This window comes from Tenrec ecaudatus, chromosome 12 (assembly GCF_050624435.1).
Source record: "Tenrec ecaudatus isolate mTenEca1 chromosome 12, mTenEca1.hap1, whole genome shotgun sequence".
NCBI classification, from domain to species: domain Eukaryota; kingdom Metazoa; phylum Chordata; class Mammalia; order Afrosoricida; family Tenrecidae; genus Tenrec; species Tenrec ecaudatus.
In genome coordinates, this window is record NC_134541.1 from 101,856,559 (window position 1) to 101,928,144 (window position 71,586).

At 49.7% G+C, this 71,586-nt stretch overlaps 1 protein-coding gene across 1 annotated transcript; it reads left to right on the forward strand.

Annotated features, from left to right (window-relative positions):
- The first annotated feature begins 3,394 nt into the window (after positions 1-3,394).
- On the forward strand, positions 3,395-37,129 carry EMP2 (epithelial membrane protein 2). The gene is made up of 5 exons (XM_075564299.1): positions 3,395-3,550; positions 28,289-28,414; positions 30,358-30,448; positions 32,960-33,106; positions 33,906-37,129. Exons 2-5 carry the CDS (start codon positions 28,337-28,339, stop codon positions 34,097-34,099), a joined length of 510 nt encoding a protein of 169 aa, XP_075420414.1. The 5' UTR covers positions 3,395-3,550; positions 28,289-28,336; the 3' UTR covers positions 34,100-37,129.
- Positions 37,130-71,586: the final 34,457 nt, after the last annotated feature.

Genomic DNA, 71,586 nt, shown 5'->3' on the forward strand with positions numbered 1-71,586 from the left:
CTTATAGGACTTCCCTTTAAAATAAATATCTTTACATAAACACAGTTGATTTAAAGAAAATTCTTACGTAAACACTGGTTCAGATGTGGCCAGAATGATGGGTCCTGTGTGGTGCTGGTGGTTGTCAGGGGCTCTTGGGTCCGTTCTGATCATGGCCACCCCAGGGGCACAGAGCAGAGCTGCCCCGTTGGGTTCCCAGCCTGTCACTGTTACAGGGGCAGACAGCTCATGGCCTTTCTTCTGAGGAATTGCTCATGGCTTTCCGACTGTCAGTCTTCATCAACAGCTGAGCTCTCAACCATCACACCCACCCCTAAGGCACCAACACCGGCACTTCTATTGACTTGGTTTCAAATCATAGTGATCCCACAAAGGGTTTCGGAGACTGTAAATCTTTACAGGAGCAGAAAACCTCATCTTTCTCCCTTTGAGAGGCTGGTGGATTTGAACTGCTGAGCACGTGGGTTGTAGCCAAATGCATACCCAACTACCACATGGGACCCCTTTTGTGCCTGCTTAGCATGAGGCAAATACTAGTTAAATCGAGCTGGAGAAAGACAGGGCTTTCTTCTCCCGTCATGAGTTAGTCTCAGAAACTCTCAGGAGCAGTTCTGTTCTGTCCGTGAAGGTCGCTGTGAGGTAGCATTGACTCGATGGCAGTGGGTAAAGTGGAAAGAGGAGCGTGGGGGTCAAACCCATGCTCCACCATTTGAATATGACTTTGAGGCAAGTTATGGAAGCTTTTCTGAGTTTTTGTTTCTCCTTGGGTCATAAATATGACAGTCATGCTTGGAAAACAACTGGTACAAAGGGCAGAATCCACCATCTCCGGGCCCTACGTGACCTTTCCATTCAAGGACAGCCTTTGGATGCTTTCTGTCCTTTTAATGACCATGGGGCAGTCAGGTTCCACTATCCGGCAGGTGGACCCTGTGGGGGTGAAGGGGCCGCACAGCAGGAACCAGACCTTCCCTCGCCCTTTATGGGAAGAATAGGATGGATTCAAATCAACCTCAGTTTCTTGCCCCACCCCCTTCACCTCCCTGACCCCCTCTCCAACCTCTACAACATCTCATATACTGTCTTGATTAACCATCAAGAGTACAGTGAGGTTTTTGAGGCCTGAAACGAAGGCATCGGGTCAGGAAAGCCTCAGGACTGGGAGCCCATGCAGGAGTGGGCCAGGTGGGGTGGAGGGCTCTTTGGAGAGGGTTTCGAATCCTCCATGGGTCTCTCTCCCTTATACCCAGATGAGCGTGCCACACGGGCAGACCTCCCATAGACTTGAAGAGACGTTTATCAGAAAACACAAACATGGCGTTCCTACCAAACCACACCGCAGGTAATATGCAGTGAATAGTGATGGTCTATTGCCCTCTATGGTGTGTGTGTGTGTGTGTGTGTGTGTGTGCGCTCACAAATAACATTGGTACTGTTGGATGCTACTGAGTTGACCTTGACTTACAGCAACCGCATGTGACAGAGCAGAACTGCCCCCATGAAAGGCTCTAGGGACTGCCTTGCTCAGCTGCTAACCACGGGTAGGTGGTTGGTACCACAAGCCACTGCAGGGAATATGGGGCAGACTGCTTTGTGCCGACGTTGACAGCTGCGGCGATGGGGCAGTTCTACTCTCTCCGATAGTTGCTATGCATGGAAAGTGACTCCACATCAAGAGGTAATCTTGACGGAGACCAGCTGCCAGGCCGTTCTTCTGCAGAAGCACTGGGTGGGCTCAAACCACCAAACTTTCAGTTAGCAGCCAAACTGTCCACTGTGGTGCCCCCTGAAGAAAAGCTCAACCTGCCACAGTAAACGGAAAATCCACCACGAAATTGTGCGCCCCTGTTTTAGATCGTGTTCCATTTTTAATACACTATGGACTGAAGACCAGTGGATGCCCTTGAACGATGGTGCTGGGGAAGGTTATCGAAAACACCTGGGACTGTCCACAGAACCAACAGATCTGCGCTGGGAAGGACAGCCAGAATGCTTCTTAGAGGAAAGGATTGCGACACTTTGTCTGAGGTATTTCAAAGTGTTGTCAGGAGAGACCAGTCCCGGAAAAAGCCTTCATGTTTGGTAACATGGAGGGGACAGCCCTGGACCAGACGGGACGACACAGTGGCTGCAGCCATGGGCTTAAACACAGGGACAATGTTGGGGGTGGTGCAGGACTCAGCAGTGTTGTGTGTTAGGCGCCGGAACCTAACAACCATGGACACACGGAGGGAGGCTTGGTGGGATAAGGGGTTATGAGTTGGGCTGCTAACCGAAAGGTCAGCAGTTCAAAGCTTCCAGCTGCTCTGCAGGTGAAAGATGAGGCTTCCTACTTCCTAAAGATTTTCAGTCTCAGAACCCCCCAGGGGCAGTTCTGTTCTGTTCTGCAGGGGTGTGGTGAGTCAAAATCCTGGATGGAAGAGAATTTGGTTTTTTTTTAAGGGCACACACACACACACACACACACACACACACACACACACACACAGCTCAGCACTCTCTGGGACCCAGGAGAGCCCTGAGGGCATGTCAGCCTTCCCACATTCCAGATTCAAGGCAGTCCTTCTGCCGTCATTTCCAAGGACAGTAAGTTCCAGGACTGTGCGTTCAAAGGTTAGGCTTGTGTACAGGTGAGTGGGGTCATGGGTGGGGAGATGCAAAGTGTCTGAGGCCAAGGGAGACTTAGACCGACTGCTCACTCTCCTCCAAGTCCCATGCGCTGTGTCCCAAATCAAACCTGGAGTGGATTCCCAGGAGCACGGCAGAGCAGAACGGCCCCACAGGGCTCCTGCGGCTGTAAATCATTCTTTAGCGAGCCAGACCGCCTCATCTTCCTTCTGCGAAGCAGCTCCTGGGTTCACACTGACAACCTCTTGGTTAGTCGACTAACGCTTAAGCCCAATTCAGCGGATTTAGCGCCCAACTTATTGGGCTTCTTGGAGCTTGATGTCAGACAATTAAAATGGCCATAGTCTCAAAACTCACGGCCATCGAGTGGACTCCAGCTCCCACGGCCATCGAGTGGACTCCAGCTCCCACGGCCAATGTCTCTCAGGGGCCAGCGCTCCTATTGTGAATCTTATTTCCAGAAAGGTAAGCGGAAAGGAGGCACGGAGAGGTGACGGGCTAGTTAACAAACATGTCAGGGAGGGGGCTCGGACACAGGGAAGGCAGACTCCTGAACCGCGCTTTGAACTCGTACCCAAAGGAGAGAGAAAAGTGGGGAGAGGAGTGGGCAGCGGAAAGGGAGCGCGCGGCCGAGAGCTTTCTCGAGCCCACTCGCCTGGCCTGGGCTGGGCGGCTGGGGCGGGGTCCGGGCTCAGCGGCGGGCAACACCCCCTCAATCCCCCACCCCGCCGCCTTTCCTGGCCCTAGCCCTGCGCCCAGGCTCCTGACATCACGACCCGGGGGCGGGCTCTCTCGGGAGGAGGGGTGCGCAGGGCGGAGGCTGGGCGCCGGCGACAGGAGGAGGGCGCAGCCCCGGCCCAGAGCTTCACAACTGCCCGGCGGCCTCGCCTCGCGCCCAGCCCGCCGTCGCCGCCTGCGCCTGGTGAGTGGGGAGCGCGTCCCGCGAGCGCGGCGCCGTCGGGGGAGGGGGGGGCTCCGAGCCGGGTGCGCGGGGTGGTGGGGGACGGTGCCAACCTGCTTCCAGGGACCCGACCGAGAGGTTCCCGGGAGGCCTGGGGGGCGGGAAGGGAGCCGAGGCGCCATCCGGTCCAAAGGCACCCCCGTCCGCCTCGCGATCGCACAGAGGACCCCAAACTTCCCGCGGGACTTGGGCGCGCTCGGGACTCCGAATTCCACTTTCCCGCCTCCGGACCGTGTTCACCTCTTGCGCCTAAGCGGTCCGGCAAAGTTTGGGGAGAAGTCAGGGCGGCGCCACCCGTCCCCTCCAGCGTCACTCCCAGGGCTCTCTGGGGCCTGGGCAGCCCCCACGTTGCCAGCGGGACCCCGGAGCGCGCGCCAAAGAGTGGTGGCGCCCGGGCGTTGCGTGGGCCTCGTCTTCCCCTCCGGGTTCCCGGCGCCGTCGCGCCCTCCCGCGGCGAGCACCCTGGTCTCTCGTCCGGAGCGGTAGGAAGGCTGGGGGTGCAGCCGGATGACACCGCCCCCCTCTCGGTTCTGGCACTGGTTGGGAGCGGTCGCGAGAAAGCGGAGCCGAGAAGTAGGGGTATGGAGCAAACATCCGCTCCAGATCCAAGGTCCTCAACACACTCCAGAGAGGTCCTTAAGGCAGCATTTTGAGGATCTCAAAAAATAGGGACAAGCTGGTAGCATCATGACCAAAGATAGACCCCAGAGAGCAAACCTTTCCCAGCAGGCCTCAGGACTCAGCCCCTGCTTTGCATCAAGACTGTCCCGCAGTTTCTGTTTGGGGTGAGGAAAGCCCGTTCACCTCTGCGCTCTCCTGTGTGCTCAGCTCCGTGGATGGGGGCTGAGGGGGCGCGCTCATATAGGGGGGCTTCACTGCAGACACAGGCCTGACCGTACACGCAAGGAAAGGAAAACCTTCAGCTGGGTCAGAGGAAAATCCCACTTGCGGCTCTATCTCCCTGGAATTATCCCTCCCTGAAATTATCCCGGGACCCTGTTGTGGAATTTGGCCTCCGGATGAGCAAGTGGAGGAGGGTGGGAAAGTGGAGGAGGCTAGCGTCTTGGTTATCCTTGGAGAAGGGAGGGGCGAAGGATGGGGACAGGAGCACCCAGCAGCCAGCCAGGTGCTGCCAATGGAGAAGCCAGGCCACTGGGCCTGCCTTCAATCCTAGAACCTTGACTGCCTTCCCCGGTTTTCCGCCTGAAGATGGCCATTCCGATGGTCCCCCTGACGGGCTGTTTGGACCTGGAGGCGGACTCACTTCTGGGCAAACCTGGCTCAGGGGCCTTGCAGGGGGCCTTGGCAGTGGCTGGGCCCTCAGCCCTGGGAGTGGTGTGGGGGTGGCAGGAAGGTGTGGAACCGGTTTTCATACTGAGATTTTGGATCCAGCCACCTCCACCCCTGAGGGGAATTGAGGAGGGTGTGAGGAGTCAGTATGATCTGGGGATCTCCTCTGCCCCTCCAGTGGAGAAAATGGGATTCGCAGGGGATCCAGAACGAGTGCTGGTTCCGGAAGCCATGGAAGTGGCCTTGGAAGGCGGAGCGAGAAGGACCAGCTTAGGGTTGGCGCTTGGGGCTGACACTGTCCCACTCAGGAGTAGGCTTCACCCTCTTTGGGCTGGCACCACCCCAGATTTGGGCACAGCTAGTTAGGGGCTAGCGCTGGGGGCCCCTCATTGTGAATCTAGGGCACATTTCATATACAAACAGTGGCCCATTTCAACACCCGCTTTCTTCGTGGAGGTGTGTGTTTCTCATTCGCTGCCCCTCCTGCCGTCCTCGGCCCATAGGAGCCAGCCTGCAGGAGCAGAGCCTGTGCTAGGGATGTGCTCACACTCCTGCTTCCTGCTGCAGGCCACGCCACCGCCCTTTCATCCAGGGCAATAGGCGGACACTCCAAAGCGGCTGCCCTGTGGCCTTCCTGGTCAGTGAGGGCACAGGGGAGGCTGCTTTGTCATAGCACACTTCATCAGATATGACCAGGAAGGGAAATATGTGGGGACAAAAGTGTATCTGTGCATTTCCAGGCCTTTGGTGGGAAGAGGATTTGGAGGCAGGAGTCCGGGGCCCCTCTGTGAGGGCGAGGTGGAGGGCAGATGATGTGTGTGTGTGTGTGTGTGTGTGTGTGTGTGTGTGTGTATGGGTATGTGTGTGATAATATTTAACTTCTGCCCATCTTTGTTTGAGTGGGCCCTGAAGGGGGCTGAGGCCACGGTGTTGGGGTGGCAGGGGGGTAGGATGGCCTCTCAGAACTTTGCCCTAACGTGGGGTGGAGTCCCAGGCCCTGGGGCTGGCAAGCTGGGGCCTCTCCGGGAAGGGAGGGAGGGAGGGTCTTAAGGGATCCCTGCTGGGTCTGGGCAGCTGGCAGTGGCAGCAGTTGGAAGGGGAGAAGAGCCCAGGTCGCCATTTGGCAGTGGCCCAGGTCAGGAATGGGAATGGCAATGGGGTGGGGGAAGCAGGAAGAAACGGGTCCGCTCACCCCTGCAGTGGTGGGGTTCCTGGGGAGTGCCATTTCGCTGGAATGAGGTGGCAGTGTCAAGTGCATCTGGCTCTTGTTAGGGGCAGCTGAGGGGGAGTCTAAAAATATCTGCTCAGATCTGCCACCCAGCAAGAGGGCCTGCTGTAACTCGATCCCTGAGGGCGGCGGGCAGGCAGGCAGGCAGGCAGGCAGGCGGGATGGTGGGCAGGCCTGGACGCCTACACTGGCTTCCTCCATCTCAAAGTCCCTCTCACTCTTGCAGACAGACCAGCAGCAGCCACCTAGCTGGCAGTGACCGCAGTAGCCTGGGGCTGAGGTTGGAGGACAGTGTGAGCAGAGGGCCAGAGGAAGCCCCAGTTGGACAGCTCAGGAAACCCAGAGAGGGGGAGTGACTTCCCGTCAGTGGCCATTTGAGGCTAGAATTGGGGTGTGGAGCCTCGTGGCGATCCCACTTGCAGAGAAGATCTGCCCCATTGATAGCCCTAGCTAGGCCTTTCTCCGGAGGGTCGCCTGGGTGGGTTAGCAGTTGAGTGCTTAACCACTGTGCCACCAGGGGTCTTGCCAGCCACACAAACCAAACCCACTGATGTCAAGCCCATGCGGGCACCTTGGGCTGCTAACTGCAAGGTCTGCAGTTTGAAAACATCCCAGGAAACCACCTTGGGAAGAAAGATGGGACTTTCTACCTCATAAAGAGTTATAGTCTCAGAAGCTCAGGGCACTTCTACCCGGTCCTAGAGGGTGGCTGTGGGTCAGCTCTCCAGGAGACGTCACACTGAGCCAGGAGCTGCTCTCTGCATGGAAAACAAGGCTGTGGTCCCCATGGGAGCAGAGTGTCAGGCCTTTCTCCCATCACTGGCTGGCTGGCTTTGAACTGCTGACCTTTCAGTGAGCTTTAACTGTGGCCTCCTCCAACAGGTGCAGAGCATAGCGTCGCTCAGAGCTGGCATGGATTCTGCGACAGCGGGCGGGGTTTGTGTAGGTATTTAGTATGTGTGGTGTGATTGACTCAGTGTTCCTTGAGGGGTGATTGGTAGATTCAGGAGGCAGCAGACAGACCACAGTGGGGCTGTGGTGGGGGGCTGGGCACAGACTGAGGGGGTCTTTGTAAGCCAGGCCCCAGGCCATGATATTACTTCTGGGGGTCACTGTCAGTTCCTGCCTTTGGCAACTGTGGGGTAAGTTGCGCTGATTTATTCTTCACTCAGTCATTGCAGCGTCTATTTACTGAGCACCTACTTCCTGTGTGCCAGACAGTGAGTCTCTAAGGCAGCGGCTCTCAACCTTCCTCACGCCGCGACCCTTTCATATAGTTCCTCATGTTGTGGTGACCCCCAAACATAACATTATTTCCATTGCTACTTCCTCACTGTAATTTTGCTACTGTTATGAATCAAGCAATTCCTGTGAAAGAGTCATTCGACCCCCCAAAGGGGTCGCAACTCTCAGGTTGAGAACCACAGCTGTAAGGGATGGAAAGTGTGTCCCCCGCAGCGGAAGTATATCTCAGGAGACTCAGGGAAACCCAGGTCTTTGAAGAGCCCTGGGCTCTTGGGGATACTGGGAAAAACTAAGACACACCCCCCCCGCTTCTCCTTCCTTTTAATGGATATATTTAACTTATCAAATTACGTGGACTTTTAAAGGGAAAGAGGTGGCAAGGAGTCCCCATTGGTCCTGTTTAACCTAATGTCGCTGGGGAACAAAGCAGGCCAGTTGGAAAGTGTCTGCTGGCTGGGAACTCGGGAGAGGCTGTGATCACTGGCCCATGAGTGTGTTCTAATCCGTGACCTCAGGAATGCCACTGTCATCCGGTAGTGGCTCATTCTGGAAGCCTGGAGCCATCTCTCTGTCATCTTCTTCAGGTCTGTCTGCGCTATTTTAGGAATCCATTCACGTCTCTCCAATTCTGTGGCCAGCAGCTTGGCCCAGACCCCCGTCCCCTTCCACCCACCCCGATCTTTCTCACACGCCTTGTGCTCGTTGTCTCCATGACTGTGTTGACCCTCAAATCCATCCTCTGTATGCATCTGGAAGGATCTTCCAGACTGGCAGAGCCAGCCAGGTCATTCTCCCTGCACCCAACTGAACTCTCCTGTAGTTTCAGTTGCTCCCAAAGGAAAGCAAAAGATCTTGACCTTTCTCAACCGGACACAGAGGCTCTTGGCCATGTTCATCCAGTCCCCACGCTTCAGTATTTACACTGGGATTTCTGGAGGGGAGGGCGAGGCTATAGGGAGTGTTTAAAGTGCTTCAGCAGATTCGAATCTTCAGCAGAGTTGTGGTTAGAACTACTGATCTAGCCCCGTCCTGCCTCTATTTCATTCCATCACTCACCTCACCTCCTGGCTTTTTTGCTTCGGCGTCATTTGCTTTCCTTAGTTCTGCCGGCTCGCCACTCCTACTCCTCCATCCTTTGAGTAGGACTTTCCTTCTATCCAGGGGTGGGCTAGAGGGAGTTCATCAACTTGTGAAGCTGATTCTGCCCCTATCTCCCCAGCTCCATCACTCTCCACCACCCCACCGAGAGCCTGGGAGCAGTATTTACACCACAGGTACTGGCAGATGGGAGAGCTGGTTTTTCCGTTTCCTTCTTCTTTTTGCCCGGCGAATGCTTCTCACCCTTCAAGACAACACCCCCTTTCTTCCGGGAAGCTTCCAAACGTCCACTGTCAGCTCCAGCTTTCCCTGTACCGCCCTTCTCAGCACTGGACTCACTCCACCGCAGCTGGCGGCCTTGGTCGCAGCCTGGGAAAAGGGCCGGCCCAGAGCTCTGTGTGTTGATGGGTCTCCCGGCACCTGATCCATAGCCGAGGATGCAGAAAGGACTCACTGTATTTCCACTACATGAGTAACGGAGTGAGGGGCTCATCCTGAAGGTCCCAGCTTCCTGCTTTTCAGCAAATCCCATGGGAAGGGTGGAAGATGGGAAGCCCATTTCTCTCGGGAGCGGGCCAGCTGGGGGCTGCGGGCCAGGGGGAGGAGGACTTGAGGATGAGAGAGAGAGAGAGAGAGAGAGAGAGAGAGAGAGAGAGAGAGAGAGAGAGAGAGAGAGAGAGAGAGAGAGAGAGAGGGGCTGGGGCAGCTGCTCCTTCTTCTAACAGTTGGCTTTGCCTGGAGCCACGTCAGACATAAGTGGTATGATCAGCACCAGTTTATATTGGCGTGACCTGGGCTTGAATTCTTTTAGACCAGATTCCTAAAGAGGCTTCATCATCGGCGTGCCCTCTGTCACCCGGGGTGTGCCCCCACCACACCGTGTCTGCAGGTGCTTTCTGTAGTGGGCAGACCTGGTTAGAAAAATAGCAGAACTCAAAAGGTGCTGCCATCAAGTGGATTCCGACTCCCAGCGACCCTGCAGGACAGGGAAGACCGGCTCCTGTGGGTTTCTGAGCCCGCCATCCTTTTACGGGAGCACAAAGCCTTGTCTGGTGGTTCTGACCTGCTGACTCTGCAGTCAGCAGCCATGGAGTCACCACCAGGCCACCATCGCTCCTTGTTAAAAAGTGTACTCTTTATGTATTTGCGTGTTTGAAATGCACTTGTATGTCATTTAAGACTCCAAGTCTACTTCAATTTTACTTGTTCTCCTTTTTGTGGCTACTTAGCTAAGGTGACCAGATGGCCCGCTTTTGGCGGGACAGTCCTGATTTTTACCAATTTTTCCCGTGTCCCACGGTATTTAAAAAACTCCAGATTTTTGGAAAGCATGCACAACTTAGAGTATACAGTTTTCGGCTGCCATGTGGTTATCTCGCCAGGATATGAGTTTTATCAATGGTGTCCCGCTGGTGTACCGCTTTACCAATGTTAAAATCTGGTCACCTTATACGTAGCCCAATATTCATAGTGACCTGTGCTTTTCCCAGACTGGAGCTCTTCACGGGGGGAGGAGAGCCGTCTCTCTCCAGTGGAGGGGGCGCCTGATGGTTTCCAACGGCGGGTGCCTCGCAGAGCACAGCCCCACGCCCAACTCACAACCACAACTCACAACTCACACCAGGTTGCGGGGCGTCAGGACGGGCTGGATGCCAGGGAGATGTGTCTTGGTTTAGACTGCTATTTGGATCCTAGGGGTCGGGAGTCTGGAGGGGGCTTTTGTTTGTGTACTTGTTTTGTTTTGAAGACTGTGAGCCTTCTCTCTTGTTTTTTGTTTTTAAAGAAGCATATTCCATGTAGTTATACAGCCTATCGCAACAAAGAACTTCAGTAATAAGATCCTGTTCCCTCCCCCCCATGAATGTCACGCCCTTTCTTTTCCCCCTCTCATCCTCCCCCGCCTCCCTCCTTCTGTATTTCCTGTCTCTCCCCTGGCCCTGTTTCCACCCCTGTCTCTGGCATCTCGTGTTCTTCCTTCAAAGTCTTATCTTTGGGGGTAATGCCCATATTTCTTCTCCTTTGTTTTGCCTTGTAACAATGGTGTCATTAAAAATTTATCTCTATGTGCGCGTCTAACTTTGCTAAGCATAATATTCTCTAGTGTTTTTCATGTCTTTTGGTGTTTAAGAGCATTGTCATTGGTTTGCTATTGATGCATAATCATAATATTCTATTGCATGAATATGCCAAGGTTTGTTTATCTATTCCTTGATAATCAGAGTTTGGGTTGTTTCTATGTATTTATTTCTTAAATGTATATCCCTAGAAAGTTATGCTGACTTTCCACTTACAGTAAAATACACATCGGAAGGGAATGGATGTGAGTTTGTTTTGAAAGAAGATATGGGAATGAGTAGTGAGTGGTTCCCATGGTCCACAGATAGGGTAGAAATTCTAATAGCGCTGGACAGGACGCTATGGGTGCCCCACCTTCGCCACCCCCCATCCCCCCCCCCACCCCAGCTGCTGTGAGCACTTCCTGTCACTCTGAGGAATTTTCAAAACCCACCGCTCAGCTCAGAGATACTGGGAGGTCATTGTCAACACACCCCTACTTGGAGGCTCACTTACCCAAAACCATTGTGTCTATTCCAACTCTTAGTTACCCTGTAGGACAGGGTAGAACTGCCCCTGTGGGTTTCGGAGACTGTCACTCTCTCCGGGAATAGCAAGTCCCATCTCTCTCCCTCAGAGTGACTGGCGGTTTCAACTGCTGACCTTGTGGTTAGCAGCCCAATGTGCATCCACCATTAGCCCTCAGCTAATGACTGTGTGCAGCCCCAGGACAAGGCAGACCTGCCACTCATGCTCCACAGGCTCCCTGGGATCCGGCTGAGGCCAAACCACTCAGATGCATCTCTTGATCTGCTTCTTCCCCTCCCTGTCTGGCTTCTCTCACGTCCTTTCACCTGAGGTTTTCACAAATACTCACCTGGATAAGACAGATAAAGGGTGACCTCATAAAAACAAATACCTTTGTTCATCAAAAGGCTCTACCAACCAAGTGCAAAGGCAATCCACAGATGGGGAGAAAACTGGGAGGAGCCATGTAACAGGTTAGAGCTTCAAGTCCAAAGACTATAGAACACACCTACACCTTAAAAAATGACAAGCAACCCAATCAAAAAAGAGGCAAACGATTTCCACAGGTTTTTCACCAAAGAGGCTAATCAAATGGCCAAATACGTGATGTTGAATTCACTCATCATTAACCCCCAAACCAAACCCGACTGCCACCAAGTTGGTTCCACCTTATTGTTGCTGCCGGCACTAACACACATGCACACATATAAACAAAGATTATGTATGAATAGATATGTATGTGCATATGTATAGGTGTATACATAAGTATTAAAAAAACGCACTGCCATGCAATCAGTGCTGACTCATAGCGACCCCCTGTGGGTTTCCAAGGCTGTAACTATAGACAGGAATAGGAAGCCTCATCTTTCTCCCACAAAACTGCTGGTGGTTTCAAACTGTTCACCATGCCGATCACAGCCCTATGCACAGCCACGACACTATCAGGACTCCATGTTTATGGGGATTTGTATGTGTCCATGTATAGGTAGTCCCTAGGTTGCAAACGTCCGACTTTTAGATAACTCCTGCTTTCCATTTAAACTGATTCTATCATGGCCAGTGAAGCAAAACAGGAACAGATCCAAAGTTTAAGGATTTGGAAGATTCAGCGTGGAACCCTGAATGGGGAAAATTATGAGTTGGCGCTGTGGACTGAGAGACTCAGAAGAGGTCTAGTGAGCCCTTTCAGCAGCCTGATGTATGTGATTGGATTATTGGGTGAGACTGTGGGCCAAGCAAGACACATTCAGAGCAGTGTTGGCCAACCACCAGATTGGCGTGGGATGCTGCTACGTTTGAGTCGGTTGCCACCCTCTCTGGGTGGGGCAGCACGGCTTGGACCGTACTCTAAGTCTCAGGGCCCAAGATGTGGTTGCTATGTAACATGCATGTAGCCCTTCTTCTGTAAGAGGGAGAAAAGTTTCCAGCAAGTTTTGACCTGTCGTTTTCCCTGTTGCAGCTCTCTTTATGGGTCACCACAATTTAAAAACTCTGAGCTCGTTCCCGTGACGCTTCCTTCTTGCTCACAACGGAACTGGGCAGATGTAGCTGCCAGACTCTTCGACAGTTGTTAGGAGCATCTCATCCATCACACAGGGACTGCCGGCCTACTCTTCACTGGTTTTGCTCCAGACAGCCCAGCCTAGGTATTTAGTACTGAGAGGCATTCCGCCCGGAAGCTCTGCTGCTCACTTTGGGAGAGGCTGCTGGCATTGAAAGCTTCCAGCCTCACAGCAACACACAAGCCATCACGGTACGACAGACTGACAGACAAGTGGTGGGGGAATCATTCTAGTGAAACAAAATCTCAAGAGTGAGTTTTTGGAATTGGTTCTCAACTTTTCAGAACCTCTGCCTCCAGGTGTAAGGAGGGCGTTGCTAGTTTCCCATGAGGTGGCAACAGCTGGATGGCAAGTATCACCAGCCGTGGGTAGTAGGAGAGACAAGGCTCTAAGTGATTGCATATTTGATACTTTCCTACAATTTTATCAGAATTAGAAGTATAAGAAAGCTAGTTGATTGTTTAGACTTTTACAAAGTGGTCAAAGAAGGGAAGAGCTTAAAGCTCAATCCCTACATATAAGACCTGAACATTGCTACTTGTTCCTGGAAAGAAAGTCACGTTCTTTGTAGGAACCGAACTGATAATGCCGAAAGCCACACCCAGTCTTAAGATGAGAGTGGCAGAATTAGCCATGTCAGCTGGATTCCCGAGCTCAAATGGCGCTTGAGGTTAAAGCGAGGGTATTGATTGGGAAGAAATGGGATTCTAAAATTTGCGCTAGGACATATAGGCAGATATTAGGAAGCTGGGGATATTGAGACCTGCCTATTTGTTCATTGAATTCCATGGAGTCATCCCTGCCAACCCAGCCAGCCCTTTTATTCCTACATGAGGTTCCACCAGCTTTCTCTGCTAACCCACCCTCCCCAGGTAAATCATTGTCTTTTTCACCTCCATATAACAATGCAGCTAGGCCTAAAGAGTCTTGGTCCACAAAAATCCCCTGGGGCAAGGCCTGGGAAATTGCTCAGGGCATTGCCTGATGCAGATACCTTCTATGACATTGCTAAAGGTCTCTAGGACCTACCACACGACTCATTTCTGTTTCTATACTTTTGACTAAATTTAGGTCCCAGAGAATCCCAAGAAAAGAAGTGCACTCCAAAAGAATGGCTTAATTTTTCTAGTGGATACAAACAGAATCCTGTGGGCATGTGTGTGCATAGTTGGTAAGGTTGTGAGATAACAGTACCAGGGGTATAAAGTCAAAGCTGTCTGAGTTCATTGATATGTGCACAGATTCTGCACTCAGTGTTTTCGCTTGAGAAGTTAAAGAAAGGAGCTAATAATTTATGTGATTGGTTTACTGAAACGTGGATTAAGTGATTGTTGTTGGGTACCATTGAGTCGGCTGCAGCTCAGAGAGGGCCTGTGTACAGCAGAGTGAACCCCCCCAGTGAGTGATCCCCCCCCACCCCGTCATGCCACGTCGTCACAGTTGTTCAGCTGGAATTCATTGCTGCAGCCACTGTGTCAACAGAGGTCGTGGGGCGTCTTCCTCTTTTGAGCAAACCCTCTACCAAGCATGGCGTTCTTTCCCAGCGATTAAGCAGTGGTCTATACTGAATCACGTTGAAATGCCAGACAGACCTGCTCAGTTTTCGATAGAAGAAGCTATCCAAAGTTTAGGGAAATCGGCATCTTAGGGTAGATTGATCAGGTTGTCCCCAAGATCTATCTGTGGAGCGCCCAGAGGACATGCCTTTTACCAGAGCGGTGAGGAACTCGTTTGTGAAGGGAGCCTCTGCATCCTTGAAGAGTACTGCTGAACACTGCTGTCTTAGATGTTAGAGTTGACTGTGGGAACTGCCTGACTACATTAAGACACTTAGCGACAATGTGGCTGATTGGACTCTGGTGGCCTGTCTACCATCATGGAGAGTAAGGAGTGAGAATCAGCAGGATCTGACCGGACTATGGCATTGGATATGTAGTCATGATGCCCATAGGCATGAAACGGATGGGAAATCTGCTGAATGTTTATTTCATCTGTACAAGCAGAAGAATTCTAGGTCAAGTGATTGGCAGTCAACTTGAATTGCCAGAATAGAACCACAGTCCCTCAGTCACGTCCCAGAGTTGGGTCAGGTCCCCTTGAGGAATAACCAACTGCACTGCCAAAAATTTAGACTGCTAAGCTCTCTCCCAGCATTCCTGAAAGGGACCTACACCCTGTTAAAGGGATAACTATTCACAAGGGGAAAGGGAATAAACTTTTGGGGGGCTTATTGGAGACTGCCCATGAAGGATGTCTAATTTCAGGACACCGAAAATATCACTGTGGCCACCAGTGAGAGCAGGAGCATAAGGAGGCCTTAGTTCAAATCTATCTCAAAGCAGCTGAGAAGCCATCCTATAGCAATCCCCTCCGCTCTAGAGTGCACAATTAGAATAGACATACTTAGAACTGGAAGAACCCCCACATTGGAGCCTGGACATGTGAAGTAAGGGCGATCATGATCAGAAAAGCCAAGGGAAAGCCAGTAAAACTGCTCCTACCTAGGAAAGCAGTAACCGAAAGCAACATTACACTCGTGGAGGGATTGCGGAGGATTCGAAGGGATGGTGGTTTCCATGACATGTCCATTTAACTCTCCTATTTGGCTTATGAAAGAAATATGGATCTTGGGGAATGGCCGTAAGTTATCAGAAAGTTAATTAAGTGGCGCTTCCGGTTGCAGCTGCTGTTTCAGACGTGGTTTGATTGCTTGAGCAAACTATCACAGATCCCTGGCATCTGGCATAAGGCGTTTTCCTCAATTCTAGCTTTGAAGGGTCACCAGAAGGAGTTTGCCTTCAGCTGGCAATGCACCTAGGCTGCCCTTCCTCCGCGTATGAAAACGCTCCAGTGCCAGTTCATAATTCCGACCACAGGGACCTTTCCCAGGCCACTACCCCGGTCCGTTATAATGACGATCTATGCTGACTGGAGTTAGGAAGGAAGAAGGATCAATGGCTCCAGACTTACTGGCAAGACAGTGTGCTAGAGGGTACGAAATTAACCCAGCAAAAGTCAGGTGCCTTCTAGCTCAGTGAAACTTCTGGGGACCTAGTGGAGTGGACTATGTTGAGATCGTCCCATTGAGATGAAACATGCTATTGCACGCGACCCCTGGCTCCCTCCCCCAACTGCAAAGGAGGCGCAACACTGGATGGTAGTCTTTCGATTTCTGAAGGAACATAGTTCTCATTTGTGTGAGCTGCGCCATCCTTTTTATCACGTGACCTGGAAATGTGCTAGTTTGGAGTGGGACCAGGACAAAAGAAGGGTCCACAACAGGTTTCAGTGGCCTTGCAAGCTGCTCTGCCACGTGGGCCGTGTGATCCAGTTGATTCAATAGTGCGTGAGTATCGGTGGAAGAGACAGAGACTGGAGTCTGCGGCAGGCCCTTACTGATGAATCCGGATCCCTGGTGGCATATTGGGTTATACTGTGACCTGTCAACCATATGTCAGCCCTTAGCAACCACCAGCCACCGGAAGGTAGAAAGATGAAGCTCTCTGCGCCTGTAAGGAATCGCAGCCCAAAAACCCAAATGGGGCAGCCCTACTCTGTCCTAGAGGGTCCCTAGGAGACAGAAGAAGAGTGTTGTATTGACAGACAATGAGTGTTTGGGATTTTGAAGCAAGTCCTGCCATGCTCTGCAGATAACGGCTATCTTTGTGAAACAGCTCTTGGCTTTGCCCTAGTAAAGATTGAATGCCCAGCTATAGGCCACAGAGTCACTCTGCAGCCTGGGATGCCCATCGTGAACTGGATGCTGTCCGACCACAGAGCCATAGGCCGCATGTGCACGGCAGCGCTCCGGCATTAGACGGAAGCACACAGGAGAGCAAGCTCGACCAGGACCAGAAGGCACAAGTAGGTGGCATGAGGAGGTAGCGTAAATGTCCATGGTCCCCACTCCTGTTACAGTCATTGCCTTCCCTCTCCCAGTCTGTACCTATGGCCTCCTGGAGAGTTCCGGTGATCACTTGACTGGGAGACAGGACACTCTTTGCCTGGTTTACAGATGGTTCTGCATGATGTACAGGTACCACTCCACAGTAGATAGCAGCAGCCCGGCAGCCCCTTTCTGTCACCTCTCTGGAGAAGAGTGGGGAAGGGACTCCGCCCACTGGGCAGACCTTCAAGCAGAGCATTGGAGCCGTTCATTCTGCTTCGAAGGAAAGATGATCCGCTGTAGGATTGTATCATGGTTCATGAGTGGTGCATTCTGTGTATGCTAGCCAGCCTTTGCTCCCAACCGCTCCTGTCATTGAGCAATGGGCTTACAAACAGAGTGGCCATGGTGGCAGGGATGGAGATTAAGCTTGGACTCTCCAACACCAGCTTGGCTGCGGCCATTGGTGAGTGCCCAATCTACCAACAGCAGAAGCCAATATGGCATCATTCCTGGGGGCGATCAGCGGCAACCTGGAGACAGCAGCCTATCCATCCAAGAGGAGTTTTCTTGGGTGTGTGGCTTGCGTTCGATATGGTTGGATTTTTCTGGCAATGTTTACCCACTCTCAATCCTGCATCTGATTTGTCAGCATCTGATTTCTAGGTCTTGGAATTTGAGCCAGCAGCCTACCTTTAGATCTGCTGATCTGGGGATCTTCCAGCTTCTTCAACAGCCCCTGGACCCAGCTATTTTTTCATCCGTCCCGCTGATTTGGGGTTCCTCCGCCCCTGCAGCCACATGAATCAGGAGTAGCTTCCAGCCAGACACCTGACCCAAAGATTTTGGAGAATTGCCAGCCTCCACAACTGCATGGAAATAAACCTCTGCACATGTGAGCTCATGCATACACTTCACTGCTTTTGCTCCTCTGAAGAGTCGGGCCTGAGACACCAGCTCCAGGCATCGGCCCAGATGAAGTGAAGGCACGATTGCAAACATAAATTTCAAGAATGACAATAATAACAACATAAAACAGATTTAAAACCTCAGTTTTAAAAAAAGCAGAACATGTTAAAAACAAAAACAAATTTAAAATGGATAAGCAGGGAGCTCAAATGAAGAGTTGTTAACGTTTAACCTATCTGCATCTGCAGTGAACTCACCTTCCAGAACACTCCACATGGCGGTAGGCTACTCATATCCCTGGCCTATGGTCCCTGGAGTCTTACAGGAAGCAAACGGCCACACCTGTCGGCAGGCTCGCACTGCCAGCCTTGAGTGGTGAGGTTCGGGCTCAGGAAGGATGCACTGCCAGGCAGGTGAGCCCCGATACAGGTTGCATGCAGATGGAAACACAGGCAAAAACCGGGGCGGATGAAAGGACAGGGTCACATAGTGCTTCCAGACGAGATTGCCTGTGGGTTCTGATCCTTGTTCTGTGGGGCCAGTTTCCCACTTCCCATCCTGGCAGGGTCATTGCTGCAGGTGAAAGGTCAACGGAGCTCCTCTAGAAGTGGGTGAGGGTTTGCCGTTCCAGCCTGGCAGCCTCCCAGCCCCTGGCATACTGGGAAGGAGGCGCTACAGTGTGAGTCCAATACCACCACATGCTTCCCGGCTCCGAACTGCCGCCTCTAGTGCTGCCTGGACATTGACCAGTGGCTTGAGGGTTACACAGGAGGCGTCCCGTCCTTCAGTCTCCAGGACCCTCGAGGTACGTAAGGGGCAGGGCCCTGCCTGCTCAGGGAAGATGCTTCAATTAGACCAGGCAGAGCATCACATCAAATAGCATCCCTCCGTTTAGACCGTTCAAGGAGAAGGCGTGTGTGGTGCTGCCCTGTCTTTGTTGCTAACCGCTGTGGAATCACGGTGACTCCTGTCCACAGAACACAGCGTTGCCGGGTCTGGTGCCAACTCCAGGAGCCCTGAGGACTTAGTGGGTTACCGCAAGGTCAGCAGTTTGACTCCACTAGCCACTCCTTGGGAGAAAGATGAGACTTTTTGATCCTGTTAAGATTTACAGTGTCGGAACCCAAAGGGGCAGGTCTCGCTGTCCTGTAGGGTCCCTGAGTCGCAAATGACTCGATGCTAGTAGGTTTGCTTTGGGTTTGGGTGCCGTGTTCGTTGTTTGTGTGATCACTGTGTGTGAGCACATTGTTTGGCCTCGGTGGGGCGGGGGGCGGGGGCTCCCCATCCAGCGCCACACGGCAGCATTTTCTGTTGTGGTGTATAGGACTCCACGGTTCTCAGAATAGATCACTAGGCCTTTCTTCCTGGTCTGTCGACCTGGATGTCTGCTGAAACCTGGCCACCGTGGCTGGCCCTGCTGTTTGAAATGCTGGGGAGGGACATCTCTCCTAGGGTCACAGCAACGTACAAGCCGCCACCACACAACAAGCTGACAGATGGGTGGGGAGACGCAGCTTTAAAGCTCCACAGACACGTGCCAGGGCCCTGTGTTAGCAGAGAGAAAGGGGGCTTCACCCAGCAATTTCAGCAGCAACGGTTTCTAGCTGAAACTGAATGAGCGTTGTTTCATGTCGCTGTGTTTCTTTCCCCCCAGCACCTCTATTTATGGCACATGAGGCTGGTTTTCCATTTTGGTTGTGACATGAGGTTTCCTTTTATAAAAATTTTAAGCTTAAAAAGTGAGTAAGCCACGAGTCATACCGAGGCACAGATAGGCCCGACATTGTGCAGGCGGACAGGGCCCAAAATACCCTCTGCCTAATTGCCCCCTGCCCCGGGCTGTCTGCTGCTGGTTTGCACTTCCTTCCCCCTTGGAGCCAGCCCTGGGCGCGCATTTGCACCCGTGGCGTCCTGTTCCCGAGTGGTGGCAGTGGGTGGGAGGAGGGAATGTTGGCTCTTGGGGAGGGGATGTTGGTGCTCTGACGAACGCCTTCTGTGGACATGGACTGGAGCCCATGGCCTCTGGGAGGGGGCACCCCCCTGATTTCTCCTCAAGCTTGACTCAGTGGTGGTGGAGACAGTGCTGACCGTGGTGATGGTGAGGTGGTGGGCGTGGTGGGTGTGGTGTGGTGGTGATGGTGGGGGTAGTGGCAGTGCTGGTGGTAGTGGTGCTGATAATGGTGATGACGGTGATCAGTGTCTTAGTTCCCTAGTGCTGCTAGAACAGAGATACTATCAAGTGGTGGATGCAAAGAACAGAATTGTATTTTCTCACAATTCTGAAGGTTAAGAGCCCAAGCCAGGCCGTGTCAGCTTTGTTGATTCCATCTTTGTTGTAGCCTCGGGCATCCCTTGGTCCCTTGGCTTGTGGACAATCTTCACGTGGCATCTGTCTTCCCGGCCTCTCCTCTGTGAGTCTCTTCTTGCTCTTGTCTTTACTCAGAAGTGATTTGGCTTCGCACCCACCCAGCACTGGTTTTGAGGGTGGCTCTGTGAGTTGGGGTGACTCCAAACCACCCAATAACAATCCAACACCGTATAACAACAACGATCCCAACCATACTGGTATGGCCTCGTTAACATCACAGGAGTCGGCCCCTATTCCCACATCGGTCTACAGGTGTGCAACACAAGCAGGGAGATGGCGGGTCTTTGTCTCACACACTCTAGAAATGTTATCAGGAGACACCAGTCCCTGAAAAGGACACCGTGCTTGGGTTGTCACGGTGGCACAGCCATGGGCTCCGTCCAGCAAAAACGACGAGGGGGTGCACGATGGGGCCCTGTTGCGTTCGGTTCTACACAGGGTCGCTATGACTCGTAACCGACTACTCGGCGCTTCGCTGCAACAACATTCCATCCAAGCACTCGGTCACAGGCACATCCCCAGAGAGTTTACTGTGTGCATGACGCTGTTCCGTCGTCTCCCAAGGCATAGGCGGACCATTGTCGTCTCCGTTTCACAGGGGTGGACACTGAGGCACTGAGTGGCGAAACAGCTAGGGGCAGCCCTGCAGTCTGGCTCGAGTCTGCCCTTACTCCGTTGTTGCCCTTTGCCCCCGTCTTGCCTTAGCTTACACCAAGGTGGAAGCCTGGTCTTTGGTTCTTGAGGCTCCTGGAGTCTGGCTGGGTGGTAGGCAATGATCCGTGGCCTTTAATTTGCTGGCAAAATCTGCCTACAGAAATGACAGCTCTGTGGCTTAAGAAGACAAAGGGCTGTTACCTTGGCCTCTTGGGGCTTCTCAGAAGTCACTCTAACAAGGTACTCTGTGGAGGAAAACACTTTGCTGCCTTAGTGGGCGGGGAAATGGAAAGCGTGCTGTGTTTGACACCCGCTTGTGCCGGCACGCCGCGGGCCTGCAGACACACTGCTGATTCTCTCTGGGCTAGGGGTGTAGACTGACAGGGCGGTGTAATTACAGGGGATCCTGCGATGCCAGCAGCCAGCAGTGAGCTTCTTAATTGAGGGTTTCAGGCAGCCGTCATTGGGAAGATGGCAGTTAATTACTGTTCTGTAAAAGTTGCTCAAACGTGCACATGTTCATTTGTTTGCTCAGCAACTTTGGATGCTGGGATATCAAGGAGGATGAGCTGTGGTTTCTGCCCTTGGGCAACCTTGGGTCTGATTAAGCTGTGTTTGCTCTGCTGCAGTCAGCTCTTGCTGTGTAACAAATTTCCCGAAAATATAGTGGTTGACACATAAGCGAGCATCCCATGTATTTTAGTCTGAAAAGCATTTATATATATCTATATTTCTTTTTCTTAATAATACTTTAACATCTATATCATGGGCTTTATTAATTACACTGTCATTAGAATTATCAGATGTCTCATAGAGGTCACTTAAATTATTTCTTGACAAGCTGGTAATGCTGCCTTTGAAGTGGACCAGGGGTACATATAAACTTTCAATATACAAATGGATTTTGAGCTCATATGTTCATCACCGGCCCTATCTAAGAACAATGACTTCTTACAATGTGCCCTGGCTCAATACTTGCCCTCACGAAGGTACCACTCCCTGAAGATAAGGGTACTGTAGCAAAGTGATGAGATCAGATGGTGCCTGGCTACCAGAAAGAACAGCATCTGGAGACTTAAAGTCTTGTCTTAAAACAATCAGCCATCTAAATTGGAGGTGGCAGCTAAGTCCACATGGAAGGAGCCCATTAGCCCAGGTGACTCAAGGATTGTAAGTAAATCCAAGATCAGAGGAGAGAATTGTAATCGAGCTTAAATTCTGAGCATCTAGTTTACAGAAGGGTATAGGTGACAGTAGGAGACTTGGTGGCAACGTGGGTTACACCTTGAGCTGCTAACCACAAGGTCAGAAGTTCTAAACGGTCACCCACTCCACAGGAGACAGACGAGGCTTTGTACTCTTAAAACAGTTAGTCTCGAAAACCCTGTCTCCCCTGTCCTATAGCATCTCTACAAGTAAGACTGGACTGGATGGCAGTGGTTTTTTTGTTTTGTTTTTGTTTAATGGATGGTAGTGAAAGGTCACAATCCATTTACAGATTTCCCATGCCGATTAAGCCTCCATTGAACTCCCTTGGACCATTGACCAGGGATATGAATAGTCCTGCCCCTCCCCCCAGATAGAGTGCATTTGGAAAGTGGCTTACTGCCAATCTAGTTAGTTAAAATTTAACATATCATCATTTGCTTTATCTTTTGACCCAATTAAAATTTACCCTAATTTCTATTCTGCTTTCTTTTGGATTGGGGTGTTTCTGAGGTTTATTTTGTGGTTCTTGTTGGGGTTTTGTATGATTTTCTTTCTATGAAATCCAGGGGAGGTAAGTCCATAGGGACACTGCCTAGAGTACTAGTTCCTCAGGGTCATGACTGGGAGATTGGGGAATCATGGGGAACTGATAATAATGAATCCAAGAAGAAGAAAATATTCCTAAATAAATGATGATTACAACGTAAGGGTTTAAATCATGAAGCATTTGGTTTGCTATTTTTGAGTCATATAAGGTTTTTCAGTTATAGAAAGCATACAAAATCATTGAATCATATTAAAATACTAAGAAAGACGATGTAACATCATGTGGGACATAAATGCCCCACTGGACTCTGAATATCCAATAAGTGGGATGAGACATAAGGACAATGGTCTGTTCCCCTTCTATCATGTGACACTGTTGGAAACATGGGCTAACATGTAAGAGCCCCCTTGGCAAAGGCCACCCTCAGGGTGGCTACAGTTCCCTTAGTACTGTATTCTCTACAGCAGTGGGTCTCAACCCCTTTGGGGGTTGAACGACCCTTGCACAGGGGTCACCCGATTCATAACGGTAGCAAAATGACAGTTATGAAGTAGCACCGAAAATAAGTTCCTGGTTGGGGGGTCACCACCACATGAGGACCTGTATTAAAGGGTCGTGGCGAAGGTGGAGAACCTCTGGTCTACAGGAAAACACATTCTAGCTGCCTGAGCGTCACCTGGCACCTGCTTACTCCTGGCTTGTTCTTCGCAAGAAAGGAGGGTCCTCCTGGTTTGATCTCCCTGCTTCATGTGCGTGAGCTGAGCGGAAAGCTGGCCGTATCCACCCTGTTGTGAAAGTGTTTGCCTCCCAAGGTCAGGCGGGGAATTCAGCTATTGGTCCAGGATGGCAGTGTTTGGCAGCTGCCACTGGAATTTTCTTCTGACACCTGGGACATCCTTGAGTTGTGGAACAATGACACAGCTGCCCTGGGTTCCCGTCTTGCCATCTGTTGGTCTCCCATGTATCCAAACATATCACCACTTCATCCTGGGTTCGGTGAATGGGGAAACATAGTCCACCTCTTAATGGGAGAATTTGGCTTGGTGAAATTGGGTTCAGTATTTTGCTTTTCTGTGTATGAGGGATGTTGGCCTGTATTTGGGGGAACCAGGGCAGTGCTGGCCTCTTTGAATGAGTTGGGGAATGTTCCCGCTTCCTGAGTGTTTCTGAAGGAGTCTGCGGAGCCTTGTTTTATTCCTCCGTCAATGTTTGGCTCAGCTTAACCAGTGAAGTCAGTTGGGACTGGAGCTTTCTTTGTGGGAAGGGACTCCCAGCCCTTGATAAACATTTCTCCTTCCTTTTATTGACAAACCTTGAAAGAAATGTCTGTCTCTCTGCCCTTTCCTCTGAGGAGCTCTCTGGAGTCTCTGGTAGTCCAAACAACTAAGGGATGCACCTGCTCTTAACAGGTAGGCTAGGGGGTTGAGACCACCTGGCGGTACCTTGGAAGAAAGACCTTGTGACCACCTCTGCCGAGCCAGTCACTGCAAACCCTGTGGAGCGTGTGTGGGAGCCAACTCAACAGCAGCGGACGGTGGTCACATTAATCCCTTAGCTCCTGGAAATCTGGATCCATCCTCCATTCAATACACACTTACTTACGTATTGTCTAAAAGCTAGGCCCCGTTCCAACTTCAAAGAATAAGGAGAACTTTTGGTTGACTTTCCTAGAATTGTTCTCACCCAGTTTGACAAGGGGCCAGGTTTCGAACCTGATGCGTCCTTTCCAGGTCTTTCTTCTCCTGGATTTTGGGGCCCACCATTTGCCCTTGGTTTTCTATGCCCACTCCTTCTGTCTCCCCCACCAACCTTTGCTCCCCCACCCCCTTCTCACGCTGCACACTTCCTTTCTGGGCAGCTGTCCTTATCCACCAGTGACTTGGCCCACCACCATGGTCCCTGACACCTGGATTTCTGTTCCTCCTTTCTGTTTTTTTCCAGAGTGACACCCCTACCCATTGTTCCAACTATCGTGACCGCATCTCCACCATCATACACCACCCATCTCCAAAATCCATGGCAGTGTTTCCCCAACCTTCCAATGTGCTCCTCCTCCCGAGTGGAGCCAGTGTCCACTGGGGAATGCAAACTGAGGAACCCCCAGAATCCTTTGCGCAGCCCTTCATCCATTGCCAAGTCCAGGCAATTCTACTACTTAAAGAGCTCTTGACTCCCCACCCTATACTCCTGCCTCAGATCCTCTGCTGGTCCTCACCCCTTCCCACCTCCTCCCAGGCCCCCAGTCAGGCCTTACCCCTCCCCACCTCCTCCCAAGCCCCCAGTCAGGCCTCACCCTTCCCCACCTCTGCCCAGGCCCCCAATCAGGCCTCACTCCTCCCCACCTCTCCCCAGGTCCCCAGTCAGTCCTCACCCCTCCCCACCTCCTCCCAGGTCCCCAGTCAGTCCTCACCCCTCCCCACCTCCTCCCAAGCCCCCAGTCAGGCCTCACCCCTCCCCACCTCCTCCCAAGCCCCCAGTCAGGCCTCACCCCTCCCCACCTCTGCCCAGGCCCCCAGTCAGGCCTCACCCCTCCCCACCTCCTCCCAAGTCCCCAGTCAGGCCTCACCCCTCCCCACCTCCACCTAGACCCCCAGTCAGGCCTCACCCCTCCCCACCTGCACCCAGACCCCCACTTGGTCCTTACTGCGACTGCTTCGAGAGTGTTTCCCAACTCCGTTTTGCCTCCTGCCCCACCATCCTAGTTGTGCAATGCTTTCCTTCTGGAAGGACCTCGTATTACCTTCCTGCTTAAGAGCTGCTCTGGTTTCCCCAGCCTCCAAGGTGACCCTCAACCTCAGTGTGGCCTCCAAATCCACAAAAGCCCACAACAAGGTGTCTGGCCTCGTTTCTCTGGGGGCCCAGCCTGGAACACACCCAGCTCGCTCCTGCCCAGACTTTGGTGCTTTGGAGCCACTCTCTGACCTTGCCTGCCACACCCTCCCCCCCCGCCCCCCCCCCCCCGGGGCTGTGCCCGTCCTCTGGTGCCGGGTCAGGTGTCACTTCCTTCTGAGTCGGCGCCTCCTCTCAGACTCGGTCCATCGCACTTTCCTGTGTTGTCACAGCACATGTGGACACTGGGTTTATTGATTTACACACCCTTGTCCTTCCTGTGCTTGGCACCTCCAGGGGAACGGGGCCATGTCCTACTCATCCGCCTGTCACCAGGGCCCAGCACGTGGTGGGTACTCTGACCAGGCTCACTGAAGCAGGAGTAACTGCTTCATGTTATAAGAATGAGCAGTAGGCTGGCCACCAGAAAGCCAGAGGACAAGCCTGGGCTCTGCCTCCCACTAGCGCGGCCATTCTTACAAATTCCAAACAAATTCCTGAACTTTAACTCCTTGTCCTGTCCTGGCTCCATCCTTTCTGCAGGTCTGACACCCCTAGCGCACGCAGGCGCTTCTCTGGCATGCAGCGCAGGGAGGAGCTGGAAGCCCCGAGGGAGGCTTTGGCCTGACTTGGTGCTTTCTGCGCAGGATGTGGGGTCTGGAGCAGTCACATGCAGTGACAGCCCGCATCTGAGGCCTTGCGGGGCTCGGGGACCTTGGACATAGCCCTTGACGAGACAGAGTAGCAGGACCCCAAAGGAGAAGAGTCATTTAGATTTAGGCTAATCAGCATCGTGGTTACCGTGATAGAAGACTGACTGCCGGGTTCAAATCCTGGCCCTAGCCTTTGCTAGAAATGTGGCCATCGGGAAGCTTCTGAGCCTCGCTAGGCCTTGTTTTCTTCGTGACAAAACGAGGCTAATGCGTGCTCCTGCAAGTAGACCCTCAGTCAGTGTTGGCAGTGGCTCCGCCCTGGACCCCAGCCCTGCTGTCACCATTTCCGGAGAGAGCCAGGGGGCTTGCGGTGTGCCCAGGGGTCACGGCACAATGAGGACAAAGCCAGCCTGTCCAGGCTAACGGGGCGTCTGCCATCGCCAGGGCATCTCAGATGCCTAGATGTTCGGGGCTGGCCTCCAGGTGCCAGAGCAGGTGGCTCAGCTGACCTCTACTCTCCAGAAAGCAGAGGGCTTCGATCGCCTCCGGCCCAGAGCCAGCTGAGGGGGCGCTTTGGGGGTGCCGCTGGGGCTCTGCCTATCAGCCTGACTTTCCTCAGAAAGTCAGGAGAAGATAAAATTCTCCCTGGCTGAATTTTCAGCAGTAGTTCACCAGGCCTTGCTTTGTAGGGGCCTGTGGTGGAACGGAAACCTTCACCCTTTCTGATTGCAGTTTGTTTTCTTGTGTGCCCCGGCCAGGGTCTCCAGGAGGGAGCTGATTGACCGAATTATGGCATAGCCTCCCCAGCCCACTCCCAAGTCATGCCCTGTGATCCCCAAGTTCTGAGCTTTGGGAAAGAATGGGTTAAGGACGTTTTTCTTTTGTCCCCTTTCCTTTTCCCGAAAGCTTCGGGTTTGCAGCTGTATGCACCGCTGCCATCTGAGCAGGGCAATACAGGAAGCCCTCGGGAGCCTGGAATTTATGGGCCTGATGCGGCTGGCATTTCGGCATTCAGCTAATTGCAAAATAATGTGGCATTTAGCCTGGCGCGTGAGGCCAGAAGTGCATCTACTTGGGGCAGCTTGTGACGGCTGCTCAGAATGACTCAGGCCTCAACAAAGGGTGTCTGTCCTGCGGGAAATCACCAGAAGACTCCCTTAGCCAGCTTGCTGGCTCTTGTAAGCGGGGATGGGCAGAATGGCCGCGGGGAACTCCCCAGATGAGTCCTGCACCCGCTGGTTGGTGATGAGCTCTGCCTTGCAGGAGCTGCTGGCATCTGGGTGAGTCTGCCCCTGAGGGTCCGGAGGAAGATGGAGCTCCAGTGAACATGGCTGGATGGGGGCTGGAGAGGGAGTGGGGGAGGGCTCCCTGCCATGCACACCTGCCCAGGGAGGCCGGGAAGTTGGTACTTGAGAGAACCAAGACCAAACACCAAAACTAGATTTCAGGTGACTCCTTGGTATGCCAGATAGGAACTGTGCTCTCCAGGGTTTGCAAGGGTCAGTTTTGGGGGAAGTAGATTACCAGGCCCTTTTTGTTAGGGGCCTCAGGGTGGACTTAAGCTGCCAGTCTAAATGTGGGCATGTTAACGAACCCATTGCAGAAATGTCAGTGAATGCCCAGGGAGATATGAACTGGAAGAAATCCAGTGGATCTTAACCAATGCCGGAGGAGATTCGCCTCTGAGATAAAGGAGCAGCCTGCTGGTTTGAGGTGCTGGGCGGGACATGGTTTTGCTCCTGTGGCTCCCATCCCAGAATGCACTTCCCATGCCCAGTCGGGAAAATATCACACCCAGATTCAGGGAAACTGGACCAGGGGCGTGAAAGCCAAAGCGAGTCTGAGGATCCCAATCAGGGATCGGGGAGACCCAGGAGTCCTGTCAGACTGGGGGCTGCCTTGATGGCATGCCACATGCCAGCAGGGGCACGCATGACGGGCAGGTAGCCACAGAGCTTTCCAAGCTAGAAAGGCTAGGCAGAAAGGCCCGGTGAGCTCTTTCTAAAGATTGACCAATGGAAACCCTGGGGATCGCAAAAGAACACTGCCCAGTCAAGGGCTGGAAGATGAGCCCCAGCCCCTCTCCCTCAAGTACATCATGGCCCCAGCAAGGCTGGGCGGGACCTTGTAGGATGGGGTCAGGCCTCGTGAATCAGGGCCACAGGATGGTAGCTAACAACTGCCACACGGAGGAGGGACCACCTGGGATTTAACTAAACCGGGGGTGGGAGGGGACGGGGAAATCTGCAAAGGACATTATTGGGAAAATCCAGCCATCAAGTCCATGCTGACCCACAGCCACCCTGTAAACAGGAGCCCTGGGGTGTAGCGGTTGGTTACCAGTTGGGTGCTAACGGCAAGGCAGGCCATTCAAAACCACCAGCTGTTCCAAGGGAGAAAGAGGGAACTTCTTCCTCCCCGGAGAGTTAGTCTCAAACTTCCAGGGCAGGTTTGTGCAGTCCGATGGGGTCGCTCCGAGTCGGCATGGTTGGGATGCTTGGTGAAATGTGAGCCGGGCTGGCTGCAGATGCGAGCACCAATCCCCTGTCCACTGTGGTCATGGTGTGGCGGCGATGGCACAAGCAGCGGGGTTTAAGCTCACGTTGTGACGGTCGGCCTTGGCCTTCTCTCTCCCCAGCTTGAGAACCGCTCCGGGCTGTACGAGCGCCCCGCCTGCCCTGCCAAGATGTTGGTGCTTCTTGCCTTTATCATCATCTTCCACATCTCCTCGGCCGCCCTGCTCTTCGTGGCCACCATCGACAGTGTGAGTCTCCTCGCAGCTAGCCCCTCGGCATCCTGGCTCCTAGATACCTGGCGTGGCATGGGGAAACTTGCCCGGGTTGTCCCCGCCCCCGAGAAACACCCAGGCCTGAGGATCTGTGACCTAAGGGTGGGATGTGGGCAGGTCCCGGTGGGTGGGGCCTTTGTCCCCTTGTTCCTGAAGAGCCTGCCTTGGGAGCTCCTGAAGGAGGTGGCTTGAATACGGTCTTTCCTGACGTCAGAGTTTCTCCGCCCCAGCACTGCTGGCATTTGGGCCTCCATCGTTCTTTGTTGTGGGTGAGCTGGTGCGCTGTGCCAGGGACCCTCCCACCACTAACTGGGACAATCAAAACTGTCTGTAGACACTGCTCCCTGGGCACACAATCAGCTCCAGGTAGACCCCCATGACCACTGTCCTCCCTGGCCCATGTCTGCTTACCAGCCAGCATGCCCCCTGGCCAATCCCTCCCCAGCAGCTGTCATGCTCAGAGACTTTCTGAATCTCTCCTCAACCCTGCCCCCGCACACACACAAACACACACTATCAATATTCAGCTTCTGACTACAAGGCAGGGGTGTGTCTAGGAATTGCAATCGCTTGTGGCAGTGAGTGACACATTTGAACTGAGGTCCTCAATGGTCCTCAGGAGTCCCCAGATGGCACAGAGATTAAGCGCTCAACTAGTAACTCAAAGCTCACAGAGATGAGTCCACCCCCCACCCCCTTCCCCACTGTTGCGGCAGGGTGGGGTGGGGGTGGTCAGCTGATCTGTTTCTGAAAGAAGGCAGCTCTGCTCTGAAATGGAAGGGGTGGACTGGATGACAACTCTTTTTTATCTCTTTATTTTCTATTTCTGGCAACTAATCCTTTGGGATGCTGACCACTGGTCCCAGACACAGAGAGAAAAGCCCCCGTCTTTGGGGCTGTGACCCCCCTCCCCCCGCAGCTGAGTTCCACCTAGTCCTGTGACCCTGGCCCTCCCCAGAGGGTTCACAGTGAGGTTGCACTTGCCCACCAATGGGCGACAGGCCACAGGGCGTCTGTTGGGTGTGGAGGACTTTTCATGATCCCAGGGCATGTTGCCGGGCCTCAGAAGTAAAACCAAACAGTGGCTGCTGGGACCGCATAGGATTGCCCCACGGGGCATGGGAGACTGCTAGTCTGTGTGGGAGCAGACTGCCTCGTCTTTCTCATGCAGAGCGGTTGGTGGGCTCGAACCACGGACCTCTAGGTTCACAGCGGGTGCTTAACCTGCCGCACCACTCAGGGCTCCTGTGCCAACGGACCATGGTGGATGCTTACCGGCTGAATGGCCGGGGTGTCCAGGCCTGTCGTAGGAGTCCCAGGGCCCCGTCTCTTGGCTTGGGGTGACGGAAAAGGCAGCCCTCTGGGATGGGAGCCCCAGGCAGGCACTGCAGTACTGGAGCGGACGGATCATTCCTGTCCACACAGCCTCTCCCACCCTCTAAGCACCATCCTTTTCTCACTGCCCATTTGGATTGCCCCTCGGGCCCTGAGCCGGCCCTGCCTATGACTGTGTGGGGTCCCCTGGGTGGCACACGTGGTTAGGCACGTGGCTGCTGACAGAAGGATGGCTGAAGGCTCCAGTACCTGTCACAGGTCCCTCAGCAGCAAGACCCCGCGATCTGCTTGTGAGGGACCAGCCCTGTGGACTAGGTCCACGCCGGCCCACACGGCAGGTGGAGGTAGAGGCAGAGGTAGACATCCCGCTGCCATCCTGCTTCCTGTCCCTTCTCCCTCTCGAGGCCCACACGGCCCCCCACTGCTCATGCTTTGGTGGACAGCTGCCTCAATGTCACCCGGGTCCCGCCCCAGCCCTCAGGGTGGTCACGAGGCCCCCCGACGGTCAGCCTGAGAAGTACAGGGTGCTGCGCAGCTGAGGAACATCGCTGCTGACCCACCTGCGCCATTCTGCTTTGTTTCAGGCCTGGTGGGTGGGCGATCAGTTCTACGCAGACGTCTGGAGAATCTGCACCAACAACTCAAATTGCACAGAGATCAATGACAGCTATTCTGGTGAGTGCGAGCGAGTCCAGGGGCAGCGGAGAGGAGGAAGCCCCTCGGCAGGATGGACAGACACAGTGGCTTCAAAGATGGGCTGAACGAGGCAACCCTGTGTGGGTGCCGCAGGACGCGCCGTGTCCTGTTCACGTTTACATCTGCACACACCGGGTCGTTGCGAGTCGGACTGGACTCGATGGCACCTCGCAGTGTGAGGGCGCCAACCGGGACTGAGGACAGAGAAGGCTCCATTCGGGCTTTTCTGAAATGCTTCACTCCCCACTCCTGGCCCAGGGATGGGGGCCCCACTGACGGGGTGTACGTTGCTCAGTGGCTGGAACCCACCAGCTAGTCCGTAGGCCTGGTGATCGGGTTCTAAAGACGACCGCCGCAGAAAGCCGACCGGGCAGTTCCACTCGGACCCACAAGGTCCTTAGAGGCTGGAGGCCCCTGGGCCGCACACAAGTGGCTGCAGGGTGGGGACTGCAGCACGGGCCTGCCAGGACCGGGAGGCCGGACCTCCTCACTTCTCGGTTTCTTGGCAAAGCTAACCGTCATGCTGGAAAATTTTCTCCCCTCTTTCATCCAAGCCTCGGCCCAGAGGCTGGGTCTCCCCATCAGTGTTGGGCTGGGTTTCTTTTATGGACTGTGTGGCCTTGGGCATATCATTTCAGTTCTGGGAATCCAGCTTCCTCCACTATAAAATGAAGACAGTGGCCATGCACCTGCCGCGCCTCCCTCATTAAACAAGCTAAGGTACACAAAGCCCCACCCACTGCCATCAGCCCCCTGGGACGTAGCGATCCTGCACAGGGCTCCCTGGCTGTCAGACTCTGCAGGAGCAGCCAGCCCCATCTTTCTCCTGTGGAGCGACTGGTGGCTTTGAACGGCTGGCCTTTCAGTCGCAGCCCAGTGCTTACCCCACCACGCCACCAGGGCTCCTTAAGCACACGAAAGGGCTTCGTGAATTAGAAAATCCTACTGAAAGCATGCTCACTACCCTGTCACTGTGTAGCCAGCGGCTCTGTTTTCTTTGAGAGTAATTTCAGGAGTGGGAGCCCTGGTGGAGAAGGAGCCCTGGAGGCACACTGGTTATGCATCAGGATGCAAATGGCAAAGTCAGCAGTTCAAACCCACTCAGTATTAGGCAGGCTTCTCTAGAGAAACAAAATCAGGACACTTATGAATATATATATGGATAAGTTTAAGTTTATATATAGTGAAAAAGAATATGAGGGGGTACTCAAAAAAACCCAGAATTGTGCTGCATGGAGCAGAGCTTTCGTGGTGCACATTATTCCACCCAGGTGAGCATTGAGCAACTCACCCTGAGTCAGTGCACCCAGTGGCATCACCTGGAAAGGTTCCCTCCGGTCACAGTGAATTTTGTAAAAGCAGTTTCGCTCAAACTTCTTTTTTTTTTTGTAACGGCCGATTTAAGAGAACAAGATGCAGCTGAGAATGTGCATCACTCCCCTGGCAATAAATAGCCGAGTCTCACACTGCAGGCTCCAGAAAGATCGCACTGTCCTCATCTGCGTTGATGCACATGCCAAGTGGCCCGGTCAGCTGCCATTGTTGGGTCAGGCCCCGTTGTTTCTGACGATGCCAGTTAGGAGCGTTGGTTGAACCCTGCTTTGGCGGCCCATGCAGGTGTCACAGCTGATCCCTGCGCTTCGAGATAAGATTCTAGCAGGACGTCAGCCTGTGCTTTTCCAGATTTGCTTCTCCTTCGGGGCCGCGCACATCTCACCCATTCGAGTCTGCTCCTGCATCACTGCACGTGCCGTGTCCGACCTGGGAAGAGCCCGTTCGAAGCCCTGTTCCCTCCCACCCGTGGAACGATTGTAAAAGGATGTAAAACAACAACAAAATTAAAACAAAGAATATGAACAGGGACCACCGGGCCCTGGAAGCCTAAAATCTAGCTTAGATTTTTCTTAATTGAGGTCAAACCAACATAATATCAAAGGAACCATTTCAAGTCCACAATTCAGTAGTGTCTCCATTGACAGTGCAGGGTAACAACTACTCTGGCTCATTCCAGATCTTCCTCAGCCCCCAAAAAGAACCCCTGTACCATCAGCAGCCACCCACTGCCTATCCTCCCCCAGCCCCCAGCCCCTGCTTTCTGTCTCTGTGGATTTGTCTATTCTGGTTACTTACACAAATGTGTAGTGTATACTTGAATTGACTCCTTTCACTTAGCATGTTTTCGAGGTTCATCCGCCTTGTCACAGGTGATCAATAAGCCTCAAATCTTTTCAGAAGAAGCTTGCCAACCCCTATTATAAGGGACTTTTACTGGAGGGCGGTAGGTGCAGGCCCTTTGGGTGCCCTTGTGCTGATCTGCACATGGCCACTGGGACTCCTGCACTCTGGCCGGCTGTCACCTCCACTCCGGAGCAGCCAGAGACTGCTGAGCCTGAGAGAGGTGGGCCTGCAGACCTGTCTTGGGGGCTGCCAAGACCCAGGGGAGCCCAGGTGGGCCTCGGGCCTCACCACGCGCGTGTCCTCTGCCCACAGACTACACCACCTTGCAGGCCATCCAGGCCTCCATGATCCTGTCCACCGTCCTCTGCTGCATTGCTTTCTTCATCTTCCTGATGCAGCTCTTCCGCCTCAAGCAAGGAGATCGGTTTGTCCTGACCTCCATCATCCAGCTCATGTCTTGTAAGTAACATGGCGGGCTTCCTGGCGAAGCTCTCCATACCTTCTCCCTCTCCCTCCACCTCCCCCCACCACACACATACCAAGTGTGTCCAGGTCCCAGCCCACCTAGCCCGCAGTCTCCAAACATGCCTTCCCTCAGCCCAGCCTGGACTGGAGGGTGACCCCCCTCGACCCAGTTTCAGAACAGAAAGCCCCCGTCCTGGGAACCTCCTGCTCGCCCCATGGGGCCTTTAGCTGCAAGGCCAACTGCGCCCCTACAGGGCATAGGCTGTCCTGCCAGGTGAGAACCCAAATTTACGTCCCCAGTATGAGTAGCACTGCTTCTAGCCTTGCTGGGGGCACAGTGGACAGCACACAGACAGATGGACGGTCCAGCCAGCAAGGATGAGGAGGCGGGTGACTGTATGATAGGCAGCAATGTTGCGCTACCCCCAGCCATGGAGTCACTTACATGGGGCGTCCAAGGCTGTGAATCTTTCTACCATGGAGCGGCTGGTGGGCTTGGGCCTCTTACCGCCCAGCCCCATCAAAGGAAGAGAGCAGCCCCAGTTGGCTCTGCGTTGGCCTGGACACGGAGTAGAATTGGACCTGCGAGCTTGGCAGTGCTGATTTTCCAGCAGGAGATGGGCAGGACTCTCTGTGGAGGCACGCGGGTAGGCGGGAGTGCACTGTGCACTGCCCAAGGGTTCTCAGTGGTGCCGATTGACAGTGACAAACAACAGTGCTTCACGCGGCCCCGTAGGGGTGGCGTGGGGAGTGGGGGGCCGTGATCGACCTGCTCTGCTTTTTCCCCCTGCAGGCCTGTGCGTCATGATCGCGGCTTCCATTTACACGGACCAGCGCCAGGACCTGCACAGGAAGAACTTCCATTTGTACCCCGAGGAGTCGGCCTCCGAGGGCCGATATGGCTACGCCTTCATCCTGGCCTGGGTGGCCTTTGCTTTCACCTTGGTCAGCGGCATCATGTATTTAATACTGAGGAAGCGCAAATAGAAATCCGTGAGACCCCTCACTGCCCTGCAAAACCCACATGCAGATAACCGTTTTGTATATAATCTCTCCCCTATCCCCCCCCCCCCCCCCAGGGCTTTTCTAGCAAACAGATTGTTTCCTTTAAAAGCCAAGAAAAGAGATGTGGTTTTTGTTCTTGTTTTTGCATTCTTGACATCAGATCATAGAAGATGGGGCCTGAGATTCAGAGCTGCCTGTCACAACGTTCCTACCAGGCAGAGCCAGAGCGCCCTTTTGCTCACAGAGATGCTTCATGACCTCAGAGATGTGATGTGACAAAAAGACCAGGAGTCTGGGGACAGCCTTTCCTCACCCAGCTTCCCCTACCTCGAATCTCTGGGTGGGTGGGTGGTCAAAGGGCTCGGAGGGGCTTGGCGATGGGCACAGCCCCTCAGAGGGTGCCCGAGGTCCTGTGAGAGGTGAGGGAACCACTGGCGTGGCCCTGCAGTGGGCTGGGGATTTGCTGGCGGCTCAGAGCCACAAAACGGCATGCCTTTGCGCAGGTGGCTTTTACCGTCGGTATCACACTGAGCCCCTCCTCAGGCCTACTAAATCACAGCCTTGGGGGCAGGCGGGGAGCCTGCATTTACAGTGGGCTCCTCGGGTGCTGCTTAAGTACCTTCCAGGTGGGAACAGCAAGGCTCTGCGGGCGGGCAGAGATGCCTCACTCAGGTTGGGAATGGGGGCCTAGGTCAAACTGCAGGTCCGAATGGTGGCCTTTCTGCTTCGCTGCCTCTTCCATGGCTGTTTCCATCTGGGCTCCTTAACACCAGCTCCGGGCCATGCACCCCTGCAGCCAAACACCCTGGGGTGCTGCCTGCTCTCAGACTAGCCCGGAAGGCTTTGTGCTCTTACTCTCTCCATGCCTTGGACTGTCCAGCTGGGTAGCTTATAATACCCCCTTCCCCACCGTTTCTACAGCCTCAGAGAACCCATCTACCATCCACCTATCCATCCATCCATCCATCCATCCATCCATCCATCCATCCATCCATCCATCCTCCCATTAGAAACCGCCGAGCCCTGGCTATATTCCAGACATAGGAACAACCTCCTCTTGAGACTCACACTCTAGTGGAGACAGATTAAAAGCCAATTAAGAAAAATAATTACAAACTGAGATGAAGGCTTCAACGAGCTCCACTGTGGACTGAAAACGGAGGCCCACGGATGGTTTGCGGTGGGGCACCTGCTTGCCACCCTACCTGCAGATGACATTTGCTGCAGTGCCTGAGGGTCACCCTCAGAGAGCCCTTCCTCCTGCTCTGGTCCTCAGGGTGGGGACCTGTGAAGAGAGCTTGGTGCTCAGCCCTTAGCGGGGGACCTGATGGGTAGGGTCTGGGTGAAGCCTGGGTGGACATATGAGGAACCGTGGGTCTGTCCTTGGGTGTAAAAGCGCGTGGCGATGCAGGCGAGCCGGGAAACGCCCCGAGGGAGCGGGTCTTCCCACCTGGCTGCCCTTCCCTCTATTGCTGGGGGTGGGCCATGTCCATCACATCTCTGCACTGGTGCTATTTAAACACAGTTGCACGTGACCTTCTGTTAGTGGAGTGAGGATCTGCCACCGCCCTCCTTCCAGTGGGATTGTGGTGGGGTGTATTCCTGGAGAAGTCTGGGGACCACTGGACACACCTGCTCAGGGCAGGACTGGGTTGGCTCCCCATCTGCTCTCTCTCCCACTCAATTTTCAGCAGAAGAGTCTTAAATGCTTACTCCTGTGTGGGACTGTTAACACAGAGCTGGGCAGATTCCTGTGTCCTCCATGCCCCTGCGGAGTGGACAGCTTCTACCACAGGGCCCTCCCCGTGGACAGGTTGCTAGTACAGAACCGGGTGAGCTGGGGCCTGGGGCAGGGCAAGCTGACCCTTCCTGCCTCCAGGAAGAGCCATCCTCAGACGTGTTGTGGGCAGGGGTGTGGGTCACTCTCCTAGAGTCTGCCAGATCCTGCTTGAGCCTTGTGGAAAAAATTAGGTCTAAAGTTCGCACACACACCCACACATACACCCTGGCAAGCTGCTTTCCACTCCAGTGGCTTTTCTAGAATTTTCTGCCCGTCACAATGGACACAAACAAATAAGTAAACGCCACCTTAGAAACCAGAGCCCACAGTGATGCATGAGTCATCCCCCGTCCCCCCAACCAACCCACAGGGGTGCAGGAATATTTGTCTCCAACATGAGCCTGTGGGTTTCCCTGGCTGCTGCCTTTGCCCTATGGCACCCAGTGGTCACCCCCACCTGGGAGGCCTCTCCCCACTGTGGGAGCAAGGTGGGGCGTGGGGAGAGGTCTTGGCCTTCCTGCCTGCGGAGAGGCCGGCGCTCCCCAGATGCACAATGAAAACTAGAAGTTAGCCACGACACACACATCAGGACCAAGTGTGTTCCCTTCCTCTGGCCACCACTACATGTGTGATGGCATTTTATAAGTACTGTAATGCGTTCTGTGGAGGATGCACTAACTCAGCTTGTCGTTTGTATTAACACTTAGCTTTACCTGGGTCTCCGTACCCACGAGTTTGTCGCTTTGCGTGAAGGTAGATGCATGCATCCCTGACTGTGGGGGACCTCGGGGACCATCTCTACACCTGCACACTCCCTGCTCCGGGTGGCTTGCCTGTGTATCCCTCCCTAATGGACACGCTTAAGTTAGGATGCTCCTGATTACACCGCGATGAAGACACCTGGGGTCCCAAGCCTGCACGTATACGAAACTCAGTTGCCTCCTTGGGTACCGCAGCGCAATTTCAAACCTGCCCGGGTGGGGACCGAGTTATACTCTCACTCATCCTTACCTGCAAATTGTACACATGTGTACACTGGGACGCAACGGTGATGGGGGAAACGCCAGGGACAGGCCTAGAGGCTGAATCTGAATCTTGGTTTGGTAACAAATGTGATTTTAGGGGAGTTAGGTTCTTTCTACTTAATGTGCCTTTAAAATAGCCCATTTTCTATGTTTTGTATAATCTGAAAGTGTACGTAAAAAATAAACGTGTCAAACCAAATTGCTGGGAACAACAGACTCGCCTTTGTCCGAATGTGCTGATGTTTGGGGGCGGGGGTGGGTGGGTGGGGAGGGATGTGCAGGGAAAGCCTTTTGGAAAGCATGGGTCATTTGGGTTTCTAGTCGAGATGCTAATGGATGGCGTTTCTAGCAAGCACTGATGGCTGGTGAATTTCCCTGGGATAGTCTCCCTTGACTTCCTGGGTGGGGGACCTGTGTGGCCACATGGGAGCCCACTCTTGAAAGGGCCCTGTCCTTGGCTGGCCAATGCATTGTCACCATCTTGGTATTCCGGACAAGCAGCTCATGTCCTTTGGCACTGGTCCCAACAGTGGGTGCAGACAATTCTGTCTTGGGCACTTAACCGGCCCCGCAGGCTTTTGAGACTGCAACTCTTGACGGCAGGAGACATCCCTGTCCTCCTCCTATGGAGAGGCTGGTGGCTTCCAAGGGCTACAAAGGAAGCATCTATTTCTTGCCGCTACGTAAGAGTTGCTGAGCAAAACCTCTGGGGAGCCGTGGCCCATATTTGTGTTGATAAGAGTTGGTTTGGTTTGGGTCCCTGCATTGGACCAGCTTCACTAGAGAAACAAATCCAGCGACACTGGTGTGTGTATCAAAAAGGGCTTGATATCAAAAAGTCGTCATTTGTCACGAAATCATCTCAGCCCAGTCCAACATGAGTTCAATACTAGTCCATAAGTCTCCGTTCAGACTCATGCAGCCACATGCAATGATGCAGAATGCAGGGAGATCACAGGCCGGTGGCTGCAGAGTCCTGTGGATCCAAGGTGGGTGGAAATATGGCAGGGTACAGGCAGCGCTCAGGGTGGCCAGCAAACAGGAAAGAGGAGGTGGATAGAGAGGAAGAGGCCCATTCTCTGTTCCAGTGTCCTCTTTATGAGCAGGCCACACTCCCAAGGAAGCCCCAACAGGCTGTGACCTGATTGACAGGTCTGCCTGCACCCCCGAGCCAAGCGTTGTCATAAAGTCATCTCAGTGCCAGTCTCCTTGGCAGGCGAGTGGCAGTTACCGTGCAGCATTAAGTTTAATGTTTCTTCCACGCGGGAAGTCAGCCTACAGTCCAGTGATTGATCCAGCAAATATTTATATCCTCAGTATGGCACAAGCATTGTGCTGGGTGGCAGGGACAGAATGATAAACCTGGCCCATGCCAACCCGAAGTCTCCAGCAGTTAGGTCCTGGTTGCTGTGCCCTGGATCATGTGTTGAATGTGATGAATGGGAGTGGGGTCATATGATGTAACTGCAGATGCCAGAGGACACAGCCCTGTGGGGAGTTCCTACAGAGAAGGGAATGGGAAGAAAGTCTGAGTGGAAATCTTCTCTTCAGAGCTGGCTGTCTAACCTGACCTCTCTCCTGCTTGCACTTGACTCCTGAAATAGAAGTCGTTTTGACATATGTAAGAGGTTGTTAAAAAAGAAAAAAAATAAGACGGATACTTCATGACACATGCGATGAAGTTCACTTTCCAGTGTCCACGCATAAGGTTTTATTGGAACGCAGTCACACACAACCATTTAGCTAGAGTGCGCAGCTGCTTTCGAGGTTCAATGTCAGAGTTGTGACAGAAACACTATGGCCTACAAGGCCGAAAATATTGGTTGTCTATCTCTTTACAAAAAAAGGTGGCCATCACTGGACCAAACATGCAAACATCTTTTTTCTGTGTCTCTTTGGGAGCAAGGAGAACTTTCCAGAAGCCTTTTCACAAACTCTTCCTGAGTTTTATACTCCTGAGGAGGGTAAGCAAACACTCAAGGCAAGCACAAACACATAAACAAAAATCCTCACTGTCCTGGAGTCGATGCTGACTCACAGTGATCCGATAGAACAGAGTCGAACCACCCCTGTGGTTTTCCAGGAGTGTACCTCTTTAAGGGAGTAGAAAGCCTCATCGTTCTCCTCCCAAGGAGCAGCGTGAGGTTTCAAACATATAACCCCTGGTCATCAGAGCTCCTAACCCAATCCCAGATGGAGGTAATGAACGTGCCATGATTACCACTAGGGACTGAATCACCTTCACCAGGGGGGTTACATTTCTGAACCACACATTTAGAAAGGAAAACCAGGGACTGACTGTGGAGGAGACAACCAACAGCATCTATAGCAGGTCCACCCTTTGCCCAACACCCAAGTGCAACTTTAGCTCCACAACTACACTGCACACACAACTCTTAAACATTCACGCACTGAACTCCTTCCCTAGAGAAACACACCATGAAGTCTCAACCAGTTGCCTTTTCCAGCTGTCCATTGAGTCTCTTATTGCTCTGCTCTTATTCTCTCTAAAGGTGCCTCCTCTTGGCCCAGTTACCCATGGCTCAAACTTAAAACTCATGTATTCCCAGATGTACCGACTATGTAATGTTGGGGGGGAGGTGATGACGGATAACGAGCTGAAAACAACAAATACACCTCTTTGGAAAAGCGATAGGCAAAGAGAAACAGTGCCCAACAGCCAAGTTCACTGCTGTTCACAGAGATTGAGAAGTTCCTTCCTGGGTAGTAGTATGAGACTCTTGGTCACTCAATTTACAGCCCCGGTCTACTAATGGAGGGTTTCCCACATCCACTCTCGTCCATGGCCATATCCATGATGAGCAACGGGGGAAGGCCCTTTTCTTCCTGTGGTTGCTAGGCCTACACTCAGGAGTGGTTCAAGGATGGGAAGTCACTGATTGGTCCAGGTCACATATGAGGTTCCTTTGGCTTTGCAAGGTCAAGCCAACCAAAGACCCTATCTGTATGTAATGGACTTTATTAGGGAAGGTAGCAGGTTACAATTCAGGATTAGAATAGTCTCTTCCGAGACATGCCCAAAGGCAGGCCTCTTTCTGGTCCTCAGTCTCTCAGCCAGGAGACCCCTTGGCCTCTGGCCTGTTCACACAATGTTTGGGGCTGTCAATAAATGCCCAAAGGGCACACCACTTCACCAGAGGCTGCGGCCTGAAGGTGCGTGACTCTAGCTGCGTTGGCCAGACAACCTAGCTCCTCAACTCAGTGCTTGGAGGCATCGTATTCCACAAACAAGCCTCCTGCCCAAAGGCACTTGGCATCACCCACTCTGTGGGCGGGGGCTCACTGCTCTGTCTTGGTGCTGGTTCCCCATTCTGCTGTGGCACTCCTCTGCCGCACCTCTGGTGTCATCACTTCTGTCCTTGGATCCAGGAAGTGAAGTGCGCGGGGATCTCAGGGCCCACTCCGGGCTCTCTTTTCTTCTCTCTGTTTTTAAAAACAAAATTACACAGGTCTTTATTACACAAAAATATCAACATGTGAAGCTATTGTTTCTCTTCATATCATATCCATAATACACTTTGGAAGGCTTCCACCTCTCTAATCCCTGGCTCTTTTCTCGATGTAATGAAATCCCCACTTATGCGCCTGAGCTGGCTCATTTCGTAGCTAGCAGCATGGCAAAACTAACTCATTCTCTCCATGGAGTTCCAAGTGTTTACCATCGCAATTAAGCTGTTAACCATCACTCACAGCTGAATCGTATAGCTCTAACCACACACATCATCCGTCTGCCCCTCCCCCTTGGCGGGAGCTTGAAAGCCTATGGCGAGAAGACCCACATTAGGTCTGTACTGTAGGTAGTGACTTCAAGCCCTCATCCACCCTATCTCCCTAGAATCCCTTTGTCTGGTAAGAATGCCAGAGGCTCTGGGCTGTCTTTTTCAGTAATTCTAGATAATGGAAAGAAGAACTGATAGATTTGAATACTGGTGTGGTGAAGAAGTGTTGAATGTAAGATGAACAGCAGAAGGATGGGCAGGTCCATCTTGGAAGAAATGCAACCAGAATGTCCCTTTGAAGGGAGGAAGGCAAGACTTCAACTCACCTGCTTTGGACAAAGCATCCGAGTAGACCAATCACCAGAGAGGGATGTAAGGTGTGGTTGAGATGGGTCCGTCAAAATGAGGGGAATATTCAATGAGGTAGGCTGACATCACAACCACAATTGGTGCAAATATGCCAACTATTGTTAGGGCAGTACAAGTGTGGACAATGTCTCACACGAGGTCGCCACGAGTTGGAGCTGACTCACCTACAACAAACCACATAAAACATCTGTTCTAGCTTTCTGTTTTGCTTTTGTCCTCTCCATTCATGCACTCACTCACTCACTCACACACACTCACTCATTCTCTCACTCACACATTCACATACTCACTCACACACACACTCACTCACACACACACTCACACACACTCACATAATCACTCACTCACACACACTCACTCACACACTCACACACTCATTCACACACACACTCACACACTCTCACACACACTCACATACTCACTCACTCACTCACTCACACACTCTCACACACACTCACTTACTCACTCACACACTCTCACACACACTCACATACTCACTCACTCACACACTCACTCACTTACTCACACACTCACTCTCACATACACTCACTCACTCACACACTCACTCACTCATACACTCACTCACTCATACACTTACACACACTCACATACTCACTCACACACTCACTCATTCACTCACACACTCACACACTCACATACTCACTCACACACTCACTCACTCACTCATACACTCACTCACACACTCACACATTCACATACTCACATACTCATTCACTCACACACTCATTCACTCACATTCACTCACACACTTACATACTCACTCACATACACATACTCACACACACACTCACACTCACTCACTCACTCACACACTCACTCACTGGCATCAAATCACTTCTGACTCATAAAGACCCATCCAGACATACTTTGGACATGCTGACCACAGAGACTAGTCCTTGAAGAAGGACAGCATGCTTGGAAAATCATGGGTCCAGTCAAGAGTAAAATAACTCCTGACCATGCTGGGCATCTCCTTCCTATGTCTCTTGCTCACAGATTCACTCCACCACCCCCTACACCTTCCCTGCACATCGAGTGCCACGTCACCCCGCTCATTCAGACTTGCCAATCAGGACAATGCATGGTGCTCTCCTAACCCCAGCACCAGTCCCTACCCTGAGGGTTTATCTGCCCACGCCACCCTAATGTCAGGGCTTCTCTGCTCTTCCTCCACTCTGGAGAAGTCCGGCAGATTCCTCTTCCCAATAAAACCTACTACTAATCCTCATGCTCCCTCAGCTCTCTTTTTGCTATCATTTGGTGCTGCAACCCAAGTGGGGGTAACACTAGGACTGCACCAAATCTCTTGGGTCGATTATCTTCCCGGACTCCCTTCCTTCCAGGACCTTCCAGAGTGGGTATCTCCAGGGAACCTCTCCGCTAGCTAACAGACCCTACATCCAAACACCAGCAGATTCTGGGTGAGTGCTGATTTGGGTTCCCTCTCTGGAGTCTTCCACCTGTCTCTTTATGGTCTTTGGAAATCCTGGTACCAGGTCAGATGACTCTCAGCCCCGGGGGCTTGGGTGGCACTTAATGAGGGGGCGGGCGGTGAGGAGGGTGCCTTCCTAATCTGCCACTCCACTTACTCACCAATGATTCTCCCTAAGTATGTTAAACTTTTCAGGAGCTCAAATTTCACTCACCCTCCCCACCTCTATGGGGAATAAGCAATCTAGGCTACCCCAAAATTTGCCTGTGGGGTACCTAATTGCAAATCTTAAACCTCTGGGTCTTCCCGTTACTTAACCAATACTTCTAACTTTCCTATGTTACCAGACCTGGCCTCAATACAGATTGGACAATGACTCAAATGGCCACAAGGTGGCACTCTTGATTTTTAAAATCATCCATGACCTTAATAATTTTTGTCAGCATAATGGCATATTTTTCCAAGTTTCCTATGACAAATTTCCTTCCTCCCTTCTATGTCACCCACCAATTCCTACTGGTTCAGGGAAAGCTGTCTCTCCCAATCAATTCCCTTTCGATCCTTTCGACCACACACCTCCATCTAAAGCCACGTGTGCCACCCATCCCCCTTCTCCACCTGTGTTGGCTTTCTCTCCTCCCCCTTACAAGTCTCCTCCAGTCTTGTCCCTAACCTCTCCGGCTCCTGCCCCCACCTCCGACCCATTAACCTCGAATTCACCACCTTCTCCCCCATCATCCTCTCGTGCTTCCTCTTTGCCATCTCCCTCCCACTGCCACCATCTCCTGAGCTATCTGACACTTCCCACTGTCACCATTGTCTCCACTCCATGCTCGTTCATGCTCAGCCCTTCCTGGCTCAAAAGCCTCTTCTATAGACCCCCCAATTCCAGCTTCAGACCCTGCCCCGCCCTCCCTCTCCATGAGGTGGCAGGGCTGAGGGCTTAAAGTGCATATTCCTTTCAGTCTTCTTGACTTATCTGCCCTGGGAAAACATCTGGGACTTTTTGCCCCTGACCCAGACATTTATATTAAAGAGTTCAAATATTTCACTCAGTCTTACGCCCTTACCTGGCATGACATTTATATTATTCTTACAACTATTCTGTCTCCCAAAGACAGGGAGAGAGTCTGGGTAGCAGTTCAACAGACAGGCAATGAGAGTCGTGCCCAGAACCAGAATAAACCAGTGATCTCTGACGGTGGCAGTTCCCCGATGGGACCCTGACTAGAGTGATCGCCTCAGTCATGGGGACCACACTCTCCCGATGACACGTCTGTGCACTCATTGAGGGCCTGGAAAGACAGCTAATGACGCAGTCTGTTATGACAAGATTAGAGAAATCATTCAGGACCCAAAAGAAAATCCTGCCCTATTTTTATCCTGCCTCTTGGAGGCTTTCCTTAAATGCACCAGGGTTGATCCCTCAATACGAGCTGTCACCACTTTACTTCATTCACACTTTATCTCACCGCCAGCTCCTGACATTTAAGAAAAAAACTTTAAAAGTTAGAAGAAGGTTTCCAGACTCCACAACTACAGACTCCACAACTAGACCTCCTCAATGCAGTCGTTTAGGTTTTCAATAATAGGAAGGAACAGGAGAAATTATATATGGTAAAAAAGTACCAAGCTAAAGGTCAGAAGCAAGCTAATACCCTTCAGGGAAATATTGGAGGATCCAGACCAATACACACTGGGCAACGAATGAGTTAGCTACCCAGACCCTGCCTTAGATGTTCTAAGACCATACATTGGGCACTCAAATGCCTCAATTCTCATCCCCTGCTAAAGCCATGCCCACCGAAGGCCAGGGGGCCACTAGGGAATTGATTGCCTTTTCCACCAGAGAGTAGGAAGGCCAGTCTCTTCCATAACCCCTCTGGAGCCTCCAGCTCAAGGTGCCTCCTCGCCAAAGTTTGTAGGCTTTGCCATAGAGGATTGACTGTGCCCAGAGTCAATGGCCCCCATGGAGATCACCCATCTTGAGCCCAGGATAATGACCATTGTCACAGGTAAGCCTATGTCTTTTAGACACAGAGGGCACTTATTCAACACTACCTGAGCATTCAGAACAAACTTCGTTAGCACCCACCACTATTAAAGGAGTCTCAGGTATAATTTCACAACCCCTGATTATACAACCACTCTTATGCAGCCTTTACAATGTACAATTCTCATACCAGTTTCTAGTCGTCCCCAAATGCCCTATCCCTCTACTGGACAGAGCTATTCTTACTAAATCAAAACAGCAGTAACTTCTCATTTACTGGGGGCTCCCGGGCTCCAAGCTTGTTGTTTCTCTTACAAGTCACACCATACACTCTTCCTGCCTCCATCCCCCTCCTCCCCGCAATCACTCTAGTGTCCCAACACCCCTCACCAATTCCCTTCCTGTACCACCTGCTCTAGTTAACCCACACGCTTGGGGTGCCACCCCACCCTCGGTTGTCAGGCATCACCACCTGTTTATGTCAGGTTGAAAGGCCCCTCTAAGTTCCCCAAGATTCTTGAAATCCCTATAGGTCGCAACACTTGAAGGGCCTTTAAGCCATAATCTCAAAACTCCTCAAGGCAGGTCTGTTAAGGTCCAGCCACTCTCCCTACACACACCCATTCTGCTGGTCATTAACCCAGTGGCAGTTACAGACTTGTTCAGGATCTTAAAGCCTTGCTATCCATTCTGTCGTTCCCCACCCTTACACTCTATTTTCCGCTGTCCCGTCTAATACTACTCAATACGCGGTTTTAAAGGATGCCTTCTTTACCACCCCTCTCAATAAAAGGGCCCAAGACCTTCTGGCCTTCCCCTGGACATCCTATTCAGTTCCTTTCCATTGATGTGGGGGCTAGCCTCCTTCAGAATCCCATTCTTTGATTGAAGAAATGCGCAAGACAGGCAGGGCTGCGTGTTATGTTAGCTGTAGAATCTAAAGCACCAAGAAGTGAAGCTCCAGCACTGGCCAGTGGGAAGAGGGTCAGGTTGTGCCAGAATGTGAAGACAGTAAAGTTAAACTTGAGGTACTTTTTTTTAAATGAAATATTTTTTAATTAAATACTTTTATTGGGGGCTCTTACATCTCTAATCACAATACATACATTCATTCATTGTGTCAAGCGCATTTGTACATATGATACCATCATCCTTTTCAAAGCATCTTTTTCTACTTAAGTCCTTGGTATCAATTCCTCATATTTCCAAAAAAAACAAAAAAAGTTACATTTGAGAGTACGCAGTAACTTGTAGAAGGCTTGAGGAAAAGTGGATTTTATTGGCCTTGGTTTACAATATCTGCACATAATGAGTTTTTAAGAAGAGAGGACATTAAAAACTAATTTGGAACCTTGAATCCCATGGCTCCTACACCTTCTGGGACTTCTTAGTTTAATATGAGTAATTCTCTGCTTTGGGTCTTGTCCGTTTCCTTGTTTTCAAAATTTTGTTGTGGTTTTCTTTTCTTTTTTTGCAGAGACACATGCATGTCTTCTCCAATCAAACCTACATGGAGCTGTATATGGTTGGACTCCAACCTCTAAGCACTCACCAGACCCCACCGAGACAGGACATCTATGAGCCTTTTCCTGCCCCTGTCCAGCAGGAAGCAGTTACAGAAGATGGGATCTTTGGCCCTAGTCCCTAATATCAAAAGGCAAGAATCATGGGTTCAGCTAAGTGTAAAACAGCACTTGTCCATTTGGGGTGTCTCCTTCCCATGTCTCTTGCTCACAGATTCTCTCCACCCGCACCCGCCACGCCTTCCCGAATGTGACAAAAATCTCCCTTTGCGTGAAGTGCCACATCATTCCCTCATTCAAACTTTCCAGTCAGGACAATACACGACCTTCTCCCAACCCCAGTGCCCACCCCCAAGGTTTCTCTACCCACGCCACCTTCCTGTCGGGGCTCTCCACCTCTCCCCTCTTCCTTCACTCTGGAGAAACCTAGCAGACTGTGCTTTCCACTAAAGCCTGTCACCTAACACCTGGGCTTTGACTGCCCTCTTTTTCTATCAGTAAAGTCGAGGGGTAGTGAACGAGAGGAAGACCTTGGAGAGACAATGGACTGAAACAGAAAAATAAGCGTGAAGACGGCAGCGCAGGATGGGCGGTGTTTCACTGTGTTGGTGAGGTCGCTATGGGTTGGCACAGACTCAATGGCAACTAACAACAACATGAACATTTCATAGTACAAAAGCAGAGTCCAGGAATAGCAATGGAGACCACGTGCATGGCCCAGCCTAAAGCATGGACTATCCAGCCCAGTGGTTCTCAACCTTCCTCATGCCGCGACCCTTTCATACAGTTCCTCATGTGTGGTGACCCCCCAACCATAAAATTAACCTCATTGCTACTTCATAACTGTAATTTTGCTACTGTTATGAATTGGACTACCCCTGTGAAAGGGTCATTCGACCCCCAAAGGGGTGGCGACCCACAGGTTGAGAACCACTGCAGATTATATCAAATTTGCCAACCTGGAATAAACCTAATATTTTGCAATAGCATGGTAACGATCACAGCTCCCCAGCCTGAAAAAGCAGGTCCATGGTGCTTATTAACAATTTGTAATATGCACATGATACAACTTTACTTGCTGAAACAAAGAGAACTTAAAGCACTTAATGATGCAGGCCAAGAACTACAGCTTTCAGGATGGATCACAACTCAATGTAAAGGAAACAAAAATCCTCACAAGTGGACCAATAAGCAACATTATGAAAACTGGAGAAAAGATTGAAGTTGTCAGGGATTTCTTTTTACTTGGATCCATCATGAACACTCATGGAAGTAACTGTCAAGAAATCAAATGACATATTGCATTGGGCAAATCTGCGGCAGAAGGTCTCTTGACGTGTTAAAAAGCAAAGATGTCACTCTGAGGATTAAGGTGTGTCTGACACACGCCAAGGTATTTACAATCACTTTAAATGCATGTGAAATCTGCACAGTGCATGCGGAAGGCGCCATAGCATAATGTGCTATGGGTCAGTGAGGGACTTCGTATCTCGTGGTGGGGCCAGCCCTACGGTCCTCTGTGCATGGGTTGCTCTGAGCAGGAATATCATTCTCAAGACTTGGTGGGCCAGGATGTGCTCCACTCTCTCTCCTTCCCTCTTAGTTTTGCTCCTGTGTGCTCTGATCACACGCACCCCTCTCCCTGAGCTGTAGCCTCAGTGTTATCCTCTGAAGTGCATTCTTCTGGGGATGGTGTGGGGAGGAGTGTCCACATAGTTGGGATTGGGACCGTCCCCACAGACCTCTATTGGTTCCCTGCTTCATGTTGGTATGCTGCATTCACATCTTGGCAAGGCGGGTTAAAGTCTGCTCCCTCTCCTGTGGAGATATAAACAGTACTGGCCCCTTGGGTGGGTTAGTGCCCTGTTCCTCCACTACCATGTCTTTTTTCTTCATTTCTTCTTTCCTCCCCTCCTTCTTTTCTCTCTCTCTCGCTCTCTCTCTTTCTCTTTCCCTCCTTTTTATTTTATTTATTTATTTTTTTAACAATTTATTGGGGCTCATACAATTCTTTTCAAAGTTCATACATATACATACATCAATTGTATAAAGCACATCTGTACAGTCTTTGCCTAATCATTTTTTTCTCTTTTCTTCTTTTACATTTTATTAGGGACTCATACAACTCTTATCACCATCCATACATATACATACATCAATTGTATAAAGCACATCCATACATTCCCTGCCCCAATCATTCTCAAGGCATTTGCTCTCCACTTAAGCCCCTTGCATCAGGTCCTCTTTTTTTTCCCCCTCCCTCCCCATTCCCTCCTCCCTCATGTGCCCTTGGTAATTTATACCTCGTTATTTTGTCATATCTTGCCCTATCCGGAGTCTCCCTTCCCCCCTTCTCTGCTGTCCCTCTCCCAGTGAAGAGGTCACATGTGGATCCTTGTAATCAGTTCCCCCTTTCCAACCCACTCACCCTCCACTCTCCCAGCATCGTCCCTCACACCTTTGGTCCTGAAGGTATCATCTACCCTGGATTCCCTGTACCTCCAGCCCTCATATGTACCAGTGTACAGCCTCTGTCCTATCCAGCCCTGCAAGGTAGAATTCGGATCATGGTAGTTGGGGGGAGGAAGCATCCAGGATCTGGGGGAAAGCTGTGTTCTTCATCGATACTACCTCACACCCTAATTAACCCATCTCCTCTCCTAAACCCCTCTATGAGGGGATCTCCATTGGCCGACACTTGGGCCTTGGGTCTCCACTCTGCACTTCCCCCTTCATTTAATATGATATATATATACATATACATATATACATATATACATATACACATATATACACTTACATAAACATACACTTATCTCTCTTTTTTTTTTTTGCATGATGCCTTATACCTGGTCCCTTGGGCACCTCGTGATCGCACTGGCCGGTGTGCTTCTTCCATGTGGGCTTTTTTGCTTCTGAGCTAGATGGCCGCTTGTTCACCTTCAAGCCTTTAAGACCCCAGACACTATCTCTTTTGATAGCCGGGCACCATCGGCTTTCTTCACCACATTTGCTCATGCACCCATTTGTCTTCAGCGATCCTATCATGGAGGTGTGCAGTCAATGATATGATTTTTTGTTCTTTGATGCCTGGTAACTGATCCCTTTGGGACCACTCGATCACACTGGATGGTGTGTTCTTCCATGTGGACTTTGTTGCTTCTGAGCTAGATGGCCGCTTGTTTATCTTCAAGCCTTGAAGACCCCAGTCACTATCTCGTTTGATAGCCGGGCACCATCAGCTTTCTTCACCACATTTACTTGTTCACCCACTTTGGCTCCAGCCGTTGTGTCGGGAGAGTGAGCATCATAGAGTTCCAATTTAATAAAAGAAGGTATTCATGCATTGAGGGAGTGTTTGAGTAGAGGCCCATGTACATGTAAATATATATAGGAGGATGGGGAAATAGATCTATGTGTCTATATTTATAGGTCAAGTATTAAGGTGGCGGAAGGACCTTGGGATCTTTCCCTCCTTTTTAGTTGCCTGCCATGTGTATCCCTGGATTGGGTCTGGCCCCTGCCATTGTACTTGGACCTCACCCCAGGGATGTGTAGCTTTTATCCTATGCCCCTTTTGCAATTTTAAGCTTACCTCAGCAGACTCATGTTGTACTTCTCCTTTTGTGCTTGGCTTACTTCACTTGGCATAATCTCCTCCACTTCTTCCCATGCGGCAATGTGTTTCATGTGTTCATCACTGCTTTTTAGGGATGCGTAGTACTCCATTGTATGTATGTACCACAGTTTTATAATCCATTCGTCCATTATGAAAATTTGGGTCCTTTCCAACTCCTTTTGATTGTGAACTGTGCCACAATGAACATTGGAGCACAGATGTCTAGCCGTGGTTTGTTTCTTGCCTCTTCTGGGTAAATGCCCAGTAGGGGGATTGCTGGGTCGTATGGTAGCTCCAATTCCATCTGTATTAGATATCACCAAATCGATTTCCATAGTGGCTGTCCATACTTACAGGTCCACCAGCAGTGGATGAGAGTTCCTATCTCACCACAGCCCCTCCAACACTCGTTGCTTTCTGATTTTTTGAATTGGGCTATCTTTGAGGGTGTTAGGTGGTATCTCATAGTTGTTTTAATTTGCATTTCTATTATGGCTAAAGATGGGGAACATTTTCTCATATGTTTATTGGCCATTTGGATTTCTGCTCTTGTGTGAAACTTCTGTTCAGGTCTTTTGATCACCTCCTCAGTGGGCTATTTGGTGTTTTTTTCTTATTGTAAGCTTGCAGAATATTGTAGATTTTTTTGTAATAAGGCCTTTGTCTGATGTGTGCTTGCTACTCCGTGGGCTGTCTTATTACTCTCTTGGCAAAGTGTTTTGACATACACAGGTGTTTCTCTTCAGTATACCCCACTTGCCAATTTTTGCTTCATCTGTGTATGTGTCCTTCCCTATTTCTGATAGCCTATGTATTTCCTGAGCCAAAGTTCTTAGGTTTGTTCCAATTCCCTCATTGATGGCCCTAATAATTTGGGGTTTTACCTTGAGGTCTGGGATCTACCTTGAGTTTATTTTTGTGCGTGGAGTGAGGTAAGGGTCTTGCTTCATTTTTTTATGCAGGTAGATATCCATGTTTTCCAGCACCACTTGTTGAAAAGGGCATCTGCTACCCATTTGATATTTTGGGGGCCCTTATCAAAGATCAGCTGACTGTATGCTGATGATTTTATTTCTGGGGTTTCCATTCTTTTCCATTGGTCTGAGTGTCTGTCATTGTACCAATACCACAATGTTGGCCACCATGGCCGTATACTAAGTGATAGAGTCAGGTAATGCAAGCCCTCCCAGTGTGTCCTTGAGGAATTCGCTGATAATTCTGGACTTTTCCCCCTCTCCATATGAAGTTGGTAATCAGTTTTTGCAATTTCTTGAATAAAGATGCTGGTATTTTTATTTGGATAGTATTAAAGTTATATAGTGCCTTGGGCAGAACTGACATATTTACTATAGTGAGTCTTCTGTTCCATAAGCATGGGGTATTCATCCATTTGTTGAGGTCACTCTTGGTTTCTGGTAATAGTGTTTGGTAGTTTTCCTCATACAACTCTTTTTTTTTTTTTTGTTTAAAGTCAGATAAATCCCTAGATATTGCAATTTCTGTTGGTTATTGTCAAGGGTACTACCTTTTTAATCCCCTATTCCATGGTCCAGTCCAATAGACTTCTGTTTGTTGATCTTGTGTCCTGCCATTCTACCATATTCCCCCCCCTTTTTTTACAAATCATTTTATTAGGGCACATGCAACTCTTATCGCAATCCATACATACATCAATTGTGTAAAGCACGTGTGTACATTCATTGCCTTCATCATTCTCAAAACATTTGCTTTTCACCTAAGCCCCTAGCATCAACTCCTCATTTTAAAAAAATTTTAAACATTTTATTAGGGGTTCATACAACTCTTATCACAATCCATACATATACATACATCAATTATATAAAGCACATCTGTACATTCTTTGCCCTAATCATTTTTTCTTTTTTTTCCTTTTCTTTTTTTACATTTTATTAGGGACTCATACAACTCTTATCACCATCCATACATATACATACATCAATTGTATAAAGCACATCCATACATTCCCTGCGCCAATCATTCTCAAAGTATTTGCTCTCCACTTAAGCCCTTTGCATCAGGTCCTCTTTTTTATTCCCCTTCCTCCCCGCTCCCCCCTCCTTCATGTGCCCTTGGTAATTTATACATCGTTATTTTGTCATATCTTGCCCTATCCGGAGTCTCCCTTCCCCCCCTTCTCTGCCGTCCCTCTCCCAGGGAGGAGGTCACATGTGGATCCTTGTAATCAGTTCCCCCTTTCCAACCCACTCACCCTCCACTCTCCCAGCATCGCCCCTCACACCGTTGGTCCTGAAGGTATCATCTACCCTGGATTCCCTGTGCCTCTAGCACTCATATGTACCTCTGCCCTATCCAGCACTGCAAGGTAGAATTCGGATCATGGTATCAACTCCTCATTTTATGCTCCCTCTCTGCTCCCCCTCCTTCATGAACCCTTGATAATTTATAAATTATTATTTTGTCATATCTTGCCCTATCCAATGTCTCCCTTCACCCAATTTTCTATTGTCCATCCCTCAGGGAGAAGGTTGTTTGTAGATCCTTGTAATCAGTTCTCCCTTTCCACTACACCCTCCTGGCATTGCCACTCTCACCACTGCTCCTGAAGGGATCATCCGCCCTGGATTCCTTGTGTTTCCAGTTCCTATCTGTAGCAGTGTATATCCTCTGGTTTAGCCAGATTTGTAAGGTAGAATTGGGAGCATGATAATGGGTGGGGAGGAAGCATTTAGAAACTAGAGGAAAGTTGTATCTTTCATCATTGTTGCACTGCACCCTGATTGGATCATCTCCTCCTTGTGACCCTTCTATAAGGGGATGTTCAATTGCCTACAAATGGGCTTTGAATCTCCACTCCACACTCCCCCTCATTCACAATGATAGGGTTTTTTGTTCTGATGATGCCTGATACCTGATCCCTTCAACACCTCGTGATTGCACAGGCTGGTGTACTTCTTCCATGTGGGCTTTGTTGCTTCTCAGCTAGATGACTACTTGTTTACCTTCAAGCCTTTAAGACCCAGATGCTATATCTTTTGATAGCTGGGCACCATCAGCTTTCTTCACCACATTTGCTTATGCACCTGCTTTGACTTCAGTGATTGTGTCGGGAAGGTGAGCATCATGGAATGCCAGTTTTATAGAGCTAAGTGTTCTTTCATTGAGGGAGTACTTGAGTGGAGGCCTTATGTCCATCTGATACCATAATACTAAATCTATACATATATGCATATAGATCTATTTCCCCATCCTCAGTTATATATGTACATGCCTTTATTTAGACCTCTATAAATGACCTTTACCTCCTAGCTCTTTCCTCCATTTCCTTTGACTTCCCTCTTGTCCTACTATCATGTTCAACCTTCATGACGCTTTCAGTAATTCCTCTCGGTTCCATTACCCTTGGTCATGCCCTACCGGGCCTCCTAAACACTCCTCACCACCGATTTGGGTCACTTGTTGTTCCCTTGTCCCTGAGCTTGTTAACACCACTACCTTTCCCCCCATCTTCCCCTCTCCCATGTTCCCCCTGGAGCCATTGGCCCCACTGTTTTCTCCTTCAGATTGTTCACCCAGCCTATCTTATTTATACAGACCTGCAGAGATAATAACATGCACAAAAGCAAGACAGAGCAAAACCAAGCAACAAAATAAAACAAAACAACAAGCCAATGACAAAAAAACACAACACTGTGCTATATTCCTGTAATGCTTCCAGGCATTCCCCTTTGGAGCTTTTGGGATTTTCCATATATAAAATTATATCATCTGTGAATGATGATAGTTTCACATCTTCCTTCCCCCGGTGAATACCTTTGATATCTTTTTCTTTCTTTCTTTTTTTGCCTTATGTTGTTACCCAGGACTGGTAGTACCTGGGTACAATGTTAAATAAGAGTGGAGACAAGGAGTATCCTTGTCTGTTCCCATTTATCAGTTAGATTGTTTTCATCTTTTCTCCATTGGCTACCACATTGGCCATTGGTTTTTCAAATATAGCTTGTATTATATTGAAGAATTTCCTATCTTCATAAGTGTTTTAAACAGGAATTGGTGTTGGATATTGGATGCTTTTCCCACATCTATTGATATTATCATGTGGTTCTTATACTTTTTCATATAAATGTGGCAAATAATATTAATGGGCTTTCATATGTTGAACCATCCCTGCATCCCTGGTATGGATCCCACTTGGTCATGGTGAATTATTTGTTTTATATACTTTTATATTCTATTGGCCAATATTTTGTTAAGGATTTTTGCATTGATGTTCATTAGGGATATTTGTCTGTAGTTCTCAGTTCTTGTGTGATCCTTGCCTAGGTTAGGTATCAGAGTGACACTAACTTCATAGAAGGAGTTTGCCATTTTTGTCTATCTTCTGGAAGAGTTTGTGTAGGATTGGTGTCAGTTCTTCCCTGAATTCTTGGTAGAAATCTCCTCTGATGATTTCTGGCCCAGGGGAGTTTTTTGGTTGGTAATCCCTTGATAAACTTTTCTATTTCTTCTATTGCTATGGGTCTGTTGAGATTCTTGACATCCATCTGGGATAGTCTAGGGAGGGATTGTTTTTCTCAGTCTTTGTTGATGTCTTCCAAGTTGTTGAATTCATTGGAGTACAGGGCTTTGTAGTACTATGTAATTATCCTTTTGGTTTTATTAGGATCTCTTGTAATATCCCCTGTTTCATCTCTCATCCTTGCTATTGGAATCTGTTCCTTCCTTTCTTTGGTTAGTTTTGCCAGTTGTCTGTCTGTTTTGTTAATCCTTTCAAAGAACCAATTTCTTTTGTTTGTTTGATTTTATAAATCTTTTAAAAATGGTTTCATTAGGGGTTCATACAACTCTTATCACCATCCATACATACTTCAATTGTGTAAAGCGCATTTGTACTTTCATTGCTCTCATCATTCTCAAAACATTTGCTATCCACCTAAACCCCTTCTCATTTTCCCCTCTCTCCCCGCTCCCCCTCCCTCATGAACCCTTAATAATTTATAAATTATTATTTTGTCATATCTTTCCGTGTCTGATGTCATCATTCACCCAATTTTCTGTTGTCCATCCCCCGGGGAGAAAGTTATATGTAGATCCTTGTAATGAGTTCCCCCTTTCCAACCCACCATCCCTCCACCCTCCCAGTATCGCCACTCACACCACTGGTCCTGAAGGGATCATCTGCCTTAGAGTCCCTGCGTTTCCAGCAAAGAGACAACTTTTAGCTGCATTTTCCCATAATTTTCTTGTTTTCCCTCTCATGAATCTCAGCCCTGAGTTTTATTATTTCTTTTCTTTTGCTATTAGTAGGATTGTCCAGTTGACTCTACTCTAATTTCTGTAAGTTTTGTGTCAGCATATCAATCATAAGTCTCTCTTCCTTTTCATGTGTGCATGTATTGCTATCAATCTTCCTCTGATAACTGCCTTTGCTGTGACCTAAGGGTGTTAGTACGTCGTATTCTCATTCTCACTGGTTTCTAGACCCTTCCTAATTTCATCTCTGATCTGGGCCAGTACCCACTCCTTTTGCAATAGAGAGTTATTCATCCTCCAATTGTTTGCCTTTATTTTCTTAATCGTCCTTTTGTTGATTTCAAGTCTCATGGCATAGTGGTTGGAGAGAGAAATCTGTATGATCTCTATGTGCTTGAATTTACACAGCTTCTACTTGTGTTCCTGCATGTGGTTTACCTTCGAGCATGTGGCATGAGGGCTTGAAAAGAATGTGAATTTTTTGAATTTGGGTGGAGAGCTCTGACAATATCTATCAGGTCAAATCATTTAATTGTCATGTTTAGATTTGTAGCCTCCTTGGTAAGCTTCTTTACTTGTGATATATCTTTCTTGGAAAGTGGTGTATTAAAGTCACCTATTATAATTCTTGAACTGGTGATTTCTTTTGTCATCTTTAGCAGCATTTGATTGACAAATTTCACGGTTTCTCATTGAGCATGCATATACCCTGTTTCACTGAGAATAAGAAAATATTAATTTTTGCTCCCAAAGATGTGCTAGGTCTTATTTTCAGGGGATGTCTTATTTTTCCATGAAGAAGAATACGGTACACATTTATTGCTTTATTAAAAGAGACCTCAAACTTCCTGTCTGCTCTGGCTGCTCTGCAGCCAACAGTGAATTGCATGAGTTATGTTAGCTTTGGGGGGCTTATTTTCGGGGAGGTCTTATTTGGGGGGAATGCCTTATATTTCAGCGTGAGGCAAAACTGTAAGTAGATCTTATTTTCATGGGATGTCTTACTTTCGGGGAAGCAGGGTATTTATTATGCTAACTGGTTCTTGGTCTACTATTGCCTTTAGCATTATATAGTGCCCCTCTGTATGGCTTGTACCTTGAGATCAATTTTGTCTCAGTTTAGGATTGCAACCCCTGCTTTTCATGAATTGCCATTTGCTTAGTATATTTTTTCTCCAGCCTTTGATTCTCAGCCTATTTTTGCCTGTAATCTTGAGATGTGTCTCTGCTTGGCAGTAGATCAACAGGTTGTGTTTTCTAAGCCAGTCTAGCCTCTGTCTTTTAATGCCTGAGTTCAGTCCACTGATATTCAGGGTTATTACATCCATCTGTGGACTCTGTGATGTCATCTTGTACCTTTTATGTTGGGTGTTTTCCTATCTCCCTTCCTTATCAGTGTGTTGTGTGTGTGTGTGTGTGTGTGTGTTTCATTTTTGCCTTCTTTCCACCTTTGAGCCAATTCTATCTTGGGGTCTGTGTTCTCTTTGTCCTCCTCTGGGTGGAGTTGTTCTATATGGCAGTCTCTTATTTGTGTTCAGTGAGTGTTCTTCTGCCCATACTGGTCGTCCAGGATCTTTTGTAGGGCTGGGATTCTTCTAACTTATTCTTTGAGTTTTTACTTGTCTTGAAAGATTCTTACTTCTCCATCTATCTTGATAGATTATTTGGCTGTATATAGTACTGTTGGGTTTGTGTTATTTTCCTTCAGTTTTTGGAACATGTTACTCTACTCTCTCTTCTTCATTGTCTTCACTGATAGGTTTGAGCATATTCTTATTTGCTTTATATGTGACTGCTTATTTTTCCCTAGCTGCTCTTAGGATATTCTTTTTTTCCTCAAAGTTGGATAGCTATCTATTTTATGCCTTGGTTACTTCTTTGGATTCATTCTGGCTGGTGTTCTTTTGGCCTCCTGGATGGTTGCCTGGTTTTCATTCATTAAGCTGGGGAAATTTTCCTCTAAGAATTCCCTCTCTATTTTTGCCATTGACTTCTTTGTTATGTCTTGTTTGGGAGTCCAATTATTCTAATCTTGTTCCTTTTCATAAAATCATACATGGCACTCAGGTTTTCTTCAGCTTCTCTGATTATCTTATTTGACTACCTTTCCCGCTTGTTGAAGTCGGCCTGGTTATCCTCTAGGTCAATGGTTTTATTCTCTGCCTCCTGAAGTCTGTTGGCAAAGTCTGTGAATTTGCTACTGGAAATTTTTGTTATCTTGTCCCTTAGGTCTTGTATTTTCCTTTAGTTCGTGGTCATTATCTCTTCTATTGTTTTATCCTTTTCCTGTATTGCTTCCATCATGTCCTATATGACCCCAAGAAGCATTTTGGAGATTTCTTTCTGTGGAAGATCAATATCTGCTTCTTCTAAGCATATCATTAGGTTCAGGACTTCTTCTGACATTGCCTTTTGTTTTTCCTGTAGTTTTTTTTCATTGAAGTTGTTGGGGCAGGTTGCTGTTTGCATGCCATTTTAGAGGAGCCTGGCACCATTTTCCAGAGAGTCAAAGAGCACTGGGCTCTCTCTTTTAGAGACTCATAGGAATACTTCTTTGAACTGTCTGCAGTTAACTGCCCTTGAGAGGGGGTGGGGGGCTACTGCTTTATCCTCCTGTGGTTTCACTCTTTCTCTAACCAAACAGTATTCTGTTATTTGAAGGGCAAATTGGATGGTCTTCTCAGGGAATGCTGGTGGGTGGTTGTGGGTTCACAAGGATGGTGATGCACTGGATGATCTCACAGGAAGCCATGATGGTGTGGCCCACAGCAACTTGGAGCACCTCAAAGGGTGTGTGGGTGTGTCTGCTGCAATGGGAGTTCCATGGAAGGTAGGCGTGCCCACTTTAGTGTAGAGCATCTCAACTGGTGGGCAGAATTCCCCTAGTTGGCAATATCACCACGTATGCCAGGCATAGGTTCCTGCAGCAGTGTGGAGTGCTGGCAGAGCTGCCTTAGACTGTGTGAAACATTTCAGCAGGCAGGAGAAAGTTTCCTCAGCTACGTGAAGATCCACAGAGGACGGGCAGGGGATTCCCCCAGCCACATGGAGTTCTGTGGAAGGTGGGCAAAGGTTCCCACAGGCAAGTAGAGCACCACAAAGGTGGGCAGGAGTTCCCCCAGCCACTTAAAGGGCCTTAGAGGATCAATAGGAGTTGCCCCAGCCAATGGGAGGGGGGAGATTCCCAAGCCATTTGGGGTGCGGGAGAGGGGGGACAGGAGCTCCCCTAGCTGGGTGGAGGGTGGGCAGAGTTACCCAAGGCAGAAGGAAGTGGCCTGGATGCTGGCAGTGGCATGTGAAAGGAAAGAGAAGGGAAAAAACCCAGATGGAAAAATAATGAACCTGCTGAGATTGTGGTGGGAAAGAGAGGGGAGAGAGGACAAAATGTAAAGATATAGCTGAACCCTGGTCACCTGACTGTGGGCCTGGCGGGTTTTAAACCCTGCCCAAAGGTGGTGGCAAGCTGTGGTTGTGTTGAATTAAAGTCCTTGGTTTAATTAAAGCTGTGGTTGTGTTTAATTAAAGTCCTTGGGCCAGCACCGGCCGAGACTGTGGCAGGGCTTAGGCTAAACCCCAGCCAGCCTCTGCAGTGGTAACCCAAAAGCCCACAGCTCTCCAAAACCTAGTGGATCTGTAACTACTTATCTTTATGATGCTCCTCCTGTGACCCGAAAGAGTGAAGTTTCTTTCTCTGTGGCTGTCCTGCACTGATTTCTGCAGAGTCCCTCTGGTGTGTGTTACTCACTCACTATCTTGCTGGAACAGATTTTGTTGTTGCTAGGTGTTACAGAGTTGGCTCCAACAATGTATGACAGAATGAAACACCATCTTGTCCTGCAAAAGCCTCACAATTATTGTCATGTATGAGTTCATTGTTGCAGCCACTGTGTCAAGCCATCTTGTGGAGGGTCTTCCACTGTTTCATTGCCCCAATCTCAAGTATGATGTCCTTCTCCAGAGACTGGTCCCTCTTGATAACATGTCCAAATCACATACTGGTCCACACCTCTTGATATGATCAGAAAGCTAGGAAGAGAGTGGAGAGGATCACTTCTGGCCCATATGATGCCATATTGGACCCCATCTAAATCTGTGGGTACTACTTGTGGCATTTGAATGATTGTTTACTTTCAATACTGCATGAGTGCCTTTTTTGTTTGTTTTTTCATGTTTTTTTTTAGTGGCTTATTGCCACTGTCACAAGTTACTTGGAACTTAGCCTCAAAAACAAACATGCATTATTTCACAGTTCTGGAGATTAGAAGTGTAAAGTTAATTTCCCTGGATGCCAGCAGGACAGGCTCCTTCTGAGGCTACAGGGGAAGGTTCCATTTACTTGCCTTTTCCAGATCTAGAGGTTGTCCTCACAGGAGGAAGATGAGGTTTTAGACTCTTGTAAAGAGTTACAGTCTCAGAGTCCCAGAGGGCAGTTCCGCTTTGTCCATCATTCTGTAAGCTACAACTCCCCATCCCACTTCACCCCACACACACTCCAATTTTACCTTTCTTTGATGGTTCATCTGGGGATGATGTGATCAACATGGAAAAGCACAAACCAGAGACTTCCATGGCATCTGGAATATCACACAAGCTTGACTCACATTCTTAACCTCTTTGCAGATCCCCGTATCCTCTCTTCCTGAATTGGGTTACTCTTTGACTGGCCTGCAGTACACTGCAATTTAGCAAGAGATTAGAAGTAACCATTTTGGTGAAGCCACACCTGGGTGTCTGATTGGATGCTTACAGCCCCCAAGGAAAAAAAAATACTCCACCCCAGCCCAGACTCTCTTAATCACAATGTCCATCCTTTCCTCAATTGCTGGGTTTGCTGGGGTGGTGGGAAGGAGGGAGGGGCTGGAGGAGATGTGCACCACCTTGTGCATGGGTCATTAAGTGTCTGCTGGGAAGCATCTCTGGCAGGTGTCTGGAGCCTGCTAGTTGCAACAGCTTCCAGCTTCTGATTCAGCGCTATGGGGCAGGAGCTTTGAAACTTTTGCTTTCTGGTCACTGCTCCTCTTGAAGCCAGTTTCACAGGACAGCACTTCTGTGACTAGTAACACCATTTCTGTAGGGAAGAGCTAGGTTAAGGGAAAGGTGTGACTCTTGGGACTCCATAGACTTGAGTTCGAATCCTGGCTTTGCAATTAGGAGCAGAGAGGCTTTGATTTGCCTCTTCATCATCCCAGCCTCGTGCCAAAAGTATGCAACAGGACTCATACTTAACTCTTGAAATAATCCATGCAGTTTCCCATTCAAAGTATTATTTTGAGCTCCTCCTATAGCCACCCACTAGGGCAGGCACAAGACACAAGAATGTACTAGAGGTACCCTGTGCCCGGCAAAATGGAGCTCAAGGCCACGAGCGGGTCTTCCCCATCTACCCATAGTGCTGTTGGTCACTGCCATGTTCTTAGCTGACTGACTTCTAACTGGTTCATTCTGGTTTACCCTCCTGCTAAGAATCTGCTTTCTTCACCCCAGACATACTGAATCAGAATCTGTAGTTCAACACAACCCCCATGTGATTCTTGGGCCCAAATAAGTACTGCAGGGAAGCAAACCATGTGTTTTGTTCTCTCTTCTCCCAAATGCTGCCTTCTTTGATTAATGTGGTCGCTGCTGCTAGGTGCCTATGCACAACAGAACAAAACACTCCCTGGTCCTGCACTGGCCTCATAATTGTTCTATGCTTGAGACCATTGCTGCAGCTCCTGTGTCAATCCATCTTCTCAAGGGCCTTCCTCTGTTTCTGTGCCTCTCTACTTGACCAAGCATGATGTCCTTCTTTAGGGACTGAACTTTCCTAACATGTCCAAAGAACGTGAGAAGTCGTCTCACCATCATTGCCTCTAAGGAGCCCTCTGGCCATCCTTCTTCCAAGGCAGTCCAGTTTGTCTTTTTGGCGGGCATGGTGCTTTTGATGTTCTTCGATGACTGGGAGGCAGAAAAGCTGACAGCGGCTGAGTCCACGATCGCGGCACAGCAGAGGCACACAGCAGTAAGTGTTCATTGAGCATACATTTAGGATCAACTGCAGGCTGACTGGCTGTGTTCACAAGTCTGGGTGGTGGCTGGTAGAGGTTGACCTGGTCTGACATTATTCTGCCCCACATGTCTTTCACCCTCAGGCAGAGTGGCACAGGAATGCCCTCGTGGTGATGGCAGACATAGAGGGGATCACATGGAAACATACAGTGCCTCTTAAAGGTCTAGGATGGGAATGGAGGCATCATCACTTCTGCTGCTTTGTATTGGCCAAAGCAGGCTACACGATAGTACTCTGATAGGAGGGAAGATGAAATAAACAACAGTCTCCTCCTTTATTGAGGGGAATAGCCAAGTCACTCTGAAGAGGATGAGGGGGACTAAGGACAATGAATGCAGTCCATGACAGGGGCCTTCCACTCAGAGAAGTGGTTTGTGTGCTGGAATAAGTGAACCATCTAGACCATAGTTGGGAATCCTATGAAAGCGCAGGCTCCAGACTTTTCAGTCTTGAGGGTGTGACCCAGAGTCTGAATTCTGTAATCATTCCAGGTCGTTCTGATGACCACAGACATTTGAAGACTCTTCTTCAAATGGATCAGACCCCTAGACAAGAGTTTGACAGGTTATTTTCACTCTGCACTTGGAGATAAATTCTCAAATACGGAAGAACTTTATCTGTAGACATACACTGCGAAGCTCTACTCCTCCATCTCCACATTACACGGCTTCCAATGCATTTGTTTTACGTATGACAGGAGGCCAAGTGTCCGGAAAATGAAAGCAAAGGTGGAAATGACAGGTAGATAGATTAGCAATAAAGGGGAGTTGTCTCCCCCAAAGGCCTGCCCTAGCAGGAATTGGCTGGCAGGGCCACAATAAAGGGGTTGGAAAGAAGTCAGGCACCCAATGAACACCTATAGGAAAGCATCTAGGCACCAGCGATGTGACATCACACAGGTGCACTTGAACTCAGCCAGTAAGGTCGGCCAATACCCCCAGCCAGGCCCCCTCCAGGAATGCAGGGCCACTCTCTTGGCCTCGGGGAGTTCCTGCTCTTGGCTCCACACGTGTGGTTTTCAAGCTCCTGCTCTGGTATTCTTCTCACGTGGTTTGCACACTCTCCTGAAGTGGCTGCCTGAGTTCCTGTGTCAGTCTGGGTACATTAGAGAAACAAATCCACAGAAACTCATATGTACAAAAGAGAGTTTTATATAAAAGTTAAGTGCACATCAAGAAAACATCCTAACCCAGTGCTGCCCAAGCCCACAAGTCCAACATTAACCCATATGTCCGACACCAATCCACAAAGTCCTCCTCCATCTCACAAAACACACACTATGACGCCGACTGCAGGAGGAAAGCCGAATCAGTGAATGTGTAAGCATCTCAGCGCTGGCAGGGGTCTCCACACAGCTGCTCCAGCACCCAGGGCTGCATCAGGGTAGGTCCATGCGGCTTCTCCTCAGGGATGTCTTGCAGGAAGTGAGCCTTGTCAGCTGAAGCAGGGAACTGCTAAGGCAGCTGCACCCTGATCCGACCATCACAAAGCAAGAGACCCAAGAACTAGAAAGGTGAGGCTCACCAAGCCATTTATCTCTCCTTCCTTCAATTAACCCCACACTTGTTTATCGGCCAGGTTGGCACAATACACTTTCGCTATATCAGTTCCCATGCAGTGCCCCGCAGCCTTGCGCGCTTTACAGAAGTAGCAAGTACTGTTTGAAACTGTACTACCTGAAACTTTCCTTTCCCTCATAAAAGTCACTTGAATTTACCAAAGTGCTTCTGCCGCCTGAATTCTTCCAGCATTGCAAAGCAAGAACTGAGGTATACCACCCCAGAAACCTAACAAAAAGAGCACCTCCTCATGGTATGAAGGAACCCTGATAGGGCAGTGGTTGAGTGCTCATCTACTAACTACAAGGTTGGCAGTTCAAATCCATCAGCTGCTCCTTCAGAGAAATATGTGGCAGCCTGACTCTATAAAGATCCCCAGCCTTGGAAACCCTATGGGGCAAATCTGCTCTGTCCTTTATCTAGAGTTACCATGAGTTGGCGTTGACTCAATGCCTGTGGGTTTGGTTTTGAGTTTAGCGGTATAGTAAAAACATCAAGTCTGATGTGGCAGAGCTCATTGCTATTGAGGTGCTGCTGACTCCTAGTAGCCCTTATAGGACAGGATAGAAGCTGCTCCGTCTTTCTCCTGCAGAGCTACTGGTGGCTTTGAACTACTGTCCTTACGGTTGCGAGTCCAACACCTCACCACTACACCACCAGGACTCCTACTGGAGAAGCCCTCAGTCAACTAGGAGGAGGGAAGGAGATGGGTGAACATAATAGACATAACAATGGATTCCAACAGCAACAGCCGTGCAGATGGGGCAGGGGTGGGGTGGGACAGGCGATTTTCTTTCTGTTGTATATAAGGGCCCCATGAGTTGACGCCCACTCCAAGGCAGCTCAACAACTTAACAAGCAACACAACACAGCGAAAAAACAAACAAACTTAGTAACAAAGATAATGATTTAGCCAAAGATAACCCAACAGGTGAAATCTGGTGAGAGTTGCCCCCCTCCACCCTGCAGTACCTCAGATTTAAATCCACTGCTACCAGAACATGGCTGTGTACTGGTTTCCATCTATCTCAATTAAAACTCAGTGCCATTAGGTCAATGCTGACTCATAGTGACCCTATGGGGCTTGTTAGAACTGCCCCTGTGGGTTTCCAAGACTGTCATTCTTTATGGGAGTAGAAAGCCTCCTCTTTCTCCAGTGGAGCAGTTCGTGGTTTCAAACCGCTGACCTTTGGGTTAGCAGGTTAATGTGCAACCCCTATGCCACCAGGGCTCCTTATTAGCTCTTAGACAATTGATAGTTGTACTTTTTTCTTAGTAGGATACTACTACATTTAAACCAATGCACATGTTGTGACTGGATTTTCATGTTGAATTCATAATTCTACATATATTACTTATAAGTTCTTTATTATATACTATATATGATTAATGTATGAATATGTTATTACTGTGTTAATATAAATATATTAGAATATATCTATAATATATCACATTCAGTTGCCAAACATTCTTTTAGAGATCATTTTAAATAGATAAAACAGTACTTCAAAAAATGTTACTTGTTAAAGCTTCATGTTATATGAGGGGACTTCAGAAAACAGTCCATTCTCCCCTTGTCCCCCTGAGCTTTGTGGAGCCCTCTTGCATAGTGGGAGGCCAGGGGTCTTAATACCAGTACTACTGACCTTCTGAGTTGTGGCTTGTCCTGTGTCCTGTAGCCTCTTTAGCAGCACCCCGGGCTCTGCCTACTAGTTGCCAGCAGCCTCTTCTCCTCAGCCCACCCCACTCCCAGTGGAGACCCGCCAAAATGTGAGACATTTCCGTACATTCCTTGCAGGGGCAGAGTTGCCTTGATTATGAATCGCTGCGGTGGGCTTTTGCCGTGGTGGTTCCGTATCATCAAGACGGTTTCCACTCGGAGCGACTCCATGCACAGCAGGGCAACGCCACTGGCCAACACCTCCCTCACTCACCGCCACATGTGAGCTCATGCCTGTCCGCCTCTCTCACCGAGGGCCTTCCTTTTCCTGTTTTTGCTACCTGCTACTTTACCAAGGACTAGTAAAGTGCTTCTCCAGGAACTGGTCCCAAATAAGTGAGCTAGTCTTCCCACCCTTGCTTCCAAGGAACCTTCGGGCTGTACTTCTTCCTAGAGAGATGTGCGTGTTCTTCCGGCAGTCCACGGTATAGTCTATAGTCGTTGGCAACACCATAATCCACAGGAGCCAATTCTCTGGTCTTTCCTCTTCATTGCCAAGTTCTTGCATGCCTATAAGGTCATTGAGAAAGGTCATGGCATGGGTCAGACACACCATAGTTCCTCAAAGTGACATCTTTGTGCGTTTCAACACTTTAAAGGGTGTTTGTGCCACAGCTTTGACCAGCGCAATATGTCCTTGGATCGCTCAAGGTTATTTCTCTCCGTGCTGATGATGGACCTAAGTGAAATGAAACCCTTGACAACCTAAATCTTTCCCCCAGCGATCTTATGGGCCCAGTTGTAGGATTTTTTGGTTTTTGTACTTGAAGTGTAATCCATGCTGGGGCTGTAGTCTCCGATCTTCATCAGTACGTGCAAGCAATGTTGTGAGAGGTTTTGTACACTGGGAAACATGGTGCAGCACGAGGGAAAATGGTCATTGGCAGGCGCAATGACGGTGGCTACAGCAGACGGTTGAAAATTGCCAAGGAAACAGTAATTATATCAATCTCTTGGATCTGGAAGATTGCCATCCTTGGGTTCCCCGGCAGCAGAAAGTAACAACTGTAAGAATCAAGATCCAGCACTTCTTTCTTGGCTTGTGTAAGCAAAGCCACCTGGCATGGTGATCTCTCCGCTCACAGCCTTACACCCTGCGGATAAGCTCTGGAGACCCCAGTAATGCAGACCAACATGGGTGCAGTGCTAGAAAAGGGTTTTACTTGTAAGATAGTGTCCTCTGACACTTACAACATGGTGGGGGTATTAGGGCCAAGACCATTTGTAATTTCTGAACATGAGACTCCGAGAAGTGAGACCACTTGTCCAAGGTCAATGAGCTGATGAACGACAGAATCACAGGGGTGGAAATGAGCTGATACCAAGGGCTCAAGTAGAAAGAAAATGTTTTGAGATGATGATGGCAACATACGTACAGATGTGTTTGACACAATGGATGGATGTATGGATTGTTAGAAGAGCTGTGAGAGCCCCCAATAAAATGATTTTTGAAAAAGAAAATTGCCGAGGAAGATGGCTTGCCTTCTCAGACAGTGGGAGCCCACGCGCATCTGGAGAACATCTGTGCACAGCCTGGGATAGTCTATTCCAACCATCACCCTTGGCATCTTCCTGAGGACCCACGATGCTCCTAGTCCCAAAGCTGAAACTGCACATCTGCTCAACGTTTGTTATCCATGGCAACGACACACCAGAGGAGCCAAGAAGAAACTGCCCCTCTGTGTTTGCAGAGGGATTGAACCCATTGGAGGAGAGAGATGTGTTACTTGACCTTAGTAAAGTATGACCTGGAGGCATGTTTTGGGGGGTTGCCCAGAAGAGTTGTGAAATGAACATGACTGCTGCTGTCACATCCAAAGGGCCAGGGGCCTTGGGGGATGGACTGATTCGGGGCAAGGTGCTGTTGGGGAGGCCAAAGCCTGGCAGGAGGACCCCATCCTCCCACTCTAGCAAGGCTGGGGACGCGATGGTGGGAGGACAAGGTGAGTTAATAAGGAGGTCAGTGACTGTCTCCTGTCCCATCACCATCCCTCCAACCTCTGAGCTGGCAGCACTTCCCCCCAAACTGCCTTTCTCTTTTGATATAGGGAAGTTTGGGGTTTGTACTGAAAAGGACATCCCTGGAAGCCCCTAGACTTCATTAGAGTAAGGCATGACATCTGGATCCCAAATAAACCTCTCACTGGAACCACAAGCTATCATGATTGTATGATAGTCCAGTACCCTGGCCAAGGTCACCTACTGAGTAAGTAGCAGATTTGAGGCTCAAACGAGATTTTTTCCAACCTGCCTACATCTGAGTTCTCATCCTGGGCTGCACACTGGGACCATTTGGCAAGCCTCTGATGCCCAAACGGACAGATTTTTATTAAATGGGTGGGTGTATCACCTGGGCATCCTGAGTTGCTAACACCTTCCAGGTGACGCGAATGTGAGCCAGGGCTTCGAGCCTGTCCACTGTGCATTATAATGCAGGATGGAATCCAATTAGTCCAGTAGATGCAAACAAATGGCAGTGCAGAGTGGGGCTGAATCAGGGAGGTGCTCCCGGAGGAGGTGGTGGCTCTGAGTGATGGATTCCCCAGTGGGGAGAGAAGCCAGGTAGAGTTGGAGAGGTTGGAGCCAGACTATGGAGCAGGCTGCTGGGGCTGAAGCTTTTCTAAGAGATTGATGGCAGAGTCAGGTTGCTGGGAGCCCCAAGCAGGGGCCATGGAACACTGCGTTGGCACTACACACATCAGCCTCCAAAGAGCGGTCTTGACTCAGAGCAAGGTGTTGCTGGGAGGATCCCAGCTCCGAGGCAATCCCTGGGCTGACGCAGAAACCAGAGCCCCTGTCAAAGGACTGATGACCCAGCCTGGTCTCCAGTACAAATGGTAGCGAGCCAGCGGGCAGGATGGGTAAGTGGCCACTGGCCAGATCCTGCCAGCAGCTTAAGTAACTTCAAGTCTAACCTGAATTTCGATCTTGATTGACTTTGAAAAGTCTTTATTGTTTATTGGCTGAAGAAAAACCATTTCCTCAAGCATGTTGCACTGATTCTAACTCAGGACTGATTCCTGGACCACACCCCAGACTTGTGGAATCACAGTGCCAAGGGATCGGGCCCTGGAAGCTGCCATTTTAACAATGTCTCCAGAGACCTGAACTGAAGGGAGTCAGTGGGCTGCCATTGGGAATACTGGGTGCTATGCTAAACCCCGTAAACTACGCCAAACAGTACAAATGAACAAATACAAACAGCTAAACTTCCATAGAGTCCTATACAGGCAAACCTGGTTTAATTGTACCTCAATTTTAAAAATCATTTTATTGAAAGCTCATACAGGTCTTATCATAGCCCATACACACATCAATTGTATAAAGCACATTTGTACATTCATTACTCTCATCATTCTCAAAACCTTTGCTCTCCACCCAAGCCCCTGGCATCAGCTCCTCATTTCCCCCTCCTCCCTCCCCTCACCTCATGAACCCTTGATAATTTATAAGTTATTATTTTGTCATATCTCACACTCTCCGAAGTCTCTCTTCACCCACTTTTCTGTTGTCTGTTCCCGCAGGGAGGAGTTTATATGTAGAACCTTGTAATTGGTTCCCCCTCTCTGCCCCACCCTCCCTCCACCCTCCTGGTATCTCCACTCACACCACTGGTCCTGAAAGGATCATCTGTCCTGGATTCCCTGTGTTTCCAGTTCCTATCTGCACCAGTGTACATCCTCTGGTCTAGCCAGATTTGTAAGGTAGAACTGGGATCATGATAATAGAGGGCAGGGGTGGGGTGGGCTGGGGAGGAGGAAGCATTTAGGAGCTAGAGGAAAGTTGTATTTTTCATTGTTGCTACACTGCACCCAAACTGGCTCGTCTCCTCCCAGCGATCCTTCTGTAAGGGGATGTCCAGTTGCCTATAGATGGGTTTTGGGTCCCCACTCCGCACTCCCCCTCATTCACAATGATATGATTATTTTTTGTTCTTTGATGCCTGATCCCTGATCCCATGTACACCTCGTAATCACTCAGGCTGGTGAGCTTCTTCCATGTGGGCTTTGTTGCTCCTGAGCTAGATGGCCGCTTGTTTACCCTCAAGCCTTTAAGACCCCAGACGCTATATCTTTTGATAGCCAAGCACCATCAGCTTTCTTCACCACATTTGCTTATTCACCCACTTTTTCTTTAGTGATTGTGTTGGGAAGGTGAGCATCATGGAATACCAGTTTAATACAACAAAGTATTCTTGCATTGAGGGAGTACTTGAGTGGAGGCCCAATGTCCATCTGCTACCTTAATACTAAACCTATAAATATATGCACATAGATCTATTTCCCCATCCTCATATATAACTATATTTACATATGTACATGCCTTTATTTAGACCTCTATAAATGCCCTTTGCCTCCTAGCTCTTTCCTCTATTTCATATGGCTTTCCTCTTGTCCCACTATCATGCTCAGCCTTCATTTGAGTTTCAGTAATTCCTCTCGGTTACATTACCCTTGATCACACCCTACCAGGCCTCCTACACCCTCCTCGCCACCGATTTGGATCACTTGTTGCTCCCTTGTCCCTGGGTTTGTTAACACCACTTCCTTTCCCCCCACCTCCCCCTCTCCATGTCCCCCTGGAACTGGTGATCCCGTTGTTTTCTCCTCCAGATTATTCACCAGCCAATCTTTAGACAGACCTGCAGAGATAATAACATGAACTAAAACAAGACAGAGCAAAACAGAGCAACAAAAGAAAACAACAACAACAACAACAAGCCAATGACAATCAAAACAAAACAGAAACACAACAACAACCAAAGAAGAAAAGCTTGTAGTTAGTTCACAGACTGTTTTTTTTTTTTTTTTTTTGCATTTAGGAGTGTTTTCCAGTCGAGTCTGATGGGGTGCCAAGCCCTGACCCCAAAGTCTATTTTTGGTATTTCCTGGGGACTTTGTTGCTCTGTTCACCTTGCTGTTCTCTTGCATACCCTTAGTGTTTTGCCTCGGTGTGGAGGGATCAGATGGGGTGAAATTCCCACACTGTGTCTCCAGTGTTGTCCCCTGTGGGGCTGTGGGTCAGTGAGGGATGTTGTGTCACAGAGTAGGGTTGGCCATATGGTCTTCTCTGTAGATTGGCTGCTCTGGGCGGGAATCTCATCATCAAGGCTTGGTGGGCCAGGGTGTGCTCCACTCTCTTCCTCCCCCTTCATTCGCTTCCATGTGCTCAGATCAAACATGACCCTCTCCCTGAACTTCAGCTTCATTGATGTCCTCTGAAATAAATTCTTCTGGCGGGGAGGGGCAGCTGTCCACGTCATTGAGATATTGTACCTCACTTTATTGCTCTCCATAGAGATTTCTCTGTCTACAAATTGAAGTTCACGTCTGTTGCACTATTTTGTCCAACACCATGTAATCACTCCATGTCTCCGTATCACATTTTGGTGGCACAGTTGTTACACACTTGGCTGCTAACCACAAGGTCAGCAGTTAAAAAATCTCAGCTGTCTCGAGGAATTACCACTCTTTTCAAGAATTACAGTCTCAGAAACACACAGGGCAGTTTCCCCCTGCCCTGTAGGGTCCCTGAGTCGGCATCAACTTGATAGAGCACTGAGTTTGTCTTGTTTTTCTAGAGCAGCGGTGTCCTATCAAGTTACCCACCAGCCTCTGCTCCTTTGATTCTTCCTTTGTCCACTTGTGAGCCTGTTCCAGCCTACACCACAGGGTATGGTCAGCCAGTCATCCCATGTCCTTCAAATAAGTTCCTCCCTGCTGCTTCAGTTCTGGTCCACTTGACAACTTTCAGGATCCACTCCCTTAATCTAATGCTGCTGCAGAGTCCTGGAAGCCATTCCATTTTCACAGGGAGAGGGACTAGCATGGGGTAGGGAAGATAGGAGAGTCTTTCTTCTATGTGATTCATTTTCCCACTTGTTTTGGGTTTCAACTTAAGCAACTTGTCTTTTATCCATTTCATTCAATTCCAATATGCCAAAGGAAGAAGGAACAACTGAAAGAGGAGGGGATGTTCCACCTGATGATCAAATCCGGGAGACAGCCAGGGGAAGAGCTCTTGACCTTAGCGTCTAAGTTATGAAAACCAGAGTGAAGTCTAAGGCATTTCCTGTTAAGAATGAAAACCAAGTGAAAAGGGAATACATTAGAGCTAGGGATTATCTGAAAGACCTGCTCTCATGGAATCATATATAAAATGTTATTTAGTAGTATTTTAAAATCCGTTGGTTTCAACGGAAAGATAACCAGTGTTTCATTTCAATTTCAGAAATGGAGCGGAGCACTATTGCCACCTGGTGGCCGTATACATCCAAATTCTGATTCACATCTTTTGGGGGGTGAAAGCTGTGATATTTGACTTTTTAGCGTGGTTGTATCTTTTTACATTGGCAAGGTCTTCACACATGAGGGGGCTTTTTAAGACCAAGGGAGAATGGAAGTATGAGATCATGCAATTTTTAAAGAAAGGATTTCCTTCTATTTTGTGACCACATCTGAGTGTTACACCATCTCCTATTGAACTTCTTGCCCCAGGAAACCAGTAGTCGAAACCAAGTACTTCTATGTTTGCCACCCTCTAGCAAAGGTCATGTTTGTTTCTCCCCCATACTAAACTTTTAAAAATTTATGAAGTAGATAACCAAAGGTTTTATATTTATTTATGTTTGCTTTCTGCAACTTCCTGAGGACTTGTTTGTTCTGGTCATTTTACCTTAATACTTCCGTAAGATGACTGTGCATCTAGCCTCAAACAAAATCAAAATGGAACTCTCTGTCACGAAGTGCACTCGGGACAGGGCAGAGCTGCCGCGGGGTCTCCCGGACTGCCCCTCCGTGCGGGAGTAGAAGGCCTCGTCTCTGGCTGTCCTCAACAACACACAACACCAAACCCTCACTGCAGACGAGTCCATTCTGACTCATCGCGACCCTACGGAAGAGGGCAGAACTGCCCCCTGGTTTCCAAGATTGTAACTCTTCATGGGAGTAGAAAGACAAAGCAGACAGTGGTTTCAAGGTGTGGGCCGTGGGGTTTGCAGCCCGTCACCTAACCACTAGGCCACCAAAACCCCAACCAAACTCAATGCTGACTCATAGCGACCCCTGTGGGTTTCTGAGGTTGTAGCTGTTTCTAGGAGTAGAAAGCCTAGTCTTTTTCCTGCAGAGCTGCTGGTGGTTTTGAACCGCTGACCATGCTTATCAGAGTCTGATGCATAACCATTGTACTACCAAGGCTTTGCTAAATAAGCAGAGGACAGAAGAGAGAGGAAAGAGAAAGGTGAAATTTTCCTCTTACTGGTACCAGCAATGCCTGTTTTCTTTCCCCAAGAGCTAACAGACCAGGCACTCAAAGCATGAGCCCAGGAACCAGGGTGCCAGGCTTGCCTCCTGACTTCACTTAACACCACATCTCTGAACTTCAACGATTTTTCTGATACCCTCCCCC

Bases quoted from the DNA above. Each gene is read 5' to 3' on its own strand.
- EMP2 (XM_075564299.1), top strand. From the start codon at position 28,337: ATGTTGGTGCTTCTTGCCTTTATCATCATCTTCCACATCTCCTCGGCC. The intron at 28,415-30,357 runs GTGAGTCTCCTC...GCTTTGTTTCAG, and splicing joins TCGTGGCCACCATCGACAGT to GCCTGGTGGGTGGGCGATCA. The intron at 30,449-32,959 runs GTGAGTGCGAGC...CTCTGCCCACAG, and splicing joins GATCAATGACAGCTATTCTG to ACTACACCACCTTGCAGGCC.